At 39.1% G+C, this 70,292-nt stretch overlaps 7 protein-coding genes across 9 annotated transcripts in view; 1 reads left to right on the top strand and 6 right to left on the bottom strand.

Annotated features, from left to right (window-relative positions):
* Positions 1–15,794: 15,794 nt before the first annotated feature.
* Positions 15,795–19,200, bottom strand: dynll2a (dynein, light chain, LC8-type 2a). Of its 2 annotated transcripts, none has more exons than XM_079246274.1 (3): positions 19,054–19,200; positions 18,379–18,522; positions 15,795–16,771 (listed from the first exon to the last, which is right to left on the bottom strand). In XM_079246274.1, the coding sequence occupies exons 2-3, from the start codon at positions 18,508–18,510 to the stop codon at positions 16,634–16,636; spliced, it is 270 nt and encodes an 89-aa protein (XP_079102400.1). In that variant the 5' UTR covers positions 18,511–18,522; positions 19,054–19,200; the 3' UTR covers positions 15,795–16,633. The 2 variants fall into 2 exon arrangements, with proteins under 2 accessions (XP_079102400.1, XP_079102399.1); XM_079246273.1 differs by having other exon boundaries at positions 15,796–16,771; positions 18,379–18,525.
* A 455-nt stretch (positions 19,201–19,655) lies between these two features.
* srsf1a (serine and arginine rich splicing factor 1a) lies at positions 19,656–24,038 on the bottom strand. The gene is made up of 5 exons (XM_079245804.1): positions 23,632–24,038; positions 22,923–23,104; positions 21,362–21,534; positions 20,445–21,186; positions 19,656–20,017 (listed from the first exon to the last, which is right to left on the bottom strand). The coding sequence occupies exons 1-4, from the start codon at positions 23,817–23,819 to the stop codon at positions 20,989–20,991; spliced, it is 741 nt and encodes a 246-aa protein (XP_079101930.1). The 5' UTR covers positions 23,820–24,038; the 3' UTR covers positions 19,656–20,017; positions 20,445–20,988.
* A 1,802-nt stretch (positions 24,039–25,840) lies between these two features.
* On the bottom strand, positions 25,841–27,660 carry LOC306760805 (fructose-bisphosphate aldolase C-like; the record flags this gene model as incomplete). Its single annotated transcript, XM_079246800.1, has 8 exons — positions 25,841–25,933; positions 26,019–26,218; positions 26,310–26,484; positions 26,610–26,693; positions 26,784–26,944; positions 27,038–27,092; positions 27,209–27,416; positions 27,545–27,660. The coding sequence occupies 8 exons, from the start codon at positions 27,658–27,660 to the stop codon at positions 25,841–25,843; spliced, it is 1,092 nt and encodes a 363-aa protein (XP_079102926.1).
* Positions 27,661–31,791: 4,131 nt separating this feature from the next.
* Positions 31,792–39,104, bottom strand: LOC306760218 (ribosomal protein S6 kinase-related protein-like; the record flags this gene model as incomplete). Its single annotated transcript, XM_079246017.1, has 12 exons — positions 31,792–32,064; positions 32,145–32,255; positions 32,333–32,421; positions 32,744–32,833; positions 33,154–33,181; positions 33,264–33,304; positions 33,450–33,557; positions 34,134–34,203; positions 37,231–37,299; positions 37,375–37,458; positions 37,529–37,789; positions 39,042–39,104. 12 exons carry the CDS (start codon positions 39,102–39,104, stop codon positions 31,792–31,794), a joined length of 1,287 nt encoding a protein of 428 aa, XP_079102143.1.
* Positions 39,105–41,278: 2,174 nt separating this feature from the next.
* LOC306760117 (bridge-like lipid transfer protein family member 2) lies at positions 41,279–61,614 on the bottom strand. Of its 2 annotated transcripts, XM_079245908.1 has the most exons (40): positions 61,509–61,614; positions 60,815–60,944; positions 60,030–60,156; positions 59,813–59,862; positions 59,571–59,712; positions 59,371–59,489; positions 59,205–59,265; positions 58,945–59,131; positions 58,126–58,249; positions 57,875–57,999; positions 57,721–57,788; positions 57,252–57,388; positions 56,861–56,979; positions 56,330–56,523; positions 55,144–55,426; positions 54,180–54,385; positions 53,055–54,102; positions 52,768–52,959; positions 52,494–52,696; positions 50,732–50,850; positions 50,417–50,640; positions 50,137–50,327; positions 49,906–50,005; positions 48,367–48,566; positions 47,980–48,277; positions 47,725–47,882; positions 47,273–47,479; positions 46,708–46,807; positions 46,395–46,577; positions 46,188–46,309; positions 45,926–46,081; positions 45,068–45,189; positions 44,812–44,992; positions 44,529–44,615; positions 43,848–43,958; positions 43,620–43,755; positions 43,213–43,337; positions 43,029–43,130; positions 41,903–42,037; positions 41,279–41,686 (listed from the first exon to the last, which is right to left on the bottom strand). In XM_079245908.1, exons 2-40 carry the CDS (start codon positions 60,883–60,885, stop codon positions 41,501–41,503), a joined length of 6,699 nt encoding a protein of 2,232 aa, XP_079102034.1. In that variant the 5' UTR covers positions 60,886–60,944; positions 61,509–61,614; the 3' UTR covers positions 41,279–41,500. The 2 variants fall into 2 exon arrangements, 1 of the variants encoding a protein (XP_079102034.1); XR_013771438.1 differs by lacking the exon at positions 41,279–41,686 and having other exon boundaries at positions 41,915–42,037; positions 43,235–43,337.
* Positions 61,615–63,149: 1,535 nt separating this feature from the next.
* mrm3a (mitochondrial rRNA methyltransferase 3a) lies at positions 63,150–65,822 on the top strand. The gene is made up of 4 exons (XM_079246376.1): positions 63,150–63,496; positions 64,245–64,489; positions 64,561–64,722; positions 64,806–65,822. Exons 1-4 carry the CDS (start codon positions 63,180–63,182, stop codon positions 65,384–65,386), a joined length of 1,305 nt encoding a protein of 434 aa, XP_079102502.1. The 5' UTR covers positions 63,150–63,179; the 3' UTR covers positions 65,387–65,822.
* A 350-nt stretch (positions 65,823–66,172) lies between these two features.
* nxn (nucleoredoxin) overlaps positions 66,173–70,292 on the bottom strand; it is a 55,344-nt gene continuing 51,224 nt past the window's right edge. The window contains exon 8 of the mRNA XM_079246719.1: positions 66,173–67,126. Within this exon, the coding sequence (XP_079102845.1) occupies positions 66,944–67,126 (183 nt within the window). The 3' untranslated portion in view covers positions 66,173–66,943. The remainder of the gene's footprint in view (positions 67,127–70,292) is intronic.

The following is a 70,292-nucleotide window of genomic DNA, read 5'->3' as shown; positions in this document are numbered from 1 at the left end:
TTTTTTTTCCCTTTAAATTTCTATCAGTTGATCTCACAACTTCTCTGGTTTATCTAGAGTGTATATAAGCCAGCATGAAGTCATTCAAATTCACACCAGAGGGAACAAAGTGTGTCAAAAAGATGATTTTATTTCTAATTGGACCAGATCTAAATTCCCATCAGGTCTTGACAACTATATGACCTCATTAATCATGCAAATGCTGTTTTGTTGCAAATTACAACAAGATGTCTTGTTCTGCCCAGACAGTTATCAGATATAAATCTATCTGTGGTCCGACTTTACCAGCGAGCTCTGATTGCATCACAGTTTCTCTTCATCAGATGAAGCAGAAACTTTGATCTCTGTCAGAACAATAATATCATGAACACACCCACAAATCACTGGAAGATGGCTGAACTGCAGCGCACATCTACACACGCACACACAATGACAAGGAGAGAAGAGTTTAATCTGCAGCTGATACAAGCGAAGATAAGGAAGAAGAAAGTGATGAAGATGCTGGCATCCATCCACTCCTCCCAGTTCTTAAACATGACCTGTGGATGATCCTGCTCCAGGAGAGCATGGGAGGCCTGCGGCTGCAAGTTCATAGCGGTGTGTCACAGCAACGGTGTTGGCTCTGTCAACATACATTGTAAAAAGGTGTGTAATTAACCCTTTGATGCCTGATCCAAGAAAAAAAATGAGTGAAAAAATCTCATTTATTTTAATCTGGAGTTTTTGGTCCTTTAACAAAATGTTTAAAAAAAAAATGTAAAAAATTACCACATGACATGTCAAAATTCTTGTAATGCAAAAGGTATCCACCAGTGGGCAGAAGCATCAGACTGTGCACAACAAGGGTTTGAGCCAAGTTTTTATAACAAAGTGATGCAAAAGGTCTCAGAGACTGTATGTGTCAAATGAGATACATTTGGCATTAAAGGGTTAAGTGTGCCTCTGCGTTTTACTTGAAAGTCTCAGGTTGTGTTTGCTCTTGAGGCTAAACAAGGTGTGTGTGTGTAATCAGGGATTGAGCTTTTCCTCCTCTTTTCTTTGGTCAAATCACATTAGATCGGAGCAGCTTTGAGGTTTGGCGGTTTGTCATTTCACAGCAAACCTGTCTCTGTCTCAGCATTGTTTTGCTATGTCTTACCATCTCAAGTGCAGTATTTCATTTTATTTTATTTTCTTGAGCTGAATAAGCAGAAACCAAACAGAAGAGGTTTCAGATTGCCACAAACATTATGACTGTCTGGGAAATGACACTCACTTGTATCATGTACTCACTCTCTTGACCTTGCTATTATCTGATAATCCCACTCTTTGGCTGTGTAGACACAATGATCCAAAATAAAGGTGATGTCTTTTTTTCAGGTTCATGGCACTAAAACTCTGGGATAAGTCAGTACACAATAAATCATAAATCATGTGATGAAACAGGAAGGAGGTATTTGATGGAAAGATCTTGAACTCTTTGCCATTAAGTTGCTGAACTTTCAGCAGACTTTGACACCACTTGACGCCTAAAATCACAGAAGGTCCAGGCTCAAGTTTTAACAACAAAACTGCAATCACTCTGCCGGGCATTCAATAAAAAGGAAAAAAAGAGCTCAGTCAACAGAAACCTATTGTCAAACCTATGACACTAAAACCAATAAACTAGAGACTTGGTATTTGGCCAGATTAGTTAACTTCCTGACTTGAAAAAATTGTATCTTCATAACATTACCTTTAATTTTCAAAAACACAAACCTTTGTTTATTTTGCTGAATAAAAAAAAAAAACACAAAGAAAAGAAAAAAATTTGTTAATAGGAAAGCAATGCTTTGATTAAAGATAAACTGTCAAGCTCAAAATTTTTATTCCGTGTAGTAGATAATAAATCTTGATCTTACACAGGATAGTTGTGGCAATGTGACCACTGACAGGTGAAGAGAGAAACATTGATCATGACATTATATTGGCACTAGGAGTGAGTGTATCAGCAAGGGAAACTGTCCTTGAATTTGATGTATTACAAACCGAAAAAAAATGGACTTAAAGTGACTTTTTAATGGCATGTGATGGCTAAAGGGCAGGGTCACAGCATCTGCATTTTAATCACCAAGGTCCTGTTTGGAAGGGCTTTTCTAATAAAGTATTATTATTATCATTATTACCGTAATTACTCTAGCTTATGTATGATTCTGTTTGTCTGCAAAGTTAAGTATATGTTTGCTCCAAGAAAGGAGAACTGGCACAGTACCAGGATGCCACCAAAACTCATTCATGCACTAAGGGAGTAAAAGATAGTCCATGTCTAATGTGTTGGAACAGGGAAACATTGAAAACCTGCAGGACAGCGGCCCTTGAAGGCCGACTTTGGGGCCCCTGCAAGTGACTCTATGGTTTAGGTAGAACGGGAGAAAAGGATTGCACTGGTACCAATATAAATGTATAAACTCATACTTTCTGGTTACGTTCTGTTTCATATTGTTGCCAGATTCAGCAGCATGACATCAGAGATCAAGTGAATCCATAAGTCGGTGGATCAGGAATATTGTTTAGGCTTATTGGTGCATTATGTGTACTCCACAGATTATATGAGTAAAGAAACATGAAAAGTTAAATAAATCAAATTAGTTTGATCCTTCCCCACATTTACTATTTGTAAACAAACAAGCAAGTAAATTGTAGCTGTCACTTAATTTCTCCAGAAAAGGAGGAAAACTTTTATCTGTCACCTGAAACTTTCTATTTTTCAATCTGAAAAAACTTAAAAATATGAAACGAAAACCGTTTCAGATGTTTAAACTTCAGATTTGAATGATGTTTATTAATTTTGCTTGGTGTTAATTTTTTATTTCAGCATTTAGTCTTGAAAATGCTTCTATCTCAAAGATCAAATATTAAGTGAATGCAGCAAACTAATATTCTGTAAAGTCAGATGTTTCACTGACATCTGTAAACAACCTTGCGTCCTGATCAATATTTTTCTTATCCTGAACATTTAGAAATCCTGTGAAATTTCTCTGCATACATAATTATGGTCATCCTACTTTGACATTATAGCATACTATAGAAACAAATTACATAACTTTGTCAGTTCACTTCACCTGTTTTATTGATGCATTTTCACTATTTTTATTGTGCATGTGTGTTTGTATACATGTGTGTGTGTGTGTGTGTGTGTGTGTATACAGGCAGATTCTGTCTTCTTCCCAGCTGCTGCTGCTGCCTCTCTCCTCTTGGTTGGTGGTCAATATTGACTCAGGAATTGAAGCAACAGCCACTTTGTATGGCAGACAGGGGTTGCAGACCTGCTTTCTCTGTGGAATCAGGTGAAATCAAAACATACAATAAGCTTGAAAAAGTACAAAATATTCCTTCAATATTAACTGATTAATGAGCAGCCATGTATTTCAAAGCTTTAGTATAATTCCTTCATGTAAAGTCATGATTAAACATCTAAAAATAAATGCAAATAATCCAAAATTTCCCGTTTTCATAGAGAAATCTGTATGTTGATGCTGGAAGTTAACATTGCACATCAGATATTTCCAGTATCCTGCGGGCCTTTTCTGAAAGCACACCTGCACCCAAATATATGTGCAAAGTATGAAGATGTTCCCTCTTGTTGCACAGAGAAACTAGTTATCTATTAGTGACTGTCAGACAGGTCAACCCTGGGCACATTTGCATGATTCTGACACCAACTCATGAACTGTTCCATACCAGTGGGTCATTTTGCATAGTTCTGTGCTGAAAGCTGGAAGACATAGGACTTCTTTTGTTTCCGTGGGCCAGCTTCAGGATGTGAACCTCTTGTTGAACTCACTGCTGTCACCTAGTGAACCATGACGCAAACAGCTACAAGTGGATAACAGATGAGGACACGGTTGTCTCACACTCCACCTGAAAACTCTTGAGGATGTTTCATGGCTTTTTTTTTTTTTTTTTCCAAGCGCATTCATTTCAAGCAGTCTACTCAAATGAATTTCTTATTCATAGTTAAAGGTTTTATTGCACTTTCATGTCAATGTGTGCCCACAGCAAATAAAGCAGAGACAGATACACATATCCAGTTACACCCCTGACCTTATTTTGATCAGAGAAACTGTGCCAGCTCCAGGAGAGGTGTGTCACGGTGCAATAAATCCTCAGAGTAAAGAACACAAGTGAATCAGATCCAAGCCGTTAGCTGCTGTACTCAGTCAGCGAGAAGTCAAACACATGCTTACAAGGAAGAGTTTGTGACGAACAATGGTGCGATAAGACGTCTCTTTATTCAGCAGTGCATTTTAAAAACGAGACTGGAATGCTGTTATCAGATATTTACTCTGTTCTTGCTAACGTCCACATCCTGGGAACTCTTTGGAGGGAATTTAGTTTGTTGTTTGATGTTATTTGTGCTGCAGGCTGAAAAAGTTTTGAGACGTATGACATGTCACAGAACACACTAAACATTTTATTTATAATAACATGACTCCTTTTTACAGCTATGTGGCTTTTACACAACATCCCATTTATGCATTTATATAGAGTTGTAAAATTACTAAAGATCAGTTATCACAGTGATGTACAAACAAGTAGCCATTTTGTCTTGCCTTATTAGTGTTGTGGTTATGTCTTTAAAATAAAAAAAAAAAACCACTTCAAATCTGCACATATTTAACTGAAAGTTCAAAACTGAGTCAATCCACAGAAAAAGATGGACCAGATTCTATGTCTGCATATTATTTTAAGTCTGCGATGGAGAGTGTAGCTTGCTTTGCAGCCACATCAGAGTCAAAGATTCAAAGAAACTGAGCACACCGATAAAGAAGACTGACTCTGTGCTGGGAACTGCTCTGCAGCCACTGGAGCTCATGGTAGAAACAAAAAAAGATGCAAACGCTGCTTATATAATGGGCAGTATTGTACACCTTACATTATACACAACATATCGAATAGGAAAGTGTGGTTCGTCCGAAGACTCTTCAACTCCACTGCAACAAAGAACAGTACAGTTCTACACTGTATACAATCATTAAAATATTATGGCACTCTACTGTATTTTTCTATGCAAAGAAATATGATACTAGTTCATTTCCACCACTTTTTCCAGCCTTCAAGAAAGTAGACCTGCAGTTTCAGGGCTGATGTTTTAGACTATATTGGTGTGTTTATGTGTATCTGCAGTGGTGTCAATGCAGTTTCCATCTGAAAATAATTACCATTTGTAATTGGGTGTGATCCAACTACCTGTTGAAACCAGTTTTCACTCGCTACTAATGACAATCTCTTAGACAAAGGTCCACTCAGGACTCCACAGAAGGCTACATGGGACTTTAAGCTCCATTCATGGCCGCCTGTCACTCTTTTTTTCTGTTCTTCTCCTTTTCTGTGCATTCAGAGATTTCAAAAGTAATTACTTGCTCGGCTTCCTCTGCAATTACACTGCAGGTTCACAGCACCCTGATTAATGCAGGGGCATGCACACCTGCCATTAGTGGCCATGAGAGATGGAATGTTCTGGTCGAAACCCTGCAGAACAAACACACTGCTGCTGAAGCATGGACAACATACACTTACACAACTTTAGCACAAAAGCAAAAGTATACATTTAATGCCAAAACCCCATACGATATTGTCAAAGCAGTTTTACTGTATCAAATTCAGTCTCATTTCACAATGTTTTATATTTTGGAATGATGAGCCTCAGGAGAGGTGGTGCGTAGATGTGCAAGCCTTTCCAGAGTCTTAAATCCTAAATAGATAAAATATTGTCAGTGGCAAAAAGTACTTTTAGGAAAGAATACTTTCAAGAAACATTTTTAGAAATTCATTTACGTTACTTAATACATTAAGTGTATATTCTTTCATTTTGTTTGTTCATTCAAGCACTGAGACTCAAATTATATGTGTGTTTACATAAAGCCATGTACTTTCTGGTTGTGGAGTAAATTTGATAGACAAACCACATAATACATTAACATACTGGAACTTCAACGAAGCAACCGAAGATCACATTTAAAATCATAATAATAATAAGAAGAAGAAGAAGAAGAAGAAGAAGAAGAAGAAGACGAAGAAGAAGAAGAAGAAGAACAATAAAGTAAAATATGTAATAAAGAAAAAAAAACATATGTTACGAGGCCGGAGCAAAACATTATCTGTGCCAAGTTTATTAAAGATTTGGTGGAAATTTAGGACTTCTTGTCTTTTCAAAATTTTGAATAACAAAAAAAAACTGAACATTTACAAGAAAAAAATGCACCTCCATCTTTGACTTTCTTTTGATGCTACAGTTTCAAAGCACAGATGTAAAGAATCAGGAAAAAACCCAATCCAGTCAGTGTGTCAAATATCCAAAGGTGTATAAAGTAGAAGTAGAAGTAAAAATAAAGTCTACCGCTACATTTAGAACAGGTGTTTTCACCAACAGGCTCGTCTACCTGCAGTGGAGCTGAGCTGTTGCATTCACATGGCTTGGTGACTGGCTGGAAAGTGCTGCCGGACAGGACCTCTACTTTCTACTTCTACTTTATACACCTCTGCAAATGTCAAAGCACTGAACAGGTCTCTAAACTTCTGTAGAGTCCACAGGGAGCAGACGACAAGGAAAACAATACTGAGGAACAGACGGAAGTTCCAAGATAGCAGAGCCTGCAGCACGTCTATGGATCTAAGATGTAACATCAGCTTGTCTGCAAATTCATTGTTGCAACTGATGGTAATGTAATGTACCAGGATTTTAATCTTACTGTGGAACAGATATTTTGTTAAGTAGAAAGCGTCTTTGTTTTGTTTTTGTTGTTGTAAAACATTGTAATGACTTCCAAAGCAAATTTCCTTCCTCTTGAACCATTCGACACCCAGTGGTTTGTGTTTTGGCCATAAACACACCAGTAACACTTAAATGTGACAGTAGCAGCAATGACCTTTAGTGTCAACATTATTTTTTCTGTCAGCAATTTATTTGCCTTGTCTGTTAGATGCAGTAGCGGGTTATCTGCTCGAGTCTATAAGCTCTTTTTATTTCTTTTTTGTTAACAGTTAATGTATAACTTAGTTGGAGAGGAATCAGCACATTTCCTTTTACCTCATACGCAGATCGATGTTGGCGTGGCTTCGCTGTGAGAGGGCTAAATGAGATCATTGTAAAGAAAACACATCTCATGCATAGTGGAAAAGAACGAAACGCATAAAACTATTGATGCAGTCATGCGGTATTGCACATGCTTCTTCCTGCTACATGAAAAATAATTCTAGCGATAGCTGTTCCAAAAGAATAGCTGAAAATGATGAAACACCTGAGCTCGGTCCGTGGCCACAGCTGTCACTTTTTAATGATAAGCTCTGGTGTTTCCATAAGTGCATAACTTGTTTTCACTGTAAACATAAACTTTGACAGGAGATGTCTCAAAGGAGGTTCTCTGAGTCCACTTTGCTTATTTTAGTCACCTTTTAAACAATTAAGATTCTGGCTATGTGCCACATAATGTGGAACCCAAGTTATCTATTATTTCATGAGTAAAGAGAAAAGCTTCACACTTAGTCAACCATGGCGTCTGTCTTGTCACCCTGTGCTTGCTTAAAGCACCTGTAGTTACCTTCTTTGTAAAGACAGAGGATATGACTCAGTTCCAGTTTACTTAACTCTTAAAGAAGCTACACCGTATCTGGTAGATTACTGTACAAAACGTACAAAAGGTATCTCTAAAGGTCAGAAAATGGTTTTAAAAAAAAACGAAAGTTTAAAAGGGTAAATAGCCTGCACATTTCTCAAGCAGAAATTATTTATCATTTATTTTTTAAAAGCATCTTTCACTTGGGCTGGCATCAGCAGGACTTATTCAGAACATCTGACAGTATGCAGAAAATGAGTCTATAATTTCTGACCTGAAATCTAAAAAGGTTTGTGTTTATGACATTAAGTGTTTCCTGGTTTATGATAAGTGCAGACATACAAATTAACAATAGTTGTTGTATATGTTTATACAATAAACTGATCATTTAACCTAACACTGATAGAAAATATATTTAGTTTAACTGAAATAATAACAGTAAAATATGTAACTACAAAATTGACAGAAAGGCGAGTCCTGCAAGTGCAAGCTAACTATGACAATGCTAATAATGTTATATTGTTCACTATCTAGATACTTGTATGCTAACATTTGTGAATTTGAGCCTAAAAGAAAGTAGAGCTAAAACTGAAGGAAGAGATAAGCAGGCATAGTATTTACTGGAAACCAATGGAGACATTTACAAGCTGAATGGTGGCTCAAAAAATTTAAAAAGCTCATTTTCACCTATTTTTTGAGAGAAATAAGAATAATCTTGAAATAAAAATCATAGGTTTAAGTTCAGACCATTTATTTAATTTTTGCCCTGTGTGCATAGGCACATCATCTCAAGACATATTTTCTGCCCCCTTGCTGAAACGCCACTTCTTTCTGGTTGGTTATCCGGTGGAAACCAGCTCAGGGTCAGCACTCAGTAGGAGCACTGGACATAATAATACAAATTTGGCTTTTACATATGTTTACATAATTAGCAAAAACTTCACCTTCTCACATTTTAATAATTTCATAACAATTATTAAATGTTATTTGCTTTAATCAGTGCAAAATAAATAAATAATAAATCACCAGACATGCAGTCTGATCAGAATTTCAAGGAAAATTTTTATTCGGTCATACACAGAACTAAAGGCTTAGAAAGGTAGATATTTTCATCTGTGTGAAATTTTATGTTAAATGTAATGAAATTTGCAAGAAAGAGAAGTAAAGCTGGAGATAGTAACAGATCTAGACTCAAAACCTCTTTTTCCAATCTGTCTCCACCCACTGCTTCACCACTAGTGGACTCTGTCCCCCTGTCTTCACGCTCCTCTGCTCATCCCTAAAATTAATTCATCTGCACATCTCTGTCCCAAGAACACAACATTAACCCTGACCACAGAACGCATCCTGTTGGAAAAAATGTCCCTCTCTGGCATCACAGCGAAACATCAGTTTGACCTTTCCACCTCTCCCTGCTTCTTTCCCACCTCGTATGTTCTCATACATTTAATAAGAATGCAACACAAACTGTTCCTCATACAATAATCTTTGTCAGAAAATAAAAAATAAGTAAATAAACATATTGGTCTTCAGACATGAGTTGTTATGCAGTTGTGACAGAGACTTGTTTTAAAGGTTCACGCCACAGTGGCTCCTTTCTGGAGGACAGAGAAACTAATTGGGAGCCATTAGCTGTTGCCCAAGACTAGCCATGCAGGGTTAGTTAGAAGATTGAGACATGGTGACTGCACAGTCCCACCACCTGGATCTGTGTCCCCAACCTGTGTGACTTTCTCACTGCCAACCTCCACGACCTCCTTTACCAACGCCCTGCATGAAAACCTGAAATAGTTAGTCAGACCCCACCACTACCAACTCACACACACCCCCACACACACCTCCACCAGCACCAGCCCCTTGTCCTTTGGTTTCTGCATTGACTTCAAACAAAACCTTGAGTCTGAAACAAACAGCGATCACATAGAAAGCAACTTTTATAACAGCTTTTAAATTCTTTGAGGGCAATCTAAACCCCATAATTTACCCTGATGACCTGCACCACCTCAAACAGAGCCAGTTTTAGGTTGAATTTATCTCTGATTGCACCTATTCGGGATTTGCAACTGGAAAAATAATCTTTACAGGCTACTTTATAGGTCTGACTATAATAATAAATTTTGTTTATGGCAAATATAACACTTCTCTGATAAACAGTTATGGCCATCTCAGCAGACTTTAGATTAAATTAAAACAATGCAAATTGAATAACTTAATGAACGCCAAATTAAAATCAAGCCAAAGCTAAAGCTCAAGAAAGGTCAGATACTCTGAACTTAACAAAACTAAGTCAAGCTAAGACCATTTTAAATTGGATAAAATGAGATCAAGTAAAACCTGAACATAGCCGAGTCGAGCTAAACTAAGCAGAGGGCGGCTAAGTCTCAGACTAAGTTGCATTTTGTAGTAGAGAAGCAACTTGCAGTCACAAAGTCAGTCAGTGAAGTGAAGTTTCACACTCCCTCTCATAAAGAGTGGCACGGCTTTATTGCCCCATTAGCCAATATCACATGCCTTCAGTGTAGGGATATGACCTGAGATAAGGCAAGAAAGTAATGAATCAAGGCATTCTCTTCCATCCTCATGTTGCCAATTCAAAGGAAAGATTTTCATAGGGAAACGTTTAAAGTGCTGAGATTATTGACACAAAGTGAAATAAAACTCTTAATCTGAAATATTCAAGCAAAATTTTGTGCCATTTATTAATCAAACACATTACTCTCAAAGGAGAATCTGACCATTCTTCTTTGAGAAGATTTCAAAGAGGATCTGAATCACCAAAATGCCTTTACTGGATACAAGTTTTACAAATCATGTCTTTGTGATAAGCTGATTACCTTATCCTTGACAGCAGCGCACACCGAGGGCAGTAAAGGAATGGATTACAAGGTGATGGTCCATAAAGAATTTGGTTCAGATAAGATGGTTTGTAGGAGGACTGGTAACTTTAGGTCAGTAGAAACCATTTTTTTTTCTGAAAATTAGAACATTTTTCACACTTCTAGTGAAACAAAAGCTTAATCAGATGTCCTCCTTCATGTAAACCTTTCAGCTGAGTTGAGTTTAACCAGGAGCAAACTTCTGATCATGTTTCCAGTAGTGTCCACGCAGACAAGGTCATAAAAATGTTGCGGCCCATGAAAGGCAGCCATTTCAACCTTTAACCTGCTTCTTACTTAGTCATGTGGGATGTTTCCTAAGATATGAAAACGGAGTTAACACTTAGTTTTGTGTATTTGTTTGCATAAGTTTGTTGTTTGTATGTGACTTTGCAATTAAAAACATTAAAACTGGAGAATCTTTTCAAGGGTTTAGTCTTCTTTGATGCTTTATTTTCTTGATACACTTAATGTCTACGTTGTTATGCCAAGTCGCATGAAATTCTTACCTGCTGAGGTCTGCCTATTAAATCCTTAAAAATGGCTTTGTTAATGAGCCTAATGGCATATGAGTGATACCACACCTGACTGAATCCATGCGGGGGTGACTGCTTCAGCAACTTCCTGCAATGCCATGCAAACTTTCATGGCTGTTGTCCATTTGGAGGAAACCACTAGAACAAACTGCTCTCAGGTGCAGCAAAGCAGACCAGGCATGATCATTTATGAACCATATCACCTTTGGGTTCCCTGCGCAAGGACAAAGCATAGATTGTTTGCAACTAACAACCTTCAGCTTCTAGGGAGCGGTACTGAAGTTGGGAAATCATAAAAAGCCAAAAATGTCGCACTTATTGCTTAATGCTCTTTTAACCACACAAAAATTCCCATTTTCTCTCCAATCAGGAAGATTGTCTGAAAATGTCACTGGAAAAATATTATGTGTTCTGAGTTTAAAATCAGATGCATTTTGTAGGCATCCTTAACATTTCTCTGCTCCCTAATAAAGTAATGAAATAAGTGCTAGTCAACAACACAAATGTCATCAAAAATAAAATGTACATAAAATTCCCTAACCCTGAATATTTTTGCTGTTCTGTTTGAACGATTATAATTATTGCTGGCATATGTCTACAATTAAATCACATTCTGCTTTCATTTTTTCATCCACACCACTTAATTAAAACTAAACCATGACATGTCCTGAAGTCTTTTCACTGCCATTGGTCAAACAGCAAGTCAGTCAGTCACCTGAGTCACTAGTCATTTTCTAGTCCAGTTAAGGGTCATGGGGGAGCTGCAGCCTTTCCCAGCAATTACTGGGAGACAGGGAGGGTACACCCTGCACAGGCCACCAGTCCATTAGCATGTTAACACATAGGCTGTATGAAGAAGTGGACGATCCCCAAAAAGGGAAAGATTGCCCTCTTGTGGTAAGAATATGAAATTGCAGCTCATCTATCTATCTATCTATCTATAGAAATTGTTGCGGAAATGGAAGCGGTTGTATCTGTTACAAATTGAGCTAAAAGATTCAGATTGAGATTCAGAATGAGAAGAAACATTCATCTCGTAGCATGCTAAATTAGTACATGGTGAGAAAAAGTAAAATAGTGTTAGGAAAAGTACAAAAGAAATAAGTAAACAGAATAATAAAATACAACAAGGACACAAAGGAATAAATATGTAAGTGGAGTGTATTGCACTCACACAACCACAGTAGATATTGTTTCCAGTTTTATTAATGGATGTAAAAACCGTGACCTCCAAAGAAAGCAATTAATTCTATTTTTTTTTTTTTTTTTTTTTTTTTTTAAATCTTTTTGTAATGTTTATAACTACCCAAATCAATAAAAGTGAGAGATCTGGGCACTATTGAATACTTTTGTTATTATTCTTCTTGCATGATATAGTCACTGCACTGTAGCTGCTAAACAGCTTTACATAACTGTAACTAGAATTACTGTGTGGCCTTCATTGTTCAGCCTCCAATAGACAGGCCAATAGACACATTACTGAAGAGGCAGTACAGGTGTGATGTTGATAGGGGAGGTCTGACGTTTGTGCATGCCAGACATTTAATTGAAGTGAGTCATCATTAATTCCTCTTGGATGTTCAGCTCTGTTATGAGGTAAAATGATAGTCTGAAGAAATGAACACTGAACGACATGCAAAAGGAACACTGCACTCATATATTGGTGTGTTTTATATTGACATATCTGACAAAGAAATTGCTCGAATGTCATTTCCCAACCACTAAACATGCATTAGTTACAAGTGTAGAACATCACATTCCCAATTGAAAGGATTTTCATGATAACACCACAAACTTCAGCCTAGACACATGTAATTGTGGCATATGCATCCAGTTGCTGCAATCAGCACATGAATGCGGCACTTTTTTCTCTCATTTTTTCAACATCCTTGATGTTTGAGTCTGAGTCATTCGCCTCCTGTTACACCAGTGCTGAGTCCGCCTACAGGTCATCTCACAGTCTATGAGAGATCTGCAGAGCACAAAGACATGCTGCATCAATGAGAGCTTCGCACCAAACAAAAGTAGATGTCTTTTTTAAGGTTGTGCCAACCAAACAGTATGCCTGCATGCATGTTATTCAAATGTTTTTCTGCTTGAACCTGTGAGAAGATGAATAGAGCAATCTCGAATCGGAGGGATAAAATTATACCACAATAACAGGATCTTTTCTAGCCTGTTCAAAGGTCTGGATGTGAATGCTTCATGCCAGTGTGGGATTTAACTGGATTTACATCTGTTTTGACACTATAAGGAAAGCCGCCAGTTAGAAAATATATCATGTCTTTACTAAACAAACTATAAATGGAGAAATTTACAATGTAATTCATCCATCTCTTGGACTTTTAGTTTTACATCACGGTTCAGACAGTAATGCATTTTTGTCACCTTTATGATCAAAACTAAATATTTAAATTAACCACAGGATAAATAATTCATGCAGGTTGTATCTTTTATTTCTAAACAGCAGAGGTTAGTTTCATAATTCAGTCAATTATCTGTGTAGTCTGCATGTGAATGTGCCTTGGCCATAAATTAAAGCTCTGTGTGGGAAGATGGATGAAAGCAGCCAGAGGCTGTGAAAGGGAACGCAAACAGGTATGTGGAGGGAGAAGGTGGTGATGGGAAAAATACAAGAGGATAAAACAACAATGGGTGATTTCATTTAAAAAGAAAAAAAGACAGGATGATAGGAGCATTATGATACAACTTGTTTATGGCATTTTTAGAGCCTCTGGCAAACTTTGGCTCTTCATTAGAGTAGTTTAAGTAGAGGCGCAGTAATAGTTTAGCCACAAAGTATAAAGAGACTATAGCTGTCAAGTTAATCCCAAAGAGTATCTCATTTCATTCAGCTTGACCTCAGTCTGTCTCTAGAAATTATTCATTAGTCACTTGTCCTTAAATTTATCTGCTTTCTCAGCTCTGCAAGCTCCTGTTTCTGCAGATTTCCATTTACAGACATCATGTAACTGCAGCCCCAACTTAACAAATTAGACTCAGGCCCTTTTATCAATGAGAAGACAAGCACTCAAAGCATGACAAAAAAAAATCGCCACTGTGATCATTTGGTAGTTTTTTTCCATTGTAATCACTATTGTGCAGGAAAACACAAGAGTTGCCATTTTTATGTTACTTTACACTGTAATGCATACTGTTACATCAACCCCGAAACTGACACATGATCTGACCACTTAAAGGGTTAGAGACTTTGTCTAACCTCTTTACCTGACCTCTGTTTGTCGACATACATGAATCATGGGTGTACATAATCATGAAATATTTGCATAGCATCCAAAAGACACCATTGCTGACTCCCAGTGAGCTTATAAATCCAATTAACTAATCCATAGAAAATATGAACATTCATGCTCCATTTGCAAGTAAAACAAAACAGATCTATAAGGATTAAATTGATTCAGTGTGATTCTCATATTGCTTTTTTTAAGTATGGGTACACAGCACAACACTGGAGTGTCTGAGGCCACAGTTATTTGTATTCTTCATCAGTGCGTGAACATCTGACACACTTGGTGCAATGGACTGTTTCTCATTTATTCATTGTAAAGAGATAATAATCAGACAGTGCTGTGCCTGTAGCTATAAACCATGAATACTGAAGCATATGCTCTTCTGTGTTCCTCATCTGGCTCAGTCTTCTTTAACTTAAATTTTATTATCTGGTTATTTTATTTGTATGTTTTGGCATATCAAATGATTACAGACAGACAAACAAAAACTAAAGTTTAATAATAATTTACCATATTCTACTATTAATGTATGAAAAACTGCAGTTTATTACAAAAGTAGTCCAGTTGAGAAAAATAAACAATGGACGGACTACACCAAAAGGTTTTATTGCTAATATGCTAATAGTGACTAAAATAAGCCTGAAATATCTCAGATAAAATTAATTTTAACAGAGACGGTTAAATAAAATGTATTGAACAAAATTTTGGCAAAATATTGACAATAAGTATAACTAATGCAACTCTTTTCCATTAACAGAAATTCCATTTCAAAAGCGAAAAAAGGGCCACAGTGTTATAAGTCAACAATGAATTTTTATTTAATTGAGTTTATGTTTTGGTTCTGTAGCAACCTACTGGATTATTCTAATGAAGTGCAATTGTACTCAAGCCAGTTACAGTTGAAAGCAATGACAGGCACACATTTTGTGCAAATTTAACAGCATTAGAACGGCTCCTACACATACACAGCAAAAATTACATGCCAGTGAAAAACAATGCTAACTCAGTTTACATTAACAAAAATAAGGAAGACGCCCATCAAAAGCAATATTAATCCAACCCGACACTTCATAATTATTTCACCCATAGCTAATATGGGAAACAACTCGTTAACATTCGGACCATAATATCTAGAAATGCGTGGTGTTATTTAGCTGCATGATCTAAAAACCTCCAATCTGTCCTCCCAGAGAACACACTTTAATCAGAACCCAAACATTGTGCACTGACTTGTCCAACTCATCATATTAGCATTACAAAACAACTAAAATATGTCATAGTCTAAACTCCAGATGCGGTGTTTCCTGCCATGTCTGGCAGTACACCGGCATAGCAAAACTGGATGCAGCAACTTCTAAGTTAACAAGAACCACAGGAGACAACACAGCTTGCAGTTACAGGGACAAGAAACATCTGTTTGGTCCCATATCTGAAAGTTGAAATGTTGGTTAATTGCCTTCATTTGTATTACTTTGCTCCTTGCAGCAAACAAAAATGTATATATATATATATATATATATATATATATATATATATATATATATATATATATATATATATATATATATAGTTTTTATCCTTCAAACATGCAGTAACACAGGATGGTAACTGAAACCTAGGTAGGTGAGTTGGTAATTTTGGTAACATCTAAAGTGTTACAGAGTAAGGTCTGTGTATGTGAGCCTTAATTGCTCCATCATTCTTCACAGTGAAAATTGAAGAGTTGAGAAACTAAACATCCCTGGAAATGTTTGCACTGGCTTGTGCTGGTTCTGAGGTGTCAAGTGTGTCTGACATTGTGACATCTTCTCTGAATATGACTTGCTAAAATTTCATCCTCTGCAGGGGATTTGTTTCGCATCCAAATAAAAAACAAAACAAAACAAAACATGTTTTTCTAACATGCAAATTTCCAGAAAACTTCCATCAGTTCAACACTGGAAATAAATCAAGTCATCATGTGAAAAGAGAATGACATCAATTCCTCTTTGAGTGTCGTTATGATGAATTATTACACCGGTAAATCATGATTTTACCTTCCAAAAGAACAGAGTCTCAATACAAGATCTGGCAATGCCACTTGTGAAGGAAAGCAGATGCACCACTACATTCTACAGCTTTCCTTTATTATACAATCAAGGGCCACACTGAATCTTTTACAACCTAGAATTTAACAGCATCAACAAAAACTACTTCAGTTGCATTGAAATGGCAACTATCGAAAAGTAAACTTACTGTAACATACATATTAAATAGTGTATAGTCCATGCAAATGCGCACGGCGGGTTTTGCATCATTATGGTATGTCATTATTAATGTATGGGAGACATCAGCCACCAGTGCATTTCCAATTTACGCTCAGGGAGAGAAACTCCTCAATACCCATCAGAAACCTCTCAGCCAGACTTGAAGAGTAAGATAGCCACTTGGCCCAAGTAGAAATAAATAAAATGCTTTGTCTCGTGGGTGACGTAGCTGCCGAAGTTCCTCCCAACAATGCAGTGCCAGGTGGGATTGTACTTCTTGTCAAACTCCTGAAAAGAGGCAAAACCAGGAGATTAATCAATGCCAGTGGCTGACACTCACTGACATACTTGGTCTAACACAGCTAGGAATGTGGTAGCCATTCCGTACATGCTGGAGAAAACTGACTTTTGAACAAGCACTGATTTTCTTTGTGGTATAGTCAATCCACAGTAAATAACCCCATTCACCCTTTACAGAGTGGTGAGGATGTAGAGCCCGTCCCAGCTGTGCACACTGTAGACCGATGGTGTGAGGCGATTACAGTGCTGATGTAGACAGGCAGCAGTACACATTCAAAGTCATGGCGAATTTAGAATCACATATTAGTCTGCGACTGGACAGCAGGAGGAAACTGGAAAAGTACTTCTTTTTGCAAACAATGGCTATAAAACCAAAGTTATTATGTAGAGTTCGAGGCTGCAAAAACAAATAAATAAATTAAGAGGCTGCTTACATAAAACAGCACAGTATTTACTGATTTATTTCACCTGATCAACAACTGATCACATGACTCATTTTCAGGGCCGGATTAAAAGTGCACAGGCCCCTGGGCCCAGAGTGTTCCAGGGGCCCCCTTCCCCATCGCAACATTGTAAAAATTGTGAATTATACACTGTGAAACTACATTTCTAACATCTCTCAGCCAGTGATATCAATAGCAATACACTAGACACTGTTGTGTAACTATGTGGCTTTTATATACATTTTGTTTCATGTCCTGCTGGTGTATCCCCTATGTGGGCCCCACATGGGCTCTACATAGGCTTCAGGTGGGCTTGGGCTACTGGGCCCGTGCCCATAATGCCCACTGGATAATTTGGCCTTGCTCATTTCTAATTTGAAAGGTTATCATGAGTGATATCAGAGGAGGTCAAGTATCTCGAGTGATATTTTATGGACTGCTTGTCTCATTTCTGGAGTTCTTTCCAACTCTGACCCTCACATCAGCTTCCACAGCGGGACAACAGGCTTCAGCCTAAACCTATGGGCCACTGGTGATTGTGTTACAGATATTCAAAGAAAAAATTGGAGTCTCCTGCCTGATTCCTAACTTTATGGATACCTCCGGCCTCTGCTTACAGCTGGAAAAACAGTAGTAAGAAGAAACCACATTAGTTTCAAACAGAAGAAAAGTGGGAAAATATTTTTGTATGTTTGTTTCACTTGATGAAAAAGTCTTTTAAGAGTGTTTTCTTGTAATTACATTTACATATAAATGCTACTTTTAAATTAGTCCAAACTTCCCTTTCACCTTACTTTTGTGCCTTACTATGTGATTCACTCTTACAACAGCTTTGTCCCATTATCTGTCTGATCTGTAAAGCACTACAGAGTGCTGCTCTTTACAGAGCGAACTCTACAATAAGGGCGACTGAAATTTATACATCTGATATCAGCTAAATCGTGAAAAATCACCAGTTTTTTGTTTGTTGTACCTGTTTGATTTATTTGCAAACAAGCGTATTTGAGATTTGTGGATTGCAAACAATAGGAACTTGGGTTTGATCAGAAGTCTTTTCTCCTCATAGGGCAAAAAAAATAGATCTGAGAACACTGAAATCATGTACCACTGGTGAAAACCACAGTGCTGTGCATGCACCCGTTCTAGTCTTACCTTCTTTATGTAGGCAGCAATGTCCTTCTCTATGTTGTACTTCTCCATGGCCTGTGTGGCACAGTCCACGGCGTCCTGCTGCATGTCCTCGGACATGTCTGCGTTCTTGATCACAGCTTTCCTGTCAGTCATGGTTGAGGAAGCCTTCTGTTGAAGAAGCAGGCAGGGTCACTCGGACGTACCGCACTGAAAATTGACACTGCACGTGGTGATGATGGTGATGATGATGTTGACGATGATGGGGATGGTTTTAGGCCAGCCGGATCTTCGCAATTCCTCAACCACACGCAGAATATCACGCCGTTTGGCATGGCGTTTTCTGCTGTTAGCTCGGATCTGTGTTTAAAAAACTAAAGATTGTGTATTTTTGTCTGTTTTTCACACAATACCTTTACTTAAAGCTTGCGTAGATTGGCTATGAAACTTGATACAGATGGAGTTGGATTACTTAGCTAAATCACTTTCGGATAAAAGCTGCATCAAGACAGCAAAATAAGAAATGTCGAATTATATCCAGAGACATTTTAATACTCAGAGGCCATGGAAATATATAATCAATCAAAATACATAGATGCGTACGCCTAAAATACAAGAAAAACTCAGATTCGTATATGTAATAATAGGCAAGTTAACCTTTTTTTTTTTTTTTTTTCAATAGCAAAATTTCCATCTCACCTTTCTTTGCGCCGACTGAAGTAACTTTTTATTAAATATATATTCAAGCTAACCAGTGGGGATGGTTTAGATGATGCTGCGGCTAATTGCTTTTTAAAGATTTACACAATAAGCTTGTAGGTAGGTTGTCTCCGCGTTGCTCCAGCAGCTCCCCGCCCCTCTGCTGCATGCTGCGGCCTGCCATTGGCTGGACGGCAGCCTCCCCGGCTATTGCAAGCGTTTTTCTCCAGCTCCTGTCTGCCAGCATCTTATTTCATCCCACAATGCATCATTCACAGTACACACCACTGACTGTGGCCCGAGAGGAAACTAAACCTTGGCTGACGGTAGGGATCACTTGGCCGGGCGTAAAAAGGGTTTTCATCAGCTGCCTTCACAGCACAACATTACCGCTTTTAATGCTGAATACATGCGTTTGTATTGTTTATTTCAGCTCTTTGGTTCACTTATATGCTCCTCACCAGCATAGAAAGCTTCATTAGACAGTTAATGTTTGGGTCATAAATGAAAACAAAACCAAAGTATCATTGTTTTAATGTTTTTATTGAAAATGCTAAGAGAAAAAGAAAGATTAAGCAAAAATAAAAAAAACTACACCCATGTTAAACCCCCTCCCCTCATTTCATTCCCTCATACCAGGCATCTACGACTCCATCCTGTGATCCAACTTCCTGGTCCTCTGTTTCCTTTTCTTGTACAATAAAGCCATTATCACTTATTTTTTAAAAAAAAAAAAAAAAAAAAAAAAAAAAAAGGCAGGGGGCCTAAAACAAAAAAAAGAAAAAAGTGTGGGGGGGGAGTGGTTTCTCTGGGACTCCCATTAATTCGTTCTGAAATCAACCAATATGAATCCTCGAAAACGACTCCCGTTCCGAGCATCCATCCTTGCCTATCCCTTCCCTAATCGATCCACTCATCCAGCTCCAAGGATTGGGATCCACTGAGCCACTCCTCCAATCAAAACCTTGAAATACCAGGAAGAAAATCAGAGGCAGACTGTTAGAATAAAATGTCAATAGTTTTGGGCCCATTTTCTTTTCCTTGTTGAGCACTAATCTTAGGTCAAGAAACAAAAAAAAAAAAAAAAAAAAGAAAAAAGAAAAGCCACTGAGCACAAAAACTATTGTTCCCTGACCTTAAAATACTTTTACTATTGAGGACATTTAAAAGTGGGATGTTTTAAAAAATTATTCTGATCTTTCACATTTGACAGCAAAAGTGTTACACTTACATCACAACATTGGTTTTAGGACTGCTTATTCTGTCACAGGCCAAAGTAACATGTTAAAGACTGTTTATATAACAAGGTACAGCACATAAGGCTTTTATTAAATAACATGCATGACATTTCAACCTATCAAAGTGTTCAATTTATGGAATATGAAGCATACCATTGCCTCGACCTGATTGCTCCTAGATGTCCTATCCTGACCATACAAATGAAATGTGCTCCACAATGGTTTTATTCCAAATCACTTTAATCCTTCTCCTCAGATGTCTAAAGGAAGACACAAGGGTAAAATACAGTTAAGCATCGGGCTACTCGTCAAAACAGCCCACCCACCATATCCAAAGAGAACCTACTAAAAAAAACTCAAACAAGATCTTCAATTTTAACACTTGCAAAAACATTGAGTGCTGCTCAGGACAGCTCAACATTTTTGAAGTTCAACACAGCACAATTTGTAATGTTGCAAAAATTGAGATGACAGAAGGGAAGAGAGGGGAAAAACAAAAGGGCAAATCAGATTGAGACAGGAAGGGAAAGGCAGAGAAGGGATGGGGAAGTACATCTACATACCAGGATCATCCACAAGGACATCGGGACAAGAAATGCAAAAATTAAAAATCAATAGCTGACATCTGGAGTAACTTATAAGAGGTAAAAACAGGAGGGAATACATCAAAAGGGCAGAACATTGATGGTAGTGAGGTTTAGGAACGGGAGCGAGAGCGGCTGTGACGAGGCGAGTAGCGGGGCGATCCTCTGCCACGACCACGTGAATTGCTGCGACTGCGGCTGGCGCTGCGACTGCGGCTTCTGCTCCGGCTGCCACGGCTGCGGGAGCGTGATCTTCCGTAACTTGGGCTGCGGGGACCATCTAATTTCACACGAATGTATGCAGTCTCTCCCTAGCGGACACAAAAAACTTGACATTGAAAAGACAACATTCCTGTCTCTGCTGGAAATACATGTGGACATCAGGGCTGGGTGCTGTTCAATTCATCCAATAGATTTCATCAAGTACTCACCTCCACACAGCAAAGATATATTTTCCATGACCATTGATCAAATCAGTACACATACCTCATGTGAACGGAATTTGGTGTTGTCCAGCTTTCGAACAGCATAGGTCATGTCTTCTTTGCGCACAAATTCTACTACTCCGGTTCCATCTCTGTAAACATCAGCATAGCACACGTCGCCAGCCTCACGCATGTGGTCCTTCAGGTCCTGCCAGCTGCCACTCTGAGGGAGACCTGGATAACAGAGAGGTTTTGTGTTAGCAAACACACATGACTCCCCAGAACAGTTGTTGAGCAGACAAATAATGTGTAATAGAAACATAATTAATGCAAAAGAAAAAAGAAAAAAAAAAAAAAGGGGGGGGGGGGGGTTAAAACTGTTTCACAGACTTGAGGTGATTTCTGCAGCTGTCAAGGTGAGGTTAGGTCCCCTTGGAAAGACATCCATCCGACACAAATAGCAGATGATCAGGGATAAACAGGAGTAAAACTATAGAAAACTGGTAAAAATTAAATACATTTTATAACCTAAAATTTTGATTTGGACCACGAATAAGTTGCTTTGCTGTTGACAACTTAAACATCAACATTTGAGCAGTTTTTACTTTCCTAGGGGTTAAACATTTAAGATTGCCAACTCAAAAAGGCTACAAGTTTTTAAGACTAATTACAAATGACATACCCATTTAAGAACCAATGGCACAATCAGCGGTGGTGAATTGTACTATATTGAGCCAATTTTGAAATGCAACACACTTTCGTGGTATTTTAAACTTTGACCAATAAAAATATTTCAACTTACCCTAGAGTATTTTTCAGTATAATGTTTAAGCTGCCACAACTTTAAATTCAATTAAAAGGAGAAAAGAGCAAAACATTAGATTAAAAAAATATCTGCATGCCAAATTCCTTTCTTGCTTTAAAGTTTATGTGGCTACTGATTTACCATGTCCGATATGCTTTTGTCCCGATTTGATTCAATTCCTATTTTTTCAGTGCCGATTCAATTTAAATTGTGATTCTCACAATTCTTCGATATTGCTGATTTTTGTAATTAATAACAAAAAATACGTAAACTTTTTTTTCTTGATTTCAAATGAGGAAAAAACAACAGTAGCCACACCATCATTCTGCTGCTATAATGCCTAAGAAGACAAGTAAAAAGATCAATAAAAAAGGGTAAAAAAAAAAAAAAAAAAAAAAAAGACCAATTTTACACTGGATTACTTATATTTGTTTGGGAAAAAAATCGATTTTTTTAACAAACAAAAAAACCTATTCTAAAATTGTAAAGCAAAAAATCCCAATGTTCGATATTTAAAAAATATTAGATTTTCCCTCCCCTAATGTCCATCAATCAATTTTAGTCCAGGAATTATTGTAATGGATATAACGCTAATGTTCAAAGGCAAATTACATTGTTGTAGAGAATTAAAATAGGAAAAAAAAATCTTTTAGTATAATTTTATATATGTGTGTGTGCAACATCTTAGCAGCCTTTTCACATAACCAATTCTTTAAAATTAAATGGTCCAGACATTAATTATTGTGCAAAACAAGACAATCGTTAAGACATTACTACCATTATGTCTCATTACTGACGGACCATCTTGCTCTTTTACCTGAAACAACGACCCTGTACTCCGAGCGTCTGGACGGAGGCCCGTATCTGCCTCTGGGTGCTCCACCAATCCCTCCAAAACCGCCTCCCCGTGAGCCTCTGCCGCTCCGTGGAAACTCCACGCGCAGTCTGTAGCCGTCGTAGTCATATCCATCACGTCCGTAGACTGCATCATCGGCGTCCCTGTTAAACGATGGGAAAGGCACACAAGAAATTAACATTAGTAGAAGCGAGGTTGATCATGCATGCAGGGAGCAGCATGAGAGTCAGCCATGTTGGTGGCTCTTCAACTCTGCTAATCCGCCTTGCAAGCATGCAAACAAGTTCACTAATGGTGTTAGATTTGTTTAAAAATACACACGTCTCTGGGTGGCGGCATTAAATTCACTTAAGAATGAAGCCCTGTGTTATAATAGCTTTGTCCCAACCAGTCTATGGTTTTAAACCATTTACCAAAGCAGAAACGAGGCGGAGAAGGTGTCATACTATTCAAATACTGTGACTATATTGTCAGAAATAAGATATAATATAAACTCTTGCACCATTGTGCACTGAGAAGAGTATAAACATTATTGAACTTGAAACCATGAGGGCACGCCACGTTTCATTACGAGGACAATGCAAATCCAGGTAATAGTCTGATCCCTAAGCAACGCGTTAAACACAATGGTGCTGTCTGTGGCCTAGCATGCTAACAATTAGCTCTTTACCTCGGGTCTTCAAATTCGATAAAGGCGAAAGGTGGTCCCCCTCTTCGGTTCTTCAGGTCGATATCTCTGATTGTTCCGTATTTATAAAAGACGTCTTCTACATCTTTTGTGCGAATATCTGGGGGGAGATTTCCGACGTAAATCCTGCAGTCGTTGTTTCCAGCGGGGCCTCGCACAACACCAGACATGGCTGCTAACTTATTAAGCCAAAGGTCTGTTCTTTGCAGGATTCAGAGTAGCTGCCGCACAAAAAGAGATTACACTCCAAACGACTGTAAATAGGCAACAGGAAAATCTAAAGCAATAGGTGAAAAAAGAATACTGTTTTAAATACAATGTGCACGATATTTAATGAGTAGCAGAAACTCGATCTCTAGACGTGACCCTATCTACTCCAGATTTCTTCAGGATCCGCGCCTCTTCACAGAGAATCTCATGAATACCGGAAACTCTGCATTCGAATCTGACACATCCGCCTTGGAAAGTAGTCCGCCTACAGGCACGTGTGTGTAAAAAAAAAAAAAAAACAACAACAACAACAAAAAAAAAAAAACTGCTTATGTATATATGACGAAATAAAATATAGTTTCGTTTCAATTCTGGCATAAAATTTATAAACTGAACTGATCACCTAAGATCATATAAAACAAGAAAGAGTTGAAGCAACACAAATGTGACCTCAGAATGACTAAGAGATGCAAAAACAACTTAAATTAGATGCAAACAAGTGGAAAAATATTCAAAATGACAAAAAAAAAAAAAAAAAAAAAAAAAAAAAGCGCCAGAGAAAGGACAATGAAGAGATATAAAGTGATGCAAAGACCATGAGACATAAAAGACACGAAACAGTCCTTGTGCACACATTGTGTCTGGTTCGTGGATGTGTTCATTCTTTGTATAGATATTTGTACATAGTGGTTTTAAAATAGTTCATTATGAAAAGCATAATTTAATGCTGTTGTATTTTGTACCAGTTGTTTAATACTTTACTGACTAGTTACTTATATATTTTTGTAACTCAAAGAGTCCAAAAAAAGAAATAAATTTTTCAGCGTTGAAGTATATTTTTACCACCTCAGCAGTCTTATGTCCTAAATATAATGTAGTATTCAGAAAACACATTCCGCAACATGAGATCTTTCTCTGATGATTCAACTTTTTGAATTTGAATATTTAGACTATCAGCGTTTTCACAAAATGTTTGAAAAAAGTTTAGGATTGTGTCAATAGGATCATAAACCCAGGTTAATCTTCATCATTTTTCCATGTACTGTGTGTCTTTATATCTGGCCAGTTGCAAGCTACAGCTCTTTAAAAACTTAGCTTTTTTCTTATCATATTATGTTATATTATATTATAATATATACAGTATATTATATATATATATATATATATATATATATATATATATATATATATATATATATATATATATATATATATATATATATATACATATATATATATATATATATATATATATATATATACATATACATATACATACATGTATATATATATATATATATATATATATATATATATATATATATATATATATATATATATATAAATAAATATATATATATATATATATATATATATATATATATATATATATATATATATATATATATATATATATATATATATATATATATATATATATATATATACATATATATATATATATGTGGCAGTGTGACATATAAGTAAATCAGACTTTCTCAGACAACAGTTTTATTGTATTGTTATTCATGTTTATTAGACTATTTTACACAAACTCCTACATATAATAGGTGTTGAGGAACAGCATCATTCCCTAAAGAGCAGTTTCTACCATTAATTAACTTTTTGGGCACAAACTAATGTCATTGCTCTGCTGCCAAAATTTAACATACATTTTGCAGGCCAGTATTGTGATATTTTAAAGCTCATTTAATGGCACTGTTCCATGGACATGTATCACACCCAGAGCATAAGTAAAGCAAACATCCTCATTCACTCCATGCTTTAGAAATACCCAAGGCCTCATTGTGATTGTCCTTATATATCAAGGCAAGAAAACCTGCTGTCACTAGTTTTCATTTCACATCATTACGTGTGTCAATATTCTGGCTTAACCTAAGTATCTACAATTCATCTGTGATAAATCTTGATATGGAATTAAATAACACAATAATAATTAAAACTTGATTTGTTATAGTCTTCAGTATGCATGACAGGAACCATACACACGATGGCCAGCCTCTCCATAGTTATCACCACCAGTGTATTTCCCCTGACACGCCATACTGTTCACCTGAAGGCAAAACAGAAGAGGCAGACAGCAAATTAAAGAACCGCCAGTTAGTGTTTGTTTTATCTACAGTTAATGAGATAAGTACCTCTGCTCTCTTGATGAACTGCTCGGTGGCAGCTTTCTCATTCTCTTTATGTCCTCTCCAGGCTCTCAGTGCTGACGCCTGCAGGGCTCGGCCAAAAGAGAAGGTCAGGATCCAGGGTTTAGCAAGAGGGCAGTTGTTTATGGCATTGAGATGGACGGTGGCCTCCTCTTCACTCTGACCTCCCGAAAGGAAAGCAACTCCTGAGGGGATCACAAATTTCATACATCAGTTTCTGCAGATCTCATATATTTCTGTTCCAGAAGCAGCAGGTTTTTTTTTTTTTTGACTCACCTGTGACAGCTGGGGGAACAGTGCGGCGCAGGGCAGTAACAGATGCCATAGCAACCTCTTCTGGGCTATACTTGGTGGGACAGCTGTGTCCAGGAGTGACCATGTTGGGTTTTAGGAGAGTGCCTTCCAGGTAAACATGATGGTCTGACATGGCCTTGTACACAGCAGCCAACACCTGCAACAAAGAGAATGATGTAACAGAGGTGCCAGCTTCAAGAAAACTATCTTTTTTATCTGACTTCCTGCTCTGGTTTGTCCCACATCTGTGCATATGTAGTAAGGAAAACACGAGAAGCCCACCTTTTCAGTAACATACTGGCAGCGTTTCAGGTCATGATCACCATCAGGCAGGATCTCTGGTTCTATGATGGGTACAATCCCATGCTGGCCAACAAAAGGAATGATTATCAGTCTCTGCAGATCCATCACATCACAAAGATTTGTAGATAAGCTGATACACTGAAGAATTCTGACCTGCTGGCAGATACTTGAGTAGCGTGCAAGAACATTAGCATTTTCTGTGATTGCAAGTTTAGATGGATTGCTATCACTGATTTTTAGCACACAGCGCCACTTTGCAAACACAGCTCCATCCTTTTTATACTGTGCACAGCGCTCTGACAATCCATCCAGACCTATGGAGAGAAGTTTAAAGAGGTGGGGTGATGGGGGTCTCTACAAGTTAAAATGACTAAACCAACAACTATCCAAAGATGAGCTTGTCTAACCTTGTGTGGTGGTTTCTCCACACGTTCCTGCCAGGGGTACAACACCTTTATCAACCTGATCAACATACACAGAACTTTGTTTATTTCTTTTTTTTTTTTTTCCTTTTTAAAACAAAAAAAATCCACCTCTGATCCTAACAACACAACATACTCGGTATTAAGCAGACAGACCTTGATGCCAACCAGGATGCCTCTGTCTCTGATCATTTTAACAAAGGAAACACCGTTATCAGAGTGCTGATACAGCGTCTCGTGGAAGAAAATGACTCCTCCAATGCAGCTATTGATGCGATCATCAGCACTGAAGAGGATCTGACGATACTGCCTCCGGTTCTCCTCCGTGTTTTCCACTCCAACTTGGGCCAGTCGCTTAGCCATGCTGCCTGTGGTTAATTATATTGTGTGCATATAAAACTCTTTGTGATAGGTGGTGGTATCAGTAACAAAAAGCAGTATTTTATGCTCATGCAAAAGATTGTTTATAGAAAAAGAGAGAAGCTCTGCTACAGACCCACAGACTCGTCTGCAGCCAGAATGCCCTTCCCTGGAGAAACTATGCGTAGTGCAGTTTCATGGAGCTCCCTCTTCTGAGCCTCAGAGAGTGTTGGGAACTGGTGTGTCATCTTGTGACTGACTCCCCAGACAGCCTGTGGTAAAAGATGTGACCTTGTGATTATTCACTACTTGGCAGTCAGAAAAGGACAACTAAGACAACTGCTATGAAATTTGTTCAGACAGAAAATGTTTCTACTTTTATCTATTTGATTCTGTCTTTCATGAAAGGAGAAGAAAAGCAGTAATAGTCAGCTCCAGTGGATGATAATTCAGCTCCAGAAGCATTCAGTATGCTAAATTACTTTTTTTTTTAATTTTTTTTTTTATTTTGCAGCATTTTACTTTTATTCTTTATGTAATCCAAACCTACCAATGTCAAGTTTTAATTCAGTTGGGTTTTTTAAAATTATATATATATTAAATCATCATATTTAAATCCACTGACGAGTGCAACTGTTAGAATGTGAAAGTTAATTTTACTACTACTTTCAATGCACAGATTCACAACATGACAGTGGAAAGAAAATATTTATATATTAATTTGCTACAATGTGGGGGACAAGTTCTCCAGCGCTCCGATCACTATGGACACTACTGTTGCTTTCACCCTCCAGGCCTTCTCCAGTTCTTTCTTGAGGCCTTGGTTCTTCTCCAGTTTCTCATGCTCCTTTTTCCTGATATTTCCATTATTTTGATAAGTATATACGAAATGTATTTGGACATTAAATTTTTGAAATGTGATCAAAAACAAAGGTTCTTTACTCTCAGCTCAGAGTTAAAGATTTGCAGCGACAATGAAGTAAGAAAATGTAGATCAGAAAAAAGTTATACAGCTTTCTTACCTGAGAATGAAATCACAAAGCGTCTCCTCCACAGAAGTGATGAACAGTGATAGAGCCTTCCCATCAACTCCAGTTTGTATCCAGCTGAAGTATGTCACATCTCATATGCCAACACCCCTAGGCGGGGCTTGTACACCCACTTTTGTCCCAATTAAACTAGAAAATCTTGATGATTCATTGTTCTATTTAAATATCATTGTGCTTTTTTCAGCCCTTTCTTTTTCACTCTGATGTAACAATTTCCAAATTTCTTAAGCCACGTTGCAAAGAATAAGTAAACCTCGTACTTGTAAATTTTGCTGTGTTTTGAATAGTTTAACTTCATCTAATCCATATAAGTTATTACAACTACAGCTATTTAACTAATTTGGATCCAACTTTGCATTCAGGCTTATTGAGAAATATCAAATCCTATATTCTTTTGCAAATCCAAGTCCTTACAGCAACTTAATTTAAGCATTGAACCAATCCCAGAGGTGTCCTATTTTTATCTTAATTAGTAAAAATGTGCCCAGAGGAAGGTTCCAGTTCTCCTGATAATTTGGTCTTTCTACGCCCAAACTCACAGGGGGCTTTCAGTCTCAGAGCAATCCATGCACTCATTGGCTTTATCTTATGAGCTTTAAACTGTAAAGAAAATGAAGGAATATGTCAGAAATAGAAATCATTTCCAAGTTAAAGGTAAACCTTCAAGGCAATTTGGCCCATATTGGACCAAAATGAGGTCAAATGTCATCTTCAGTTTGAGGTTGATATTTTTTTCCATATATTTTTTTTACTGCACGCACATATGTGTGTTTTGAGAGGGGCATGCAGCCTATAAAAAGAAAAACGTGTTATTTACATGTGATATTTCCTTAAAAAATGAAGACATTATATAATGACATTATATGATGGTTTTCTGTGTGGTTAATAGCAACCGTTCTAAGCTGTTGTTATGCACAGCGGCGGCTCCTTTTTCAAACTTGTTTTCCACTAGTTCGGTTACGTAACACTACCATTTGGTGGCCCTGAGTGGAACAATTCGCCAGCATTTCTGGGGACTCCTCTTTTTACTATTGTGTGTCAGTGTGCCTCTAAAACTAGATATAGGTCACTGGACTGCCTGCCATCATAGAACCACAACACAGACTTGGTGGACCTGTCTAAGACAAGGGCCTGAGAGGGAATTCAATGTCAGGCGACAGCAGAGGGAGGAGTTGGTGCTCTCCCATTCAGGAGATACAGTTTTAAATAGATACATGAGAAGTACAGCAATTATACATGGCTTCCTCCGCTGGGACTCTTGACTTTTTTCTGTTACCTAATTAAAACATTTAATGACGATACTTTATCTGGTTCTCAATTTTCTGTTCTATTTTGGTTGCTCTCAGTGGGTTTGTGAGGGATTTTCTAAATAGGTCGATTAGAGGATGAAAGTCGGCCATAATGTATCCAGGTGCAACATTTATACATCTACAGCTGATATGAGACAAATTAGCCTAATTTTCACTGTGGCTAAAATTAATACAGAATCACTGTGCTTCATTTATACTTTATGAAATTAAATAGAACAGCGTCTGAAAATTTTCTTAACACTTCATCAGGAACATCAGACCTTACTCTGGTAAAACATGTTACTGACTTTTTACAAATCCAGTTTAAAATGGCTGAAACTTCCTCTGAAATGATCTGAAATCAGACTCATTTGAACTACCTCCAGTTCATCAGGCTGAAGCATTTTAATTGTGATCTAGTTTAATGGCAGCTGAATACGGTCTAAATTCAGAGTAAGCTGCCCTAATGATCTGCTTTGTCTTCCTCTTCTTCTCTTTTCAAGGGAAAACACTCGACTGTCTCAGAAACAACTGCTTTTTGCAAATGATCACTTAAACTTCAGTCTTTTACTCTGTTGTGCCACGATGGTGGAATGACCTCCCAAACTCTATCCGATCTGCAGAGTCCTTCTCTACCTGAGCAAGCTGAAGACTCAGCTTTTCAAGGAGCACTTCCACACTTAGTTTAACTATATCTGTCAGAGGAGTTGGAGAACTTGGCCCAGTTCTTTGCAACAAATATTGTCGTAATCATTCTTTGTAAAATAGGGAATATTGTGGCATGGGAAAAAAGAAAAAGATAACCAGCTGTAGCACTACATGTCAACACCTCCGTCCAACTGGAATTCAGCAGTCTGCTAGCGCCTTCCAGTGATGTCCTCTAGTGTTTGATTTCATGCTTGTGTTGTTCTCACTCTCATATGTAGGTTGCTTTGGATAAAAGCGTCTGCTAATGACTGTAGAATAAGAGTTTCAGTGAAATCAAATTATCTTTACTTTAAAAGGATTTTGTTCAGTCGTGTTCTTAATTGGACTTTTTACAGAACATCTTGAGCCATTTTTCCACAGAGGGTCAATTATGATTGACAGCTTCAGAGGTGTCTTGTGAGCTCTTTTACTTACATATAAACTAAATATGATGAGTTATCCTTACTGGAGAATTGGATGATATTTCTCCACTGTTGCTTTGTGCGTGCAATGAAATCAAAATTTGATGCAATTTGTTGTTTTTTCTCGACTGGGATATTTATTATGAATTGACCTGAATTGATGTGTCTGTAAAGTGACCTGATCTGACATTGTTGTGAAGTGGTGCTATACAAATAAAGCTTAAACTTATGTGCTCCCTGTAATCACCATATCATATATAAAAAAAAAAGCACCTTCTCTCTGACTGGTTTTTTTTATTTTTTTATTTGAAGTTCATTGCAATTCAAACTCAACAAATACAGCTGAATTACAAGACCATAGCCAGCATAGATGTTTGTTCAGAAGCAAATTCTTGTTTCTGATTTTAAGAGATACTTTTCAGGTCATCTTTCATTTTATAAAATGATTCATTTGAATAAAAAAATTTATATATTTCTAATTAAACAAAAAACAACACAATTCTGCAGAAGAATAAAGTGTTTGGGAAAATACTTTCCGCAATAAAAAGAATATACTAAAGCAAAGGTTTACTGATACTAATTAGCATAAAATGCATTTAAAATAAAAAGACTATTTTATGAAGACACTCAAAAGAAAAATTGCATTTAGTAACTGATAAGTGAACGCATGCTAGAACAGCGATTCTCATATAATTTAATAGAATTCCAATATCTATGAATAAACAACAAAAAAGATGAGGAGTGAAAAGCATCTCACAACACTGAAGTATTCTGCCCTGCAATAAACATGTAACAGAAGATATCTGTTAATAAGTTTATTAACACTGCAGGTCCAGGAGGTAAAACATTTATGTAGATAAATATTTATTATCAGAAGTGTCTTAATCAACCTTTGGAAGAGAAGCAGTTCAATTTCAAGCTTCACAGGTCTGCTAGAGGACCCCTACATCACCCAGGATAGGAGACGGTTCACTGGGTGTTGAGGGGGAGTTGAGGATTTGATCCCAGTAAAAATAATCAAACTGGTCCAGTGAGGCACCTCTCGCTGATTTGGATGCCCAGTCAGGATGGGTCCTGAGGTCGAGGATGAACTTGACTGGTGTTTTCTGGAGGATGTAGGGGTCAAACGATGTGCCACGGAAGAAGGCCTGCATTTTGAAACACTCCAGATTGCGAAGGCGGTTCATTGGATCCTTGCATAAAAGCTGAATTTGTGAAGAGAGAAAAGTGTGCAACTAGTTTTTATTCCAGTGACTATATGGGAAGAAAAGTCAAGTTTACTGACCTCAGTGAGAAATAAAATCAGAGCAGAGCTGAAAGTCTTTGGTAGAACATAATTAAAATCCATGACCTTCTTCCACATGCTGGTGTGGTCCGGCTCTGCAGCTACTGGAAACTGCAACGTTAAGCGGATGTTCACATAATAAATGGGCAATAGTAAGTGTTTGATGCGCGTAGATTTATAAATATTACCTCTCCTATGACCAATGAGAACAACATAACGCCAAGAGACCACCAGTCTGCCGCATGGTTATATGGACCCCCACTTAAAACTTCAGGTGCTGTTGAGACATAAGGAAATAAAATCTTAAAACTAAACTGGATGCAAAAATTAAAGCACAGGAAGAAAATAAAAAAACACACAGACAATAAAGTTGAGGACAAATATTGCCGTTAGATCCTAAAGGTACATCACAGGGGCATTATTTTCATAACTGGGTCAGCTGAATCCACAGGGAGGAAGACGCAGGTGTGGCTCTAATGATAAAGATGGGGTTTCAATTCAATCAAAAGAAAATGAAATAAACAGCCAAGACAAAATATGCAGCCATTATACAAGAGAATATTGTTTTTGATAAATAGATTTCATTGATGAGATCTCACCCATGTATGGAATCGTCCCACATATAGTGAAAGCTCGTCCTCCTCTCTTCAGGTGACGTGAGAGTCCAAAATCAGACAAACGAAGGTGACCTGAAAAAAACAAAACACAGTGAAACTGATTTCCTTCTATTTACAGCACCAAATGTTTCTCTTAATGTTTTGAGCATCTTTTAAAGCTGATAATCTATTTATAATTTGACTAAATATTTTTATTTTGTGGCCAGACAGACTCTTGATGATTTCTTCTCTAATGATGTGTTAGTTTGTTTTACTTTGACTGTTACAGTTTGTCTGATGTATCATGTCTGATTCCTGATTCCAGTTGCTGTACAAAGTGATGAAACTGTTGACGTAACACAATTTTATCTAACAATAAGAGTTTATAACTAGGATGGAAAGTCAAGAATTACCTCGATCACTTAACAGAATGTTCTCCATCTGAAAAGTCAAACAAACGATAACCTTCAAGACTCCAAGACAATATTTGTGAAAAGTCAACATTTTTACATTAAAATCAAACCTTTATATCTCTATGAATGATCCCCAAGTCATGCAGGAAACCTACAAAAGGGAAACAAAATGCAGAAAAAAGAGGATGTGATATATAAAACAACATAATATTCAGTTTTACCAAAGAGCAAATTGGAACCATTACTTTTTTATAAGATAAAGTCAGAAACCAAAGTCTTGTATAGTGAACACACACCCAGTGCACTGCCCAGCTCTGCAGCAAAAAGCCGAACCTCTTCCTCCCCAAACTGGCCCTTCAGTAACCAGTAAGTGTACAAGTCTCCAGCACTGCAGTAGTCGCACACTGCAGAGGATGAAACACACACATTTCTCAGGTCTCTGAAACAAGATGATCAATTATTGCAGGTCAGCATTGTCTGAAATAAAATGTCACCAGCAAACAAAAAACAACGTATTTTTCACTCCACATGTTGCTTGAGGAAGAAGTATAAAGAATTCAAGCCAAGTCAAAATCACATGCTTTTGTTTTGTTAATCATTGTTAGTTGAGTAACATTTATTACCAAATCTTAGCACAGATTTTTTTATTTTTTTTTTTACCAAAAATCTGTTGCCTTTCTTTGTAAAGAAAAGACCAACAGATGTGTTCTGTTTGTGATTATAATTGGGGAAAAGCTGGAGAGTCATGCAATAGCTGCAGTTTCGGCTGCCCTGCGCTTTACCCAGCACCCTCATTAGATGGCAGTAAACCTCTTTCATACCCAGTGCTGAGATTTGTTAGACTGCATGGTTGAACATCAGGGTATTTTGTGTTACTTTGGGTCCAGTGAGGGAAAAAGCTGAACTTCTCGGGCAGACAAAAAGGATAGCAGAGGAGAGGGGGGTTGAACTGTGCCACTGTTTTGTTTCTGTTAACTCACTAATGAAGAGGTGGTGCTGCGTCTGCCAGCAGTCCTGCACTCTGTGGATAAATGGGTGTTTTAGCTGCCGCTGCAATGCAACAGTCAACACACACAGATTGACAGTAAATGTAGAGAGATGGACAAGGAGCCTGAGGTGATTCAATTAAAGTTATACTGGTGTTAATACAGATACATGCAATGCATCTAAAAGTGGATGCTGGAACTCTTATACCTTTTGTTTTAAGACTCTTTTCAGTCTGTTATTAAGAACGACAATAAACTCCTGAATTACAGGGTAAATGAATTGTAGCAGTGCAATGAAAATATATTTTCACAGTGGCACTGTAAAAAAACATAAATATTTAGCTAGTATTTATAAATGTAATATATAAAATGTTATGTATATATAATATCAATAAAAGGTTAATAATACCCTGCCTGGAAATTTAGACCTTAAACTCTTGATTTATTTTTTAACAGTGCCGTATCATTAAAATGGAAGTGAATTAAGTGTATTTGGGGCCAAAGACCAAAGTTTCACAGGTAAACATGATGTTCTTATCTTTTTTTAAATTTGATAAAAATCTACTTTCTTCATTATCTCTGCCTTTCACTGAAGACTGTGTCATCTTTTAGTAACCATCACTGGACTGAACTTGAAGGTGAATTTATGCACATAACCTTTGAAGCCAACAAAGTCAAATCCATCCATTCTATTCTCCGCTGCTTATCCGGGGATGGATCGTGGGGAAGCATCCTAAGCAGGGAAGCACAGACTTCCCTCTACCCAGCCACATCTGCCAACTCTGTGGGGGGGGATCCCAAGGCTTTCCCAGGCCAGGTGCGAGATATGATCTCTCCAGCATGTCCTGGGTGTTCCCCGGGGTCTCCTCCTGCAGGGACATGCCCGGAACACCTCAACAGGGAGGCGTCCAGGAGGCATCCTGACCAGATGCTTGAGCCACCTCAGTTGGCTCCTCCCAATGCGGAGGAGCAGCGGCTCTACTCTGAGCCCTTCCCAGATGACCGAGCTTCTCACTCTATCTATAAGGGAGAGCTCAGCCCCAGAGATAGGAAAGTCCACCCCGAGTCCCCCAGTTCTGCTTCCTCATTGGAAGTCGTGTTGGTACGATTGAGGAGGTCTTCAAAGTATTCTCTCCACCGACCCACAATGTCCTGAGTTGTACACAGTGTTGACGGAGTACTGCTTCCCCCTCCTGAGTCACCGATGGTGTACCAGAATCCCCTAGAAGCCGTCAGGAAGTCGTTCTCCATGGCCTCGCCAAACTCCTCCCACACCCAAGTTTTTTCATTGGCGACAGCCGAAGCTGCATGCCATTTAGCCTGTCAATACCTATCAGTTGTCTCCAGAGTCCCATAGGCCAAGAAGGCCTGATAGAACTCCTTTTTCAGCTTGACGGCATCCCTCACTGCAGGTGTCCACCAACGAGCTCTGGGATTACCGCCACAAAAGGCACCAACATTCTTACAGCCACAGCTCCAGCTGGCCGCCTCAACAATAGAGGCACGGAACACAGCCAATTTGAACTCAATGTCCCCCGCCTCAGTCAGGACATGGTTGAAGCTCTGCTGACGGTGGAAACTGAAACTTGTTCTGACAGGGAACTCTACCAGACGGTCCCAGCAGACTGTCACGTTAGGCCTTACCATCTTCCTACCTCACCATCTGAGCCAACTCACCAGGTGATCAGTTGACAGCGTCACCCCCGTCTTCACCCGAGTGTCCAAGGCATGTGGCCGCAGCTCCGACAATATGATCACAAAGTCAATCATCGAGCTACTGCCCAGAGAGTCCTGATGCCAGGTGTAAATATGAACACTGTTATGCTTGAACATAGTGTTCGTTATGGACAATCCATGACGAGCACACGAGTCCAACAACAAAACACCATTTGGGTTCAAAGGGGGGGAACCATGCCTCCCAATCACTCCCCTCCAGGTCTCACTGTCATTGCCCACATGAACAATGAAGTCCCCCAGCAGAACAAGGGAGTCCCCAGAAGGAGCACACTCCAACACTCTTACCAATGACTCCAGAAAGCATGGGTACTCTGAACTGCTGTTCGATGCAAAGGCACAGACCACAGTCAGGAGCCCCCACTCGAATACAGAGGGAGGCTACCCTCTCATCCACCAGGGTAAACCCCAATGTACAGGCACCAAGCTGGGGGCCAATGATCGTGAGCAACTCCAGAGCGGAAGAAGGTCCAGCCCCTCTCGAGGGAACTAGTTCCAGACCCCAAGGGATGCGTCAAGGTGAGTCCGACTATATCTAGCCAGAACCGTTCAACCTTGCGCACTAGCTCAGGCTCCTTTCCCACGAGAGAGGTGACGTTCCACGTCCCTAGGTCCAGCTTCTGCAGCGGGGGATCAGACCACCAGGGTCACTGCCTCTTGCCAGCTCACATTGCACCCGACCCCCACGTCTCCTCCCGCTGATGGTGAGCCCATGGGAGGTGGGGCCCATGTAACCCTTTCGGACTATGCCCGACCGGGCCCCATGGGCGAAGGCCCGACCACCAGACACTCGCTCTCATGCACCACCCCCTGGCCTGGCTCCAGAGGGGGGCACCGGTGACCCGCATCCAGACAAGGGAACACTTCTGCCAATTGTTTTCATCATCAAGGGGGTCGCTGAGCCGCACTTAGTCTGGTCCCTCCCCTTGACACCTGTTTGCCATGGGTTACCCTACCAGTGGCACAAAGCCCCCGACAGCATAGCTGCTAGGATCTACAAGACACACAAACCCCTCCACCACGATAAGGTGGCAGCTCAGGGAGGGTTTTTTTCAGATAACATTTGACAAAGTCAAAGTATAACCTGAAAAACCCTGAAAACGTATCACAGGCACTGCTAAAGCCCTTAAACTTACAATACAAAAAAAAAAATCACAAAAAACCCACCAACCTGAGAGTCAGATAGTATCTTAGCTTCTGACTCATGTATCCTTTCAACAGCACTACTTTTTTAGGTTAGTTTCTCTTATTTTTAAGGTGGAATTCATTCACTGGGCTAATAACGAGGCACAGTTTGAATGTTTTACTTTGACGAGCTGTAAGGTAAACACTGCTTTTATTATCTGGCTTATTTTACCTGAATGATGACTTCTTCCTTTGACTGCTCCAACACTCCCTGCTTCAGGATCTCTGACTTTGGTAGAACCTACGCAGTAATGCATATTATTAAAGCAAAATGTTTTTGTGCCTTTACAACAGAGATGATTACTATTAAACTAACCTTAACAGCATACATCTTCTCTTCACAGTTATCTTTTATCTTTAAAATGGGTCCAAATGAGCCTTTAGCGATGACACCAAGGATCTGTGAGCACAGTGGTAAAGTTACCTCTCTGTGTTGCATGTATTTCATCCATGTTATTAAGCCGGGATACCTGGAAATGCTCTTTTGCAGGATTTTTACGGTGTGGGAATTCTGGCAAGAAGACAGAGATGAAAGCTGGAGGAACCTTGTCAGTGCCTGATATCTCACCACCATCCTTTGAAGGGAGCAGAAGGTGGGAGACAGGTGGCTGGGTGTCCATTTCCACATGCTGAAAAAATGTTGCAGAATGTCCGAGTCTGTGAGCGATGAAAACCCGGACATTTGAGAGGAACCCGTGACTGAGTCGCCGCTGAGCAGATGATCGCTTTCTCTACATTTAATATAAAAAAAAGGACATCATTTTGTAAATACTTTTTTTTTTTTTATCAGGAGGGGAACATTTTTATCCTAACACAACAATATAAGCATACATTTAAGACGTAATTACTGCATTTTAATGTACTACATGCATGTTTGAATATATGACACAAATTTGAAATTACAACTCTAAACACACACATACACACATAGATAAGTATTTAGTTTATCCAAGAAGAATCTAACAATCCAAATGAACAGCCTGAATAATGAATTCCATGTTCTTCCATAGAAACTAGAGATGAATCAACCACACAGATAAAATACTAAGGATAGAAATAAGGACAAGTAAGCACTTTGCTGTTGTTTAAAATAGCTGCAAATATGAATAATCAAAATGAGATCACTTTTTATGTAGAATAAACACACACAAAAAAAGTGGACAAGCTCAAAATCATTAAAAACTGTAATGTCAAGAAGGATCTAGATTACATATTTTAGGAAGAGACCAGCATTTTGAAAATTTAATATATGGATTATATCTGTATTATGATACTAATTTAATATGAACTTAGAATGAAAAGTAAAGGCATTTGTTTTAAGTCCATTATTTCTTTGTTGTAACTATACCTCTTAGCAATGAATCTCATCTTTGGAAAGCCTGTTTATTTCTCTTTTGACACATTTATAAAGAAAATGTATTATTGGGATGAGAAGCAGAATTGAGTATGTGGGTTGTGCACATAAAAAAAAAAAACAATTTTACAAAATCCTCTCTGCCAAAGTCAAACAGTGTATTCTGCTCCTGACTCTTGTTTTGAGCTTCTGGTACATCACATGTAACTATTCAGGTGTCTGATTAGCAACACTTGTGAGCATGAACCCTGGTGAAGCGGTTGGCTGGGAGCAAAGGTAAAAGTGTGCACGTAATGCTGACTCTTGCACCAATACGATAAAAGCTTTTTGTGGAGACGTGGAAAGCATCTCCTGTAATAAAAACATGGCTCATCATCATTGGAGGCGATCACAGACTGAGACTAAACTTCATTTTTCAGTCTGATGATGCTTGTCCCCACAGAGTGGGTTTTGTCAGAGACAACCTCCAGAATTAGGGATGGAATGGCCTGCTTATAATAAAAGCCCTCAAACCCATGTAGCACTGGTGGGGTCAGCTTGAGTGTGCTGTTCGTGACAGAGTGACCAACACAACCACACTGGCTGATTATTTCACAAATACCAGTTGGAGAAGGGGGGTGCCATCTCACAAGAATGAGGTCAAGCTGGTCAACAGCATGAGGAAGAGGTGCCAGGTTGTTGTGGCTGTACATGCTTCTTCCACATACTACTAAGGTCACTTTTTGTTAAATGAATACATTTGTTAAACCACCAATTTTTCATCCTTATTCAGATTTCAAGAATGCAGAATCTTCTTCAGATGTCAATCATCCATTCCAATAAAAAAGCAACACAAGAGACAATAGCACAGTAATTAGTAATCCGTGAGGTGGTCTGATCATTTCCAAAAAGAAGTGTTTTGACTACTTTGTTAAGGTAGAAAATGGGACAGACATGTACTAATTAAATATCTTTTAATTCAGTGTTCTTGGATGAAAAACAACCACAGATTTAAAGAAGTGACTGATGTTTTGACAAAAAATATAATGGCAAAAAGAGGTTGTTTCTTCTACCTAGACGAAGAGTATTAGGAAAAAAAGGTCTTTTTCGGGGTAGTAAATGTACCTCCAGTACAAAGATTCAGCCCCTGTAAGAGTAAATCCCACCTGACAGCAGACTGAGGTGGCGCTGCCCTTCATGGCACACCTGATATGCATCATGGACTCTTGTTCCTTAAAAGAACATTCAGTTTTGTTTTGTTTTTTTAAAATAAATAATTGTATTACAAACAAAGCAAAGGCCGAAATAAAACCTGAAAGAATTTCAGTGAGCCGGATCAACACAATCATTCAGACTATTGTTAAATAGATGATCAGTTCGGACTGTGGTGGGATTTTTGTACCTTTTGATGAAAGTATAGGGCCATCTTGTTGGCAAGGAGCCATTATCTTATAATAAATCTATCTTACTATAATTTAGATTTTAGCTGCGCGGTCCAATGCACAGCCTCACTTCTCAATCTGTTCCCACACAAAAAGCTCATAATAAAACTGCATGAATGTATCATCCACAGGGTCAAACAAGCAATGAGGGACATGCTACAGGTCAGGAGGAAGGTCAGCATCCGCTGATCCAATCAATACATCTATTTCTGACTCATTAATGGCGAATCCCCACTACAGCAGGAACACCAGGACTCCACACATTTCACTGATACAAAAAAACGTTTCAGTGTGATTTCAGGAAAAGCCTCCACGGCATCTGCGTTTATTTACAACCTGCAAACAGAAACTCCCGCGTGCGCCTTACTCACCGTCTCGCTTCTACTGACCTCACCGCCCATCGCATCCTCACAGATTCAACCATTTCACCCCAAAACAAGTAAAAACAGTCTCTTCTGGCGTCATTTTCCGGAACCTTACGTCCACGTGCTTGTATTTTTGTGCGTGGAGATGAAAAGTGCTCCCAGCCCAGAACGGGAAGAACTCGATTCCGCTCCAGTTAAAGCTGTCAGATCGATGATCAATCATCCCCCTGTTTCCCAACTAACTGCGACCCAAAGACCACAGAGAGGCTTCAATACTTTTATTGATAAACAAAAAAGCCACAGAGCTGATAATAACGTGGAAACATCTGCTGCCACGTGACCTTTTCTGAGTGAAATGTGAGCTGAGTGAAAAGACAAAAACAAAACAAACAAAAAAAAAAACACAGTTATACAACATGCAACGGAAAACTTCTGCTACAAAAATATCAAAATACTTTGCATAAAAAGTGCTGTAGTGTTAAGATTACAAAACACATGACATTAGCTGCAACTTCTTTTCCCAACACCACAACTGCCACGTTTCACAACATGGTTTTTCTTTTCTCTTGCTGCTCTTATTTAAATTGCACTGAGGTGAAGTACAGTAAAACAACACGCTGAGGGATGCAGCACATATAAAATCTGGTGCGGGAAAAAGGCCATCCTGTCGGAGCGACAGTCATTCGGCCATGATCAGCTTCCTGAAATGATAAAACATTTTCTGATATATTCTTCTCTAGAGTTTAATCTAATTTATTTAGGCTATTCCAGCAGTCTGTTCCCGAGCCAGCAGGAAGATGTGTTCTCATCCATGCATCAGCAGAAGCAACATGAACAGTGAAGTGCTAGTTAGACACTGTTGATCTTCATCGCTACCTTCAATGCAAACACAGTGATCATTATTTCCAAAGTACATGTTATGCAGTGAAAGACAAAGGTTGTACATATATACACACACTATATTATATTATATTATATATATATATATATATATATATATATATATATATATATATATATATATATATATATATATATATATATATATATATATATATATATATATGGTCATAATGGCACTCTGGTCATCTCGTAGATGCTTCAGTCAAATCAGAGACACAGCAGGAGGAACTACACAAAAAAAAATGTTTCAGCAGGCTCATGTGGTGCAGTAAGGTATCCCCCCCCGAACTACTTGAAATGTTTGTCTCTTTTCCTAAAACTTGGAGTAATATTGTGACTCGAAGCCCTCAGCTGCTGCAGAGGACCGTCCAGTCATGCTCTGACTTCTGCTCACTCTTGTCACTTGCGGCGACTGAAGATACTCTTCTTGCTGGAACTTTTGTCTGCAGTGCTGAGGCCAATCAGGAGTCGGGCCTTTTCATCTTCCTCCTGTTGTTGAAGGCTGTTGTCTGGCTTCCCTTCAGATGCCTTCCCCCGCAGGTCTGAGCCCGAAGCCGGCTTCAGACGCAACTTCTCCTTTATCATCTGAGCAGCAGGAAGTGAGAAGAATCTTTTCATAAATATGAGTTTCAGTGTCACAACAATTATACGTGTTTTCTCCTCATAGCTCGTCATTAAAACTTCTGGCAGTTTGCAGCAAAACACTAAGTTGCAGAAAACACATACAACAGGGTTTTTGCTAGAGTTTTCCATTTAAAACATTTAAATGTTTAATAGTCAAAAATATTTTAGGTTGTGTACCTGTGCTACAAGTGCTTTTCTGCTGTCCCTTTTTACAGCCATGGCAAAGTCGAGCCACGTCCACGTATTGTTATGGTACTCCAAACAAGGCAGAACCAGGTTCAGGTCTTTCCAGTCCACACTGCTCTTTTCTCCCTGGGGAGACGTTAGAAAGTACAACTTAAAAGTGAACCAGGCTTCGGTGCTTAGTGGCTGAGACAGGTTAAAATTTAAGTAATTTAGCTGCCTTTTCAGCAACAACTGCTTATTTACTCATTCAGTGATTACTCAACCTCGGTTTGTAAACCTTGTAAAGAAAATATAGAAGTTGTAGTTTTTGCTGACATCAGCTGCTGAAATGCAGCAATAAGAACTCAAATCAGAAAAGTGGTAAGGCCAGCAGATGATTCAATTTGCCATCTGCAGCAGCAAACAGGCATAATTACAGCACAGATGAGGCAACAGAGGAAGGATGAAGGCAGCAGCAGCTTTATTGCATGTGAGTGTCCTTAGTGAATGTAATGCAGTCATCCATGTTAAAGCTAAGCAGGAGTTGCAAAGACTACAAAGACTAACTGCGATATAAATACAGATGAGTATGAAAGTCTTTATAGTTACTGCAAAGATGCCAAAGTACTGATGTGTGGTGAAACTTCACAACTTAACTAAGCATATGTTTAAACCAACACTAGGTAGAAAAATGGAGCTAGTAGAGCTTAAACAGGTTTGGATATGTAAACCAACTACACAGGTCAAAACCAATCCCTTTTAAATGCTAGATTATAAATATTAGTATGTAGTCCATCAACATTTAAGTGAATAAAGAGTAGCTTGTATATTTTAGCATGAACAAACAGGGCTAGGACTTTTAACTCAAAGCTTCATCCCCAGTAAACGAAGCAAAAGAAATCGAATCCTTATCATCACATATACACTGATGCAACAAATATATTTAATTATTACACATAACAAAGTCATCTTAAATTGCAGGTGGTTTTCTTCTGTATAAATCCCTATCTGCCTGCATTGTGTCCAGAGTGGAGATCGTACATTCTTCTATAAATGTTCTGCATTTTACATACTGAAAGATGCAGCCTGAACAATGACTGGTGTAGCTCACCAACAGCTGCCATGAGCAGGCACCCACCTTGTAGCTGACACACAGAGGCACTTGGGGTATCTTGATGTAAATGAAGGAGTTGTTCATAGCAGCTCGCTCCTTCATCTTATCAATATCATCAACTGGATGCTGAGGAAGAAAATGAAACGTTTTATAGTTTAGCTAGCAGTGTCTTCCTGAAAATCTGAGGCAGTAAAAAATGTGTCCCCACTTCTGGAGGTTTCCTGAATGACCTTCTGACCCCGGCACTGCGGTTCAGTCCTTGGGTGACGCTTTTGCTGGGACCCATAGCACCCATGGTGTCCTCTGACAATGCCCGGGGCTTTACAGTGATACCTGTAACACAGACCACACTAGCATCAGCACAGTGGTCACTGTGTGACTGCACCCTATGCTCCCACAGAGTCCCTCACACACACATATCTCAAGGTCACATCCAGCCTTTCACATCTCAGAGGGATGCCATGACATGCAGGTAATTCAACACTGCATGTCTGGCAGAGAAAATGGGAACTATTGATTGCTTTGCTGGTATAAACTGCAGGCCAGTGATCACACACAGAAAGATGAGAGATGAAATACTACTCATTTAGCTGCTTCAGCTACGCAGAAACATACCAGTAGTGACCAATCTAAACTTGTCTTCCTCATCAGCGACCTCCTCCTCTTCGACATTTCTTCCTGGGAAGAAAAATCCCATCATTCGTTTGAAGAACTGGTACATGAGCTGGATTGTGAGAGGCACCACATTCACCTGAGGAAACAGAAAAAGCTTATGGTTAAAAAATGATCCAGCAAAACAGACTCTGTAAAGCTTTCAGAGTGAATTCATGTGACATTTCTAACCTCGAAGTGTTCCTTCACAGAGATTCCTCCCACAGGGGGGCGCACTTTACTGAAGATACGCAAAGCAAACTGGCGTCCTAACTGGCAGTTACTCTGAGGTCGAAGCACAACCTACGAAAGAAGGAGGGTTCAAATATAAAGGCCCAGAAATAATGGGCTTTAAAATTCACTACAGAGCACATGTTACAATTCACGTGAAGACAGTAGGATCAACACCATATGATTAGGTGAAATAGTAAAGCTCAGTGGTCACACGTGCATCTATTCGTCCTTGAGTATGCATGCAAGACAGAATATGAATCCGAGGAGCCATTGAGCGATCCAATTTGGACAAACAAGATGGAGTCAACACGAACATCATGGTTTTGTCACGTTATCAGCAGTGTACATACCCTCACACGCTGCACAGAAGAAAACCAGGCATAAATATGTTAACACAGGTTTACAACTTCCCTCAGCATCATTTCCAAAAGGGTATTCATAAAGGATTTTTTATATGCTGTCAGGAGGGGTAGTGTTGAAATGTAAAATGGGCTTATAATCAATATCAAATTTAGAGTTAATAAAGTTAAAAAGATTCAATAAATTCATTTAAAAAGACCAACAAGTTAATGACAAGAGTATCAGCTTATATTTCTTCAGGTTAAATATAAAGTGGTGCAAATTGAATAATGTATTTACCTTGTAAGCTGCATTTGGCAGCAGGTTGTTCATTGTGAACCATCCGAGCTCCAGGAGATGCTCCGCTGTGTCATCAGACTTGTTCAGCTAGGAGGGGAAATGTCAACATTTATAATGCAGGAGAATGAAACTTTCAAAAGGAGAACATTATACACCACATTTTATCCTCAGGTAGTACATAAAAGATTTAGAAAAAAAGAAAAGAAAAAAAAAAAAAAAGAAATCAGTAAAACAATCAACGAACAGAGAGACGGCAGGGATGCCTTTACCAGCTTCTGCTCACCTTACTGTACATGAATCGTTGCAGCTCGAGCTCAGCAATGCCCAGCTGTCCATCTTCTTCAGTCAGACACCAGCGGGCCTGGGCAAAGTAGATCTCAGTCCTCCTCACCACGCTGACGTCCTCTGGAGGCTTACGCAGCTCCAGCTTGTTTGCCCGTTGCAGCTGGAAGTCTTTAAAACACCTGGATGACATTAGAAGTTTATCGTTACTGGTGGGCCACTGTCTTGCTGAACATGTATGAGAACGGACATGAGACCTGATGAGAATGTTGAGCTCTTCACTCTTCATCTGCATGTCGTTCTTCTCCTGGTTCAGCTGGTTCTGCAATCGCATGTTTATTTCCATCAGCTCGTCTCCGCTTACTTCTTCAGTTTGAGCCTGCAAGTTGAAGGAAGAAAGACATTTTGCTATTTCATGATAAATATTTGCCATATGCTGGCAGCAAAACATCACAAAGAAAGCTGCAATTGGGCTGTCGCTGTCTAGCAACCCCTCTTCTTTTAACAATACTCTGTAAATGTTTCAAACAAAGGAAGCCTGCTGCACAAATATTTTCAGTTTGTTGAAGACCTTGCATGCAGGCAGAGATCATTTTGACAAAGAACAGAACAAAAGGCAGCCAACATCCAAAGAAGAGTTTTGAAATGTTCTTCAAGAAACCAGAAGAATTATTTCTAAATGCTACTTCAAGAGACTGTAAGAAAGAGTTTTAAGAAGGTTCAGGCTGTGTTGAAGAGTAAAGGTTGCCACAGCAAAAATGAACTTTAAAGTCAGTATTTGTCATTCTTCCATTTACAACTGCATGCTCAAATAGGTCTTTATGACAGTTTCTTGTTTCATAGGAAATATATAAAGAAATGAGGGGTGAAGAAGATTTTGGCACAGTCATATTGTCTTAAATTTTAAAACTAAGAAAACGCAATTCAATTTTAAATGATCAAATTGACAAAGTTGGTCAATTTAATACGGTCAATGTCTTTCCCTCATTGTTTATCGCTACACGGTAAGTTAAAGGAAAGCATGTTCAAAATAAAACATTTTTCTGACATGTTTCTAGTTTTACAGTGAAGTGGAAATTCAGAATGAACAAGTTATTAAAAACACTGTGGCTTACCCTGATATTGGAGTAGATTTGTTTTTCAAGGCGTCTAATCTGAGCAAGATGCTGCCTGACTGCCTCCTGCAGATGTAAGATGCTGCTACGCTGCTCCTCTGGGTTGCTAGAAATTTCCAACTGAAACCGCACACGTTGCTTTTTCTCACTGTGCTCCTGCACAATAAACACACACAGATGAAGCAATGATGAAAAAGTGACACTTTATACAGGAGTATTTTATGTAAACTGGGACCATTAGTTAGCCGATTCTCCTGTCTACCTTGCGTCTGGGCTCCACGTGTAATAACAGGTTGTTGACAATGTCCAGTATCATGGCGTACTGAACAGGGTTCGTGGAAATCTCGAGGTCATGGTGAATGAGAGTGAAGGTGTCCACAGCCCCTAGGAAACATAAAAACGCAGGAGCACTCTGTACAAGTCCTTGATAAAAATCACATGCCACTCGTCTTCAGGTGATCGGACATACCCGCCTGTTTTTTCAGCAGGTCCTCTTTTTCATGGTTGTTTCTCAGCTCTGGTGGTTTGATCTGTGTGGCCAGCTCAGGGTTGATGTCATGACTGTAACTGATGTAGTGCATTCGGCAGCTGCAGCGCGAGATAATACGCTGAACCTGCTGAGACTCGTTCACTTGTGCGGGCTGGTTCCAGTCTTCAGTAATAAGACAGAAAATTTAACTGAAAATATCACTCACTTTGTATTTCTACAGCTTAGAGGTCAGCATACGTCTGGTATATGTTTGCTTGAACACAGGAACAGCTTTGTCGGTTTTGTTTCTTACCTGTAGTGGTGCTAACCATTCCTCCTACTGCCTGACCACTCTCCATCAGCTCCAACACAGAGTCCAGATTACGCTGCCTGTGCTCCTCTATGTTTTTCACCTGAACACAACAAAATCAAAGAAAAGACAAAAATCAGAACTTCATAGAAGAGCAAAGCTTTTGCTCATGTACAGTGAAGAAGGCATCCCTTCACCAATCAGGTACTCAGCTTCATGTCACACACACAAACATGTATTTGTATTCATTTATTTGTTTCATTTTTTTTGTATGTATAAATTCACTAAAGATGGATCTTAATAAGTTGGATGATACATTAATTTGGTTTATTTTCAGTATATGTTTTGGTGAAACTATGAACGTCAGTACCCCACATGTCACTACCCCACCAGCAAAATCATTTAAAGCTATTTTTAATTAAATAAAAATTAACAATAAATTACGAGCTACAAAAAGTTACACCCTTCAAAAAATGAAGGCAAATAAACTATTATTGTCTATTTATTAAAATAGCACAGTGTTAAGACTTCCCACTCCCAATAACTACCAGTTGAGAGTAAAGCCTACCTCTAGCCACAGCTGCCTGTCCTCTTGCTCAGAAGGGTTGAGCTCCATAGTAGCAAAGTACTGCATGCCATCCAGCAGACACGTCCAGGTGGTCTTCTGCTTCAGGGTGTCGCTGTACCAGGCAGGGTGGTGCTCACACTGAAGCAACTGAGCCTTCGCTGCTGACACCAGCACACAGCCAGCAGTTTCTGTGCCACGCAGCATCATCTGGGTTAAAAAGAAAAAAAACCCCAAAAAACAGGAATATTAAAACAACAATGCACCAGATAATTTTCTCTTCATTAAAAGGATAACAGAGTCCATTCACAGAGTTGTACTTTATGATTTTCACATTAGAAGTATACGGGAACTTTTTCAGTAATTATGGGCTCAAACTTTGAGTCAACAGCAACAAAACCCTAAATCTTTCACAGTGGTGTGAAAACTAAAACTGCATTCATTTGTGAACTTACTTGACAGTTGACCAACTCAATGAACCAGTTGCGGTTATATACATCATCAGTCTGACAGGCGGCGATGCCACACAGCTGGTCGCTGACACCTGAGTCCTCCTCTGAAAACACCACAAACTTGTCTGTTTCCTCAATCAGCTTCTGAAGCATTGATGTCCCTAAAAAAATAAAAAATAAAAAAATTAATAAATACATAAAATCTTTAAAAATATATCCTTTTTTTTTTTTTTTTGGAGGGGGGAGGTGGGGGCTGACCTTCGTTTTGGCTTTTTTCTGCACGATTAAGAGTGGGTACAACTGGTGTGGTAGGTGTAGTGATAGGAGAGTAGTTGGAAGGTGAACGTTTGAGCTTCTTGGTCTGCAGCTGTGTGTCGATTTTCAAACCCTTCAAAGCTTCAGTGGAGAGATTTCTCTTTAGTACAGATGCCTTTTTATACCCATCATAAAGCCCAAAGGCTATGTTTCTGTTTGTGGTTGTCCAGGAAGCACGCAGGTCCACCAGGCGCAGTTTGTGAGTGTAAGACGCATTTGTTTCATCCTTTGGGTTCACCTCCTGTCAAATACCATTGACAAACAACTTTATTAATTCACCTAGTCTTAAAAAAAGGATCTGAACGCGAGCCTCGGAGCTCTGGCCTTTACCTCCTCCATACGATTGCTCTGTCGCTGGTAGCTGAGGGACGACAGACTGAGCAGATGAGTCTTCTTCACCTGAGCATTCATCTGGTGGTCAGCCGTCTCATCCCAAGTGGAAGCCATCAGGTGAACCGTCACATGGGAGAGTTCACTAACCATCTGGGTCACATTCCATTCAGAGATCAGCCTCCTCATCACAGTGCCAGCTGAAACGTCACACATGTGCAAACGTTAAATAAGGCTAAAAAATATAAATAAATAAAAGTAGAAAGAAATACTTAACACATTTTAAACAAAAATAACCATGAAAGTTGGAGCAATAAGCAAATCACAAAGTGCGCAATTAATTTACATGCTACATGGTGCCTGATCCAGGTTTCATACCTGCAGCATCGACAGTTTTACAAATTCACTTCATTCAGCCGTAACTCCTGTTATATTTCTTTGCGACAGTCGGGTCCTCATTTTGAGATTTATAAAATGTGTCCGGTCAGTGAGAGGGAGGGGGGAGAAGAGGCCAGAGCAGAGAGGACAGAGCACTGGGTGTTTGCACCCGTACCCTGAGCGATGCAAAGCCCATCAAACGTTTCCCAGGGTGAGGGTTTAACATGTTAAGATGAGATTATGATAAGATTAGGTAAAAATGAGGCACGCTCCATGTTTAAATTAAACATGATCTGCTGGTTACACTGAGCTGTGGAGTCACATCTTCAAACCTCATCATGGACTAAAGATCTAGAAACATATAAAACTTTTAGACAAACAACCTCAGAGAGCAGAAAACAGTCCAACTTCTGAAATCCCTGATGAAGTGAAAAAAAGATGGTTTTACCGAGTGGAGTCACTTTAAATAATCTTAAAGTTCAGAATTCAGTAAGAAGCTAATGTTAATAAAACCTACGAAGAGTATTTAGGCTGTAATAACAATGATAGTAGATTCAGCTTGTTCAGCTGCGTCTCCTTAATGGACAAAGTTTTGAGCATAACTGAGGTGGATGAAGCTTCATATTGTCCGATATGCGTTCTCTGCTGGTTGGAGTGTGCACACACCTGCATGTACACACACGTGTGTGGCATCGGAGTGAAACTCAATATGTGCTGTATGGAAATCATGTAGAGAAAAACGAGGGGCTGTCTTCTAATTAGGATAAATATCATCAGACTGTTTTTACTACAAGGACCAAGTATAAATCTGTTATAGGGGAAAAGTCAGGGTATTGGCCACAGGTTGCATCAAGTAAGAAAAGCAGCTCATGGATCAATTTTATGGCCTTGTTAGAATATAGAGCAGTTCAGATCTAGATGATATGTGATAATCCTCCATCTCATATACACAAATGTATTTCTGCATGAACACTGAACAGAAGCTGGAATTTAAAGATTAAAACGACAAACCCAATTGCAATCACAAAAACGGGCAGAAAAATCGTAATTGGATTATTTCCCAATACTGTTCAGACTTCATGTTAAAAAAAGATGATTGTTAAGTCTAAACCATCTGCAAATAGTAGCAAGCCATTTTTATAAAACATATATGAGGTTTACCCTGTGGAATAAGTCTCTGTGCCCCCCGAGTAAAGACATGGCCTTTGTTGCACTCCACTTGGACGCCTCTCTGCTGAGCAAAGGAGGCCCAGTAATGTACCTGAGAGATATACAAGATGTAATGAATAAAAAAATGACAACACTGAACAGCACTGAAATGACATATTCCACCAGGGAGGGAGGGAAAGAAGGAAGAGCACCAGAAAGAAAGAAAGAAAGAAAGAAGCTCACTTGTAGATGTGGGAAAGCAGCTGTGTAGGACATCTGTTTATAGTGCTGACTAAGTTTTTTGCGGACTGGCCTGAGGCTGTGGAAAAGCTTGCCTCGGCAGATTGGTCGAGATACACTTGTCCAGGTGGCCCAGAAGTTCTGCATCCAGCGCAGAGTACTGCTGTACAGCAGGATTCTGGGCTGGGATGGTTCTACAGGTAAAAACACGGGGAAAAAAAAGCAACATGAGTTTTCAGTTAGAGTGGTTTAGCTTAGCTTGATCAAAAGGAGTTGCACGAACCAGAGCTACAATGCTGGTTAAGGTCCATGGTGATGGAAAGGTTGAGGTTCTCAGAGCGAAAGGCTCTGTAGGAGTCATGAGGCTGCCCTGAGGTCACATCTCCAATGTTCTCAGCACAGCACAGCATCACAGCGTGGTGATCATGAGGGTTGCCATGGCAAAGCCATTGAAGGTCAAGAGTCATAAACAGGTTGGGAAGGTGTAGGAAACGGATATCATCATACCTAATGTTGAAAACACAGACTTCTATTACTGCCTGGTCACAAAAAATGCAAATACCAAAACCATTTCTGTCATCCAACTACCAGTGCTTACTTTGATGCTGTTCTGACATTTACATCCAAATCCCCAGTAAAAACAAACTGTCCAGGGTTCCAGTCAAAGTTCAGCTTGATCCATTCCCAGTGCAAGTTTTCCGTAGTGTTATAAGGGTCCTGGAAGAATACAGGCCAAAGTTAATAATGGAATGTTTTATAAAAGACTTCATATGTCATTCAAAATATCATGATATGATTAATGATGATTAATCATGATGAATCGTGTGAGCATCCAGAGTTAATTTGTGATCATTGGAACACAGATTTTTATCTTTCTGTATCACGTTTTAAATAGATCTTTAAGCAATTTTGTGCCTGCAGCTATAGAATAAGAGACTTTGGTTATTTACTAAATTTACCCACTTAAGGTTGAATGACATTTTATACACACATACACACAAAAGATATGTAAGCACACAGGCATGCTCTAATACAGTGGTAACTCGGTTCAAATTGAAATAAATGTAAAGAAAAAAATAAATTAATTAATTTGGTCTCGTCCAGACAAACCATCTTGTAAAGCTTTTGAGCTAAACTATCTTTTTTTTTTTTTTTTTTTTTTGTCTTGTCCAGCATTTAAGCAAGCAGACTGATGTTCTGGATGCTGTGTTCTGCTGAGCAAATTTATTTTGCCAAGGGGAATTTTTTATAGATGTAATGATCCCCTTGTATTTCTTGATTCTTATTTTATTTTTCTATTTGCTTTGGATAATAGCTTGTATTACAGAGTCTATGCTGCTGGACCTGACCAGAAAGAACAGGAAAGGGGCAGAAAGAGAACAGAAAAGAGAACATAAAAAACAAAAGAAAGAGATCAATGCACATACATACCCACCTACATATACATGTATATACACTTGCACATACATTATATATATAGATACACCCACACAAGCCAACTCTAGATTCATGGTCCCTGTGGAGAACAAAACCATTGACAATCAGGAGGACCAGAAACTAGCAAGTTAAATCAAAAAGACAGAAAGAGAGGTACCTGCTGTTAATGAATAAACTTGCTGGATGACTCAGTGACTGTGACACATGCAGAACATTCATGCAGAACATTTGGAGTGGAACGTGTTCAGAGAAGAGTGATCATGCCAATGTGACCCCGCCCGCCTAGGGCTAGAGGCAGGCCAGGAGAACCCAGAGACCCGGGTAACCGACAGTCACCCCCAGGCACAGACCCCAACCACCCCACTCCAAAGCCAGCCATGCATCCGCCCAGGAGGTGGCAAAGGAGGTCCCCAACCAGAGTCCCCCGCAGTCAGGGGGAACAGGCCCCAGCAGGCCCAGGCCGGCAAGGTCCGATCCCGCCGGGCACCGGCCACCCAGGGCAGACAGAGCGCAGGCCCCAGGAACCCAAGAGCCCGAGAGCAGCCCCCTGCCCCCGCAGGCAGAGGGCACAGCCCACACCGACGGAGGACCAGGATCCCCAGACCGCCACCTAGCGGCAGCCAGGTCGCACTCCAGACTGACTGACCCATTCTGACCCATTCTGTCCATTTCTGCTTAAAACCTAACTAGTATTTTCCGAAACAGTATTTTTGCATCACTTTCTGAAACTGTGAAAACAGTTTTCCCGTTAATCCCAAGTTAAAATAAATTGCACCTTTAAAATCCATTAGCTTCAATGCATTAACTTTGACAGCCCTACTGGAAAGATAACTCTTTAGAAATATGAATCTAAATGAATCTCCCAGGATAAAGTACAAGATGCATCAACTGGGAGTTCAGTTTGTGAGAAATACAGATGTTACCTCTGTAGCTAGCTGATGAAGATTGGCATGTTCAATGTTCATGATCCAGTGTCCGTGGAGAAGGAGACGACTTTTGTCCCACCAGGCCAGAGGAGGTGACGGATCAACTGTGGGTTTGGTCAGCAGGTCAACAGACTGGCCAATCAGAGTCCAGGCAGGGTCCCAACATGGCCCCCACACAATGGTGTACAGAGAGATGTTGGCTGCAGAAGAGTAGTTTCATTATTATTTGCAAACATTACACAACAGACACAAAACATCTGCTGTAGCTTACACTTAAAATCATAGTAGAACTTGAGAGGGGGCATGTTTCTGTGGACTGTCACATCTCCCCATGGTGGACCAAGTGGAACAGTCACTTTGCGATGAGCTCTTGCTTGTCCGTCCTGCTCTGTGCCAATCAGACGCCCTGATAATTCCCAGTCTCGGATCTCAAAGAGGTAGCGAGGGTAATCCCGAATTCTCACTGGCACAAAGCAAAGACAAGTAACAAACATGAATCACTTTCTACATAAAATATCCAGGTTAAGATGAGAGTTTTTTCAGTTTAGTCAGACTTACCAAGAAATGCAGAGAGTTTAAACTTGACAGCACGGCACCACTGAACCACCAGTGGGAGGCCATCTCTGGGGAAGGGACTGACCCCATCAATATCTCTCAGCTGCTCTCTCACCCTCTCTGGTCCATGAAGAGATTGATCAGCCAGGACAACTAGCTCCAAGTCTGACACGGTCCAAGTCAGCAGGGATTTCCTCATGGGTGTGTTTGCATAGAGGCGCCGTGAACGCTGGATGTAGATCTCGATGTGTTTTTTCTCCAATGAGCTGTAAAGCTCTTCTATCTTCCTGGCAGGCAATAGTTCTCCATGCTGCTTCCGCAGATCTGCCACCTTCTTATCCAGAAGCTGAAGACGCTTTGTGCTTTCTTTGCTCTCATCCTTCATCAGCTCATAATTATCTCTTAGCTTGATTTCAAAGACATCGTCCAGGAAGACGAATGAGAACTGGCTAATTTTGAAAACAAGGTCAGGAGGCAACTGTTGGACTGTGGTGACCTGGCGGGGAGAGTGGAGAGTCTTCAACCACTTCTGCACACTAACGGCCATGTCAAAGGTGTTTGAGAAATTGTACTGATAAGGAAACTCAATCGCAACAGATGGGCAGGCAAGAACCCAGACACAGTTGTGAGGAGTGGTGAGGAAGGGGAAAGTGTCTCTGTGCAGCTGCATCTCTGTCAGCTCATCGTGCATTTCCACATCTAGTCCATTAAAGGAGACAACGTTGTTTCCATCAAAGTTGAAGATAAGCAAGGGGGAGCGTATGTGCATGGAGCCCGTGTGCTTTGAGACGGTGAGGGCATCAGTGTGCAGCAGAATGTAATTTTGCTCGCTAACGTGGGCTGTTAAACGAGTAGAAGCCATCTCGACACGGACTGTCAGGCTTTTATTCTGACTGGCCACAGCTTCAGTCTCCACAGGTGGGACTGGCTCCTTTTCTTCTGTCTCTGCACAAAGCATACACCAACAAGCCTGTGCTTCGGTCATGTGCTGATATAAGACCATGTGGTCTGGTGGGGTCCACTCCACAGTGAGCTCCTCTTCGCACTGAACCTGTTAAAACATACCGATACAGCTGAAATATTAACACAGACATTTTTCTGTAAATCAGAAAAAACTGAAGATATTACCTGCAAAGTGTTGGTGGTGACGTGGTACCAGATTGTTAATGTGATAACCTTGATTATAGGATTGGGAGTTTGGGATGCGGGCCAACATGTTTCCATGTTTTCCATGACCGTCTTAACCACAGACAAGCTCATGCCACCAAGAGACACCCTGGAGCTCTCAGCAGAACTCAGGACGCCAACAGTGTCCATTCGCAAAGACACGGCTCCTACAGGTGTGACAAGATCATAAAATACAACAGTTGAACAAAGGCTGATTGATGCTAGACCATCATAGCAGATAACTGTGTTATGCTCATCAGTCCAACAAAATAATAAAGATGTTTATTTGTAAGAAAAATTTATTCCCCACAAATGTCTTTGTCATATGGTCAAACAAAGAAACGGCTAATTGCTTTCTGCATTATTAAATCCTCGAATAAGTCAGAGAAGTCATATCAGGCATCAGAAATCATAGATCCAACAGGTAAACACAAAGACATTGATATGCTCATTCGGTTTGATTTGGCCATTCAAGATACTGTCACATCAAACATTAGTAAAACTGATGCAGACAATATGATCCAACACTCAAGAAGATAAACTGCTCCGCACCTGTTTAGCCTAATCTGGCTGGCTTGAGTTAACTGAGAATCACTTTCATGATCCTGAATACTTCACTACTCTACCGGTCTCATGACAAAGGCCTAAAAATTGTATGACATTCACATCTACAGCAAAAGTGCAACCAGCTAAAACTGAAAGAGATTTAGTTTACCATCACCTAGAAACACAGCATCTCAATTAAAGCGTCTGCAACTAAATCCTCCTTGACTATGTTTCCAATATTACTTTCAAATGTTATTATCAGAGTCGATGGCAATACTTCAGTCATTTGTAGTCTACTCTACAAATGGTGTCAGCTCTTGAGGAGGAAAAAAACCTAAATACATCTCTAACAGAATACAGCCAATTCAAAGCTTCTTACCTGCCACATTAGAGAGTGAGAACACATTAACATCTTCCAGGCAGCAGTCCAGTTTAAAGAGCAGGTGCAGATGTGAGGAGGACACTGGCTGGACAGTTTTGTCACTAGAGGGAGACAATGACTGTGGCTTTGTGTCATTACTAACACTCATGAGTGACAGCAGGCGGGACAGACACAGAGCACAGGTCTCTGAAAGCTCCACTTGCAGGCCTTTCAGCCTGGACTCCAGGCTCAGACTCGGGGACTGGCTGCTCGATTCAGCATGAGGTCGGTTATAGCTCCCCTTAGAGGTGAGAAGATTAAAAACGATAAGTCAGTAATGAAATAAATAAATAAGTCACAAAACATATGAACAGGTTTAAAGTTCTGATTTGTGACTGACATCATTTGGAAACAAATGCCATTTTAAAAAAGGAATCTTATGTGAAATATAAGTTATTTAGCTGCTATTTGCTGCCTTTTCTTGCTGCAAGTGATGCCACTGGAAAGTGGCATGTTGGAAATTAAATCGCATAATCTTTTTTTACAATCTAGATAGAGTATAATAAAACAGAGTATAATAAAATTCAGGAATGAATCTTATTTAATACACCCACTGACACTTACTGACATTTCTGGTAAAATACCAGATGGTTTATGGTTTCTATCCTACAGCTTCATCACCAAAGCTACCATTCTTTATCATGCTGTGTATCTTAAATCAATAAATGGTTCAAAAGATCCTGGAATTAGACTTAAACTAATGAAATTTTGGGTAATTTATGGTTGGAAAGCGTTGACATATCTTCATCTAATCATTTATTTTGCTTGTGCAGCTGTATTTATGGCCACAGATTCATAGACATTTATTTAGTTTGTTTTGTCTTCTTGTAAAATCCTGATTACCAGATGCTTAATCTGATGGTGCATATAAAGTATAGCAGGATAAATCACCAAACACAATATGTTTTTTTGTTTTGAAGTAGTGATGTTAGATGTATGCTGCTTTTGCAGAATCATCCTTAGACAAGATAAAATAATCACAAACCAGTCTAAAGTCTCTTATCAATTCTGTAACATCTGGTTAGTATCAGTCTTCATATTCATACATTTCAATCTACAAGGTGTTCTCACAATCCAAACTATCACTAGTACACACACCTTAACACATGCTTCCAAAAAAGTTCTTCATAGTCCATGTTCTTACCTGAAGACTGAGGAAGTCTAGAATGAGTGCTTCACCCCAAACATGTTTACCAGGAGGGTGGGGAGCCTGTTGGATATGCGACCCCTGACCCACTCTCCACCAGAAGTTGTCCAGGGACAGTGAAGCCCGCTGGTGCAGATTCTGGGTCTCTGAGCTCTCTTTGTCAACTTTGAGGTCAAGAAGATGCTGCAGCTCTACATACATGCAGATGATGTAGACAGTGGAATGTTACACAGAGGGTTAAACATTTAAAGTTGTTGAGGTGATGTTATATAAGTGAGTCTGAACAAAAGTCATTAGGAGGGAAAATGAGGATGGGTTAATAACATTTAAAAAGGGCACTCTAAAGAAAGACTAATCTAGCTTGGGAGGATTAAAAGTGTCAGTTCAGTCATTACATCACAGGAAAAAAATTACGCTAACAGGAAAACATGTACATGAGTGATACAGCAACAGTTTGTGTCATTTTGTGACAGAAACAAAATAAGACATTCACCTGCATTGCAGTGTTTGTGTGTATACAGCACATACCTGCATTAGCAGAGATGAAGCCTAGAGCAAAAGGCGTGGTGTCTCCTAGCTGAACAGATACATTGACGTTGGACACAGAGGAGGTGATCATCACAGGAGCATCCAGGTGAGGGAGGCGCCTGAGGAAAAGGAGGGCGGGCAAATAATCGAATGGACTATACAAAACAATAAGGTAATGGAAAAAACAACACAGTGAGTGAAGCACAAAAATGGGTAAGGACAAGAAGGCAGGGCAAGGTATTAGTAAATTATTTTGATTGCAGTAAGAAAAGTAGTGATTCATTGGAAAAACAATCCTCCAGAAAACATTAACATAAATACACTAAATCATGTGCTAACTAACCAAGCATTAAAAGGCTTTCATGTTTTTTTTTCCCCTTTTGTTGTTTACCTTCTCCGATGCGTTTCCTTTCTGTGGATTAGCTGTTCCCATGGCACTAGGTTTAACCAATGGAAGAACTCCTGGTGGCGGTAGTGGATGATGCAGGTGTTGACAATGAAAGAACCTGAGATGTCAAGTGATGTAATCTATATTAACAAAAGAAAAAAGGTAGAAAAAAGGCAAGGACAAAACAATGAGTAATTTCAACCAAATTCAGACATCAGCATCAACTACTATGAGTGTTCACTGATATGACCCAGACTCAAGGCAAATATCTACCATACCAAAGATAAAGACACAGGAAAAGGGAACGCAGAAAAAGGAATATAACAAACAGTAGAGAGAGTAGTAGAGTATAAAGGTCTAAACAGTCATGTGTGAGCCAACTACACACACATATCTCATGATCACTAGACACAAACTGTCAAAAATGTGCAATAAAATGATCTGACAACCAGGTTATGTGACAGTGTCTCACCTGCAGGACTGTCTTGAGAGTGTTTACACAGAGGATTCTCTGTCTACTTTGAGAAAGAAGAAGTCCGTCTGCCAAAAGAAAAAACCAAACAAAAGAACGGATTAATAGATTTCACCGCCTTGGCGCTGAATCTGGTAGTCTACAGTCAACCAACCCTCAAGAAGCAGCTCCAGGCTGCTCTGGGGAAAGATCAGCTCAGGAGTGAAGCTCTTCAGAGGAAGCTGCTCACTGTCACGTCCATAACAGATTTTTAAAGACTTCAAAGTCCAGTTCAGGTGTCTGTTCAGATTAGGCAAAAAAAAAAAAAAAAAAAAATGTTGGGAACCACAAACATTTCATATCAGCCAATGCAGAACAATAACTACTTAGTAGAGCTATACAACTGAGCATTGAGTGCTTACTCACCGTTTCTGACTGTGCATGGACATGGTTACATTTGTATTATCAAATTCCACATTGACTTTGTGGGGAAGGAACTGATGAAACCGTTCAACCGCTTCAGTCTGGATGAATTCACTGTTGTCCCACTCTGAAAACAAAAAGAGAATTAGTGTCACTCGGTGTGGCGGCTCCCAGCATTGCCAGAACTGACAGCTTAAATCCAATATTTTTTTTAATGTTTTCCTTCCATAAACTAGCTATCTTTAATTGCCCAGTCAGCTGTTTGATGATCTAAAGACATTTGCAATAAAATTAAAAATAAAATCACTTCTTCCTTTAATGCAGTGTTAAATCAATTAAAAAATTATTTAAATCCTACTGCAATGACTGCATAACCTAACTTGATTTCAAAATAAGAGGTTAAATGTTATTAATCTTTGAAGACAGAAGTCAGTAGAGTCTTGTAATATGTTTGAATCCATTTTCCAGCTCTTTAAACAGAACAGCTAAAAATGAAACATAAAAGCATCCAGGCATTTCCGAAAAACCAAAGTAAGTGGTGGAAAACTGCTATTAGCAATGGTGATGGCAATCAACCCTTATATTTTTAATTAATACGGTTGTTCGTTTTATTGCAAGTAATAATTGGGCCGACAAAAAAGATAGCCATAATTTTGTAGGATTAACACCTTGAGATATATTATATTATATTATATTATATTATATTATATTATATTATATTATATTATATTATATTATATTATATTATATTATATGTGTATGTCTACATACACAAATATTTTGATTAGCATTTAAAACTTCAGAATTTAAACAATTTCTCACCAGATACATGGTGGTCTTGCATCTTGACGTAAACAGGAGGCAGCAGGATTTGACTGAGAAAGAGCCCCTCATGCAGCTCAACTATAAGCGTCCTCACACTCAGAGACAAGCAACTCGGTTTCATCTCTGGTAGACTCACATCCCCTGACAGCAGCAGGCTCAGGGCCACCTCAGCCAAACAAGTGTCCTTTAACAAAGAGGACAACAGTCAGATGTATTTATTCATAAGTTCTTATATTAATCAGAGTAAATCAACTCACCACTTGACTGCTTTTTAGCACTTTGCTGCTTAGCTGCCCCACTGAGAAGTTCCAAGCCAACCTGGAAAAAGAAAACAAACAATGCTGCAAACACATTTCTTTTTCTATATACTGTATTTACCAGTGCACCTCTTAGATCTGTGAAACATAAACAGAAAAACCTTACGTTTTGCTCTGATGGTCAAGTAACAAGGTGATACCCGTGACTGTCATGTGCCATAGAGACTCAGACAGCGCCAAGTTTAACACCATCACATTGATTGAGCTGACATGGAATGACAGCAGCTGCAGGCACAGGACAGTAAGTGAAATAACACCAACAAATCAACACAAAGGGTACTGCTGACCTCATGAAAGCCTGCATACTTGTGATAAAAAGCGTAGTGTTTTAGGGCTGACTGAAGTCTTGTTTGACTTCTTTCCATGGCTCCCCTTTACAAGAGGTCCCAGAGGTGCTTGCAAGTCAAATCTAATCCGACTGTCACCAACGCACAGTGCCAGGTATCTCCTAAAAAACAATCATAAGAATCAAGTATTTGTATTCAAAATGGCGAGGCATCCATTATTTATATGCCAAAATGCTGTCCTTACAAAACATGAACACTTACGGTAAATCATGGTTCAGAAGTTTACTTGATATCCATATTCTGTCAATTTCCTGTTGTAAGAAATTTTAAAGTAACCAAAATTAAAACATAAACTTGATTAATTTAAGAAAAGTGCCATAGAAATACATCACTGGAACAGGCATGTATTCCTGCAATGGCAGCAGCTACACTGAGTGAGCTCACTAGATAAATGTCATGTAAACACAGTTTGCCCTACCAGAGTGTGCTGGGGATGAAACTGGATACTAATTCCTTGGACAGAAAACAGCCCTACTGATTTGATCTTTAGATCAGCATTGAATGCTGTCTGAAAGATTCGCACGGCCAGGGTGCAAATGAACCATCTAGAGACAAATAACAAAAGATATGTCAGATTCAGTCCATGAGTTTTTGAAAGAAGGACTTTAAGGACATATAACTGTGTTACATACAGTTTTGCTCATATGTATTCATACCCTTTCATTAAAGAAAAGGCTGAATTTAAAAAGTCACTCTAATAACTGGAGACTTAAAAAAGGAACAATAACTAAAACTTTGCAAAAATATAATTTAGTAAAATAAGACTGGATTTTTTTTTTTTTTTTTTAATTTTATCGAGTTGAAGAAAGAAAAACAAACAAACAAATTGGTCCTGGACAAATTAGAGCACATTTCTGTTAAAGAGTGGGACAAAAAACCTGTCAACAGGTGCAGAAGTCTGACAGAACAGAACACACCTGACTGTAGCGGAAACATTAAAGGATTGTTCAACAAAATATTAGTTTATGAGTGATGTAATGTTATAAATTATCTTATTTGTTTCCTTAAAAAAAAAATTCTATTGAACCAGAATTAGAAAATAATTAGATGATTTTCATAAAATTTTTTATTTATTATTACTTTAGTCAATTTCAGCTTACTTTACAGGCAGCTGTTTTTTTTTCTTCTTTAATGAAAGGGTATGAACAAATAGGAGCACAACTGTAGCTGTGCTACGTACGAAGCAACTTTTTTTTTTTTTACCTGAAAATGATACGTGACAACACAATCCCCAGTAGAAAAACGAGAAGGAAGGATAACAGAACTAGAGACATTGTGTCCCAAGTCGTTCACACCCAAATCTTGGACATGAGTCTGGCTGTTCCGTTTTCAGCTGTCAAAGAGGAAGCGAGATCCAACACATCACAATCCGTTGTTTTAAGACAGGCTTCGTTGCCAGCAACAATAATCTATAGCAAACAGTATTTTTTAAGTTATTTGTCAATGCAACATGATAATTAAACATTGGTATGCCAAATAGGAGCCTCTAGCTGTCTGCTAATGTTCACAGCTAACCTAGCAGCGCCACCGCGGCTAAGTAACTACACAGTAGTTACAAGCGGAAGGCAAATTAGCACGTAGCTTAAGTTTATCAGTTAGCTAAGTGTGTAAAACTATTACTTGTACTTCATATTGGTGCGTTTATTATGACGTGAGAAAAATGTTAGTCATTTTCAAGTGGTTCCAGCGTTAACTCAAAGTACCAACCCACAAAATGGTAATTTTACCGCCGTGTTTCATCCCGACAAAATCAGTAGCAAATCTGTGCTAGCAGCCCAGCATGCTAACTACCGCTAACTTAGCACAGCTGCGAGAGTGAAACACATATTAGCTCCTTGTCGCTTCTGTTGTGGGTGTATGTTTAGTTATCTTGGGTTAAAATAAAAAATAAACTCACCCTGGCATATTCAAAGCACCGGGGTCTCACTACACCACATAATGCTGCAGAGAAGCGTTTCACCTGACAGTTCACACAGTAAACAGAGTTCAGGTCCGCCCTGTTCGACTCAGCTGGCAGATCATTTAACATGCGGTGGGAGCGGAGCTGGGAGCTGGCAGGAAAATATTCACTGCCACCAAAACGCTCACATATTCAGGATTTTGGACATCCATAATTAGCATCAGACGCCTTAAAGGTCCAGGTGGACTACTTAAAATTGGGCTTTTGCTCATTTTTGCAGAAAGATCTTGCATGATATTTTCATGTTGCCGAACACCTTTTCAAACTAAGTTTTTAGCACAGTATACAATTTAGTTGCATTACTCTAATTAATACCAGTATCAACGGATTTTGGAAGCACAGCAGAGATCAAACATAAAAATTTATCTCATGATAATACTTCAGATTTTTTTTTTCAAATAGTCTCTTAATAGTGTGGTACAACAAGTAGTATTACACACTCAAGCAAAATGAATAACCAATGCACATTGAATATTTAACAAAGAAGAAGAAATGCTGAATAAGTTAAAACAATATCAAGCATCCTACTTGTTTTGGGTCCCAAAATTACAAGAAATCTCTAAATCTCATTGGCATTGTTAAAAAAAAAGAAAAATGTTACATATATTTTTTTTCCAGCTAGGTTTAATTAATATGCACATTATTTCAGCTATACAGTTACTGGATAAGCTAATAACCACTTTTACTGTGTCTTTTCCATTCACGTCTTATACTTTATAATTTCTTAGCAATTGGAACCTCTGTTCTTTATTGCTTTAAGTTGTAGCTTTCACATAAACCAACTCAATGGGAAGCTTGCTAAAAAAATAACTTTAGAACAGAACTAACACAGAATAAAGAAAAAATCCATTTATCTATTAATAATAATAAATAATAAAGTTTATAACTAAATACCATATTCACACTTTGCAAGCTGCATCCTATGTCAGCTGCATAGTGCTGGTTATCAGGAATAACATTAATTAAATCTATTTATTTATACTAATTCCAAAATCAACATTTTAATTAAATTTAACAATATATTAAGATTCATGACAGTGCAACAGACATTATGTAGTGAGATCAATTCGTATCTTTTCCCTAAGTTTAACCCTTTCATGTTCACACAAACAAAAAGGCTAGAGAAAATGTTTCTCTGTCTTATATCTTTTGTTCTTGGATAAGAATAAACAAAATAAACGTGTTTTAACATATGGCTGAGATGTTAAAAAGGAGAACTTTTTAATAATATAACAACAGTGAAATTGTTGAAATTTGAAACAATTGTGTTATAACAAACTCTTTGGGTTTTAAATACCCAAACAAATTGGTAAAGATGGCTGAGGAAGGTTTATTTCCACAATTTATTCAAGAAATTCATCAGTCACTGCAAATCTACCTCTACCAAAAGGTAAACCAAGACCTTAATTAAAGGGTTAATTAAAAAACGAGAAATTTTGAACATTAAAATGCAGTACCGAATGATTTACAATAGGTGGCGGTAATAAGTCAGCCAGTGCATCAACATACTGAAACACACGAGAAGAAGAAGAGCGCAAGATGGCAGCGTACATAAGAGGCGTGTTGTGTCAACTATGCATAGAAAGAAATATTTTTCTAAAAAAGAAGATGTGTATAATTGAGGAGTCAAAACGGTATGTTCGCGGGCTGAGACGGAAACCTGTTAATGTTTTATTTCCCGAAAATGAGACTGGTAAGATAGTGAGACCGCCTCCGGAGTCCCACCAGTTAGCGGCCAGGAAACCAGTAAAGAAACGGAGTGGGACAGAAATCCCTCCTGCAGCGCAGCCTGCTGTGGAAAGTGGTCCTGCCAAAACGATGAATCATGTGCAATCGACTGCAAAGCATCCAGAAGTTGTGGTGCCAAGAGAACAGGTTGATGAACTGCGCTTTGAAAAGGCTTCACCGGGAGATAAAAGATTGGCGTAAGTCAGAGGCGCCATGTGTGGGAAAAGTTCGGAAGATACTCGGGGCCCCACGACTTGATGGGGGCCCAAAAAGATGTCAAAGGTTGTAATAACATATAGCAGTAATATAAACTGATAAACCATTTATATTGAAATAACCTAGTTAGCTGTATGCACTGTGATTTTACCCTTTATAGCACAGGTGTCAAACTCCAGTTCTCGAGGGTTGGTATCCTGCAGGTTTTTGTTTTCTCCATGCTCCATAACATCTGAACAGGTTGACAAGAAGCTGTTTGATCCATTTGATTTGAATCAGGTGTGTTTGAGCATGGAAACAACAAAAACCTGCTGGATACCGGCCCTTGAGGACTGGAGTTTGACACCCCTGCTTTATAGGGCACTCAATGAAATACTTTCAAGTTAGAAATTTTAACTTAAATTGTCCTTCTGGTATGAACCAAGGCCTCCGTTCTGTTGTTACATTAACAAAAAAAAAAAAAAAAAAAAATTCATGCTGAATATGAAAGAAAATGAAGTGATCAAAAATGGTCACTTGCCCCATAAAGGGTTAAACACAGCCCTAGATCTTTATTATTCCCATGAAAAGCTATTTTTTGATCAACTTGAAGCAATTAAAGCAAAAATAAAAAAATTGTAATCAAGTGGTGGGGTCCATGTTGTCCATGTTCTTGCAATATATTGACTAACTTTACTTTAAAAATCACCAACAGTTTTACTTTTCCCTTTGCATACGCTCTGAATACAGGAGGTTGGTGAGTGTTGCTCGATCCAGAACATTTAGGGAACACCAAGGCAAAATCCTCCTGGAGGGCAGGCGTTTGATCTGTGATGCTCTGGATGCCGGCGCCAAACCACAGATGGTATTCTTCAGCATGGTGGACCGGCTCAGGGAGCTGCCCCTTGACAAGCTTAGAAGGGCATCTTTAGTCAAAGTCAAGTTTGAGGACATCAAGCTCTGGTCTGACCTTGTGACCCCACAAGGAGTTATTGGTAAGGGTCACGCATGTTCTCATGGAGCACAGATGTTTGGATTTAGTTTCTGACTTTGCGTTCTTCTGCAGCCATATTTTCTCGCCCAGACCCATCACGTCTGACCTTTGCAAACACAAACAACACAGTGCCGTTGTCACTAATATGTGACAACATTCGAGACCCTGGTAATCTTGGGACTATACTGCGCTGTGCTGCTGCTGCTGGCTGTCATAATGTCCTTCTCACCAAGGGTAAGCTTACAACCTTGTTATTTGCTTATAACAATCTAAACACATACATACTCTTAATGACACCCTGTCTCTTCTTGAAACAGGTTGTGTTGATGCTTGGGAGCCTAAGGTCCTTCGTGCAGCCATGGGTGCACATTTCCGACTTCCCATATATCCCAGTTTGGGCTGGGACGACATTGAAAAAAATCTTTCTAAACCTGTAACTGTCCATGTGGCTGACAGCGGCTGTGGCCATGACGGAGTTAGAGAAATGGAGGAGATTGGGACTCATAATCTGCTCAAAGCAGGAGCCTACGGCTGGATCAGCTCAAGGTCTAATCCTAAAAAGATGCGCTACGAGGAATATGATTCAGACTCTGATTCTGAATCTGAACGAGAAGAATTTTCAATCCCGAGAGTGTCCACTAAGTTGTATCATGAGAGCTGGGCTGAGAGGGCCACTGCTCTGGTGGTGGGTGGTGAGACACATGGTCTGAGCCTGGAAGCGGTTCAGCTAGCTGAGAAGACTGATGGTTACAGACTTTTTATTCCTGTTGTCCCTGGTGTGGACAGTTTGAATTCAGCCATGGCAGCAAGTATTCTTCTGTTTGAGGGCAGGAAGCAGCTGCTGCAACTACTGCAGACATCTGGGAAGAAATCTAAAACAAAGAGGCAGGCTTCATGATGCTTCCTCAAAACATGAAAGTAAATTGAATAAATGTCATATTCATCCCGTGTTGTAATTAAATCCTCATTTTAATCTAGGATTTGCTAAATGTCTCCATTCTTTCATGTTTGTCTTACTTAATCTTATCTATTAGATGACTCTTGTTTTATGCAGGAGTGGGGAGGGGGGGGGGTTGGAGGTTCAATGAAATATATGGAACATCTTTCATCAACTTTTCTCTTTTAAAAATACCTGGATCCCAAATAGCATCACTTTTCCACACAGATATACCACATATCTGGTTACTATAGCAACCAAATGAATGAAAAAAGGCTGGCTACCGTGGTTAGTGCTAGCATTGTACATGACTCTTATCTATGTTTGAGGTAATTAGATTTTCTTTTGGTAAAATTGTCATGAAAGAATCTGAAAAAGTATATAAGATTTTAAAAGTACTGACACTTCTCATGTTTTTTGTCTGTTTCCGTGAACCTTTAAATAAAGATTGTTGAAGTAATGTGCAACTGTATCTGCATTATGTATATCTGCACCCACACTGCCTGAGCAAGTCTACTGAATTAACTATACTTAATACACTATATATAATGTGTGGGAAAAGTTTGCAATCTGTTATCAAATTTATACACCTAGGAGAAAGTAGGCAAATTATCTTGTTTTTTATTTACAGCTCACAATTCTAAATACTTATCAAAATATGTGATGTGGCTCTTTTACAATATGCAATAAAACAAGAGGCAACTTGTTGATGAAACTTAACAGGAATAAAATTTTTTGCCAGTGAATCTTTAATGGGTGTGTGAAGTCATGACTGAAGTAACAGAAAATAAGGATTTATACATTCAATACTTCTCAAAATACCATTTTTGTGCCTCCAGAAATAACCTGGCCTCTTTCATCAGTGGGGACCTTCACGGAAAATCCTCATAACTAAAAGGAGAACCACCTTCAACAACTGGCTAGAGATGACTTTCACTGTCAGTGTGACGCACAAAAAAGACGCAGGTTTAAAACATCAGTCAATGGTCTTACAAAACAAGCACTGTGCTCCTTACTGTGTGTGCACCTGTCATATTTTTTTTATTTAAATAGGCTTAAAGCTACATCTACTGAGGTTTAGACCATCTGCATTTCATGTGAATTACAATTGTAAAAATGCATTTCAGTCTTTCTTATTGTCATTCAGCAACCAACAGTAACACAGATCCTGCTGACGAAACAGAAAGCAAAGAATCAGCTTCATAAGTAGGTCCACTGGGTAATTCTCTGGTGTCTTCTAGACTTCAGAAAAGCTAATGTGTGTAAAAAAAAAAAACAAAAAAAAAACAAAAGTCTCCATATATATTACTGTATGGACTATAGTCAATGCAAGGCACCACAGGAGAAGGAGGACTCCATGGAAAGAAATAAAATAAAATAAAAATGTCAGTAAAAATGAGACGTTTCTCTAACAGTCTGCAGGGAGGTGGGTGAGAACACAGTAGAATGGGAGGGAAAGGTGAGAGGTGACGACTTGAGTCCCATATAACATGTCCAAGCTGTACTCTGACTCTCTCCTTAGATGGGCTCCGGTTTGAGCTTTTCAGCCAGGAAGTCGCAGACAAACTGCTCCACGACGGCTGGTGTTATCTCCTCTACGTCGAGAACGTACTTGGCACGGGCGGACATGTCCAGGATAGTGAGCAGAGGCGCTGCTTCTGGAAGGTTTGTGTAGTCTCGCAGGGAGTCACTCATGTCATCCTGTGGTAGAGAAGGTGGAAAAAACAGGAGTTTTGACTACATTACTGGATCTGAACAGACTTGACATTTTCATCTCACAATTCTTTGGCTTCAGTAAGCTTGTGATCGCATTTAGAAAAGAACACTGAACGTCTTCATTTATCTGCTCAGAACCAAAAAAGAACAATTCCACCTTTTACAATAACTACCAGCCTATGCATTAACATTTCTGGTTATGAAAGCCTTTGAAAGGTTTATTCTCTCCCAGCTCCAGGAGAGTAGCACAATATGTACATTTATCCATGTCAGCTTATATAAAAACAGCACAGTGGTGTCAATTATACAGTTTTGATGCTGTTACAGACTTCGCAGACACCCCTGGAGAAGCCAAAGTAATTTGTCAAACTGGTTTTTGTGGATTTTTCAAGTGCATTCAATTCAGTTCAATTCAACTTTATTTATATAGCGTCAAATCACGACAATGCCATCTCAGGACGCTTTACAGACAGAGAAAAAAAAAAACATAATGAAAGCCAATTCATAATAGCCTATATAAGGAAACCAGCAGATTGAGTTGGAAGATCCAACTCATTCTCCCATCCTGAGCAAGCACACTGGCAACAGTGGGAAGGAAAAAACTCCCTTTTAACGCGAAGGAAACCTCTGGCAGAACACTGTGCAGCCTTAGCTGTTGGAAGATAAACTACTCCAGAACAATGTCAGCCCACACCGAATCACCTGGATCCTCTCATTCCTGTCAGACAGATGCTGGATGGTTTAAGCATTACAAAGATGATAGAATGATAAAAAATAATAAAGAACACAGAAGCAGAGGTGTAAAACAGACAACAGCTGCAGTGGACGGTCTTCATCCTTTTACCACCTAGTTATAACTCCATCACAAAGTAGATCTTTGTATCTATTTCAGGGCAAATTGAACCAACAACAGTACCAACTCAAATCAAGAGCTGCCCACAGCTCAGACTACTCCATGGATCATATACTGCCCCCAAGTGGGAGCTAAATGAAATTACACGTAGACGTGCATTTGCAAAGCGTAAATGCAGAGGTTGCACAACTGTGTTCAAGCCCTGAAGCTAAATTGACCACAACCTGCTGAAATGTTAATTATTCAGGGATTAAAAAAAATGTTTAAATAAAGGAAAGTCTGAACAAGCTGTTGAACCTCTGGTGTAAAGATGTCTCCTATAATGTCTGTAAATGCTGCAAAGTCAGCCACTAATGCAGCACTGTATGTCAAATTATAGTGATATTTGAAGGGTAAGTTGGAATTTTAATATTACTTCATCTCTCACCATCCATGCTGACACTGCATTTGAATTACTTTTAGAAAAATGCAATTCAATCATGTTTCTCTGAAAATATTCTCTGCTCAGACTCCAGAAAATGAGTACAATCATATAACATGGTTCAAGTAAAGCCCTTTAGTTGAACTATGTCATGATATGATTACCTCATGCATTTCAGAACTGCCTGACACTATGTTTATTAATGTGCTCTCTTTCAAAGTGGGCTCATAACCCATTTCTCTGCCATCTTCCTGCAAGGAGCATTCCAGGAGTCTTTGAAAAGTCCTTGCTGAGTCACATCCTGCAGTGTGAAAAGACGGGAAGGAACCAGGTGGAAGTCCAACAACATCCTGTCTTTTCTCAGAGCTCTTCCAATTCAAAATTAAGTCCCAACTCAGCAGTTGAATAGCAGGCAAACACAGAGATGGTGAAGCAGAGTGTTATAAATAGATTTCTGCTGAGTTTAGAGAGGGGGGCCATTTTTATTTGCAGTTATTTTCAAAAGGGCCTCACCCATGTTTAGCCTGAGGCTTGACATCAACCTTTGCCCTTCTACGAGTCAGGATTACAATTGTAGCTTTAGCTAACATAAATGAATCCGAACTGGGCAGGCCAGCACACAGCGGCTTTCAAACAAACTCAAGAATGCCATCCATTTTCAAGACTGAATAAGAAATCACAGTTCTGTAATTCACTTCCAGCTGGGAGAGATTACCCAGCTGGCATTCCTGTCGTCACAGAGATCCATTGTTGCATATCTTCATCAAGTTAAATGAATCTTGTGTGTCATGTTCTGCGAGGCTTACTTGAACACCTAATACTGCAGTATACTTTAAACACCATGTGTTTAAAGTATACTAAGGATGTAATACTAAGGAATGGAATAATAGTGTCATTTTCAATAGTATGATCCTGTGAACAAAAGTGCTGCCTACCTAAAAACATACTTTATTTATTTAGGGGTCTAACAGACATTTTCTCATTCTCATGACCCGATTTCCCCTCGGCTTAGTTTGCTGGCTCAAAAACACTCTCAAAGATAAAAGATCAGTTTCATATGGAAAAGATTAAGTTCCAAATGCAGAAGTAACAAGAAGAGGCCAGAGGGTGGCACTGCAGCAAAAAGATGGACTTTGATGGAAACAGAGCCTCTGATTTTAAAACAGTTAGATGCTGATTTATGTGCCACTTTGAGTTTAGTAAAAACAAAGTCAAAGACAAAGTGACTTTGGATGAATTTCCTGCAGCATTAAACACTCAACCACCCCCCGCCCTCTCAGCTGTCTGCTGCTGTTCTTTTATCTGAAACTGCTAAATAGATCAAACCGCACAATCAGCTTCCAAAGTTATTGAATAACTTGGCTGTGCTGCTACCTAAAAAGGATAAGTATGCCAGGATGAAGTCTGTGACCTCGACTTCACATCAAAACTGCTTACAGATAGGCAGCAAAGTTTCTCTGAACGGAGCTCATATTCATTATGATGTAAATTACCAAACGTTGACCGGTTAATATAAACAGATGTAAAACGTCACCAAGGACAATGTTATCGCCATTGAAATACATGCTAAAAGCCTTTCCTTTCAGGCTCTCTTACAGCCACACAAAGCATAGATTGTAGATCATCTGGGCACGTAGGGTGAAGAAACCACAAAGAGAGAAATTCCACAATCTGTCACTGTGGCCTTTCCAGCTTCCCTGATATGAGAAGATGTAATCGCTGCATTAGTCTTCACCTCCGTAGGAAGTCATGCATCTTCTTTTGTGTGGCGTCTTTGCTTGTATAAACTGCTTCTAGTGAGGTGCGGCTATGCCCCCCCCCCCGCCTCTGCAGCTCAGCCCAGAACAAAAAAGACAAAGGGCCTCTCTGCTGCTGCT

This window comes from Telmatherina bonti (genome assembly GCF_933228915.1).
Source record: "Telmatherina bonti genome assembly, chromosome: 9".
NCBI classification, from domain to species: domain Eukaryota; kingdom Metazoa; phylum Chordata; class Actinopteri; order Atheriniformes; family Telmatherinidae; genus Telmatherina; species Telmatherina bonti.
The sequence above is the reverse complement of the archived record's forward strand: the minus strand, read 5'-3'. Positions and strand labels throughout refer to the sequence as shown.

Bases quoted from the DNA above. Each gene is read 5' to 3' on its own strand.
- mrm3a (XM_079246376.1), top strand. From the start codon at position 63,180: ATGTGTATAATTGAGGAGTCAAAACGGTATGTTCGCGGGCTGAGACGG. The intron at 63,497-64,244 runs GTAAGTCAGAGG...CTCTGAATACAG, and splicing joins CCGGGAGATAAAAGATTGGC to GAGGTTGGTGAGTGTTGCTC. The intron at 64,490-64,560 runs GTAAGGGTCACG...GTTCTTCTGCAG, and splicing joins GACCCCACAAGGAGTTATTG to CCATATTTTCTCGCCCAGAC.
- srsf1a (XM_079245804.1), bottom strand. From the start codon at position 23,819: ATGTCTGGTGTTGTGCGAGGCCCCGCTGGAAACAACGACTGCAGGATT. The intron at 23,105-23,631 runs GTAAAGAGCTAA...ATCGTTTAACAG, and splicing joins ATCGAATTTGAAGACCCGAG to GGACGCCGATGATGCAGTCT. The intron at 21,535-22,922 runs GTAAAAGAGCAA...TCTGTTATCCAG, and splicing joins GTACAGGGTCGTTGTTTCAG to GTCTCCCTCAGAGTGGCAGC.
- dynll2a (XM_079246274.1), bottom strand. From the start codon at position 18,510: ATGACTGACAGGAAAGCTGTGATCAAGAACGCAGACATGTCCGAGGAC. The intron at 16,772-18,378 runs GTAAGACTAGAA...GCCTCTTTTCAG, and splicing joins TTGCTGCCTACATAAAGAAG to GAGTTTGACAAGAAGTACAA.
- LOC306760117 (XM_079245908.1), bottom strand. From the start codon at position 60,885: ATGTCTCTAGTTCTGTTATCCTTCCTTCTCGTTTTTCTACTGGGGATT. The intron at 55,427-56,329 runs GTAAGAACATGG...CTCACCTCTAAG, and splicing joins TAGACTTCCTCAGTCTTCAG to GGGAGCTATAACCGACCTCA. The intron at 44,616-44,811 runs GTGAGCAGAAGC...TTCCCCTCCTAG, and splicing joins AACGATTCATGTACAGTAAG to CTGAACAAGTCTGATGACAC.